This window comes from Ranitomeya variabilis, chromosome 5, assembly GCF_051348905.1.
Source record: "Ranitomeya variabilis isolate aRanVar5 chromosome 5, aRanVar5.hap1, whole genome shotgun sequence".
NCBI lineage: Eukaryota > Metazoa > Chordata > Amphibia > Anura > Dendrobatidae > Ranitomeya > Ranitomeya variabilis.
Window position 1 is genome coordinate 115,364,816 of NC_135236.1, and position 72,089 is coordinate 115,436,904.

A 72,089-nucleotide genomic window follows, 5' to 3' on the forward strand; every position below is an offset into this window, starting at 1 on the left:
TAAAAACAACTCCCAGTGTCTCTTTACCATTGTTAAAGATATACAGGGAATTAATTATAAAAATTTTAATAATTATAGTTTTTAATAATAATAATTTTTATTATTAACATATATTCTGCAGCACTTTACATTTTAGAAGGGACCTGTACAGACAATAAAGTCATTACAGTATAGCACAAAACTCAACAGATACAAAAAGGAGTGAGGGCCCTGCTCGCAAACTTACAATCTATGAGAAAATAGAGGGAGGCAAAAAAGACAAAAGGTTAAAGGTGATTGTATTGTATGGTTAATCCTTCAATATAATAAATAGGGTATTCACTAGTGTTGAGCATTCCGATACCGCAAGTATCGGGTATCGGCCGATATTTGCTGTATCGGAACTCCGATACCGAGTTCCGATATTTTTGTGATATCGGAAATCGGAATCGGAAGTTCCCAGTGTATTGTTCCCAGGGTGTGGAGGAGAGGAGACTCTCCTTCAGGCCCTGGGATCCATATTCATGTAAAAAATAAAGAATTAAAATAAAAAATATGGAATATACTCACCCCTCCGGCGGCCCCTGGACCTTACCGATTTAACCGTCAGCCTCCGTTCCTAAGAATGAGGAGTTTAGGACCTGCGATGACGTCGCAGCTTGTGATTGGTCGCGTGAGCGGTCACATGAGCGGTCACGCGACCAATCACAAGCCGCGACGTCATCAAAGGTCCTAAACTCTTTAAAATAAAAAATATTGATCTACTCACCTCTCCGGAGGCCCCTGGACATCACCGCTGGTAACCGGCAGCCTTCTTTGCTTAAAATGAGCGCGTTTAGGGCCTTCCATGACGTCACAGCTTTTGATTGGTCGTGTGCCGCTCATGTGACCGCCACACGACCAATCACAAGCCGTGACGTCATTCTCAGGCCCTAAACTCCTCATTCTCCTCATGTGATTGGTCGCATGGTGGTCACATGAGCGGCACGCGACGAATCAGAAGCCGTGACGTCATGGAAGGCCCTAAATGCGCTCATTTTAAGCAAAGAAGGCTGCCGGTTACCAGCGGTGATGTCCAGGGGCCTCCGGAGAGGTGAGTATATCAATATTTTTTATTTTAATTCTTTATTTTACACAGTAATATGGATCCCAGGGCCTGAAGGAGAGTTTCCTCTCCTTCAGACCCTGGGAACCATCAGGATACCTTCCGATACTTGGTGTCCCATTGACTTGTGTTGGTATCGGGTATCGGTATCGGCGATATCCGATACTTTTCGGGTATCGGCCGATACTATCCGATACCGATACTTTCAAGTATCAGACGGTATCGCTCAACACTAGTCCTGAGATCATTGTAGGGAGATTGAAATTGTACTACAGTCCTTGTATTTTTTCATATATCTTCCAGCCACTTGCTGCCACTTACATTGCGTTGTTTTATACACTGTGCCTGAGTTTGGGTTCAGTTTGGGTTCAGTCTCCCCCCAAAAAAAGTGAGATTCGAATTCTCACAAAGTGGATATACCTTAGTTTGTTGCATATCAGCCAGCCACTTGCTGCCACTTCCATTGTGTTGTTTTATACACTGTGCCTGAGTTTTGGTTCAGTGTCCCCAAAAAAAAAGTGAGATTCAAATTCTCACAAAGTGGATATATTTCAGTCCTCCTAGTTTGACGTATAACAGCCAGCCACTTGCTGCCACTCACATTGTGTTGTTTTATACACTGTGCCTGAGTTTGGGTTCAGTGTACAAACAAAAAGTGAGATTCAAATTCTCACAAAGTGGATATATTTCAGTCCTCTTAGTTTGTCGTATATCAGCCAGCCACTTTCTGCCACTTCCATTGTGTTGTTTGATACACTGTGCCTGAGTTTAGGTTCAGTGTCCAAAAAAAAAGTGAGATTCAAATTCTCACAAAGTGGATATATTTCAGTCTTCTTAGTTTGTCGTATATCAGCCAGCCACTTTCTGCCACTTCCATTGTGTTGTTTTAAACACTGTGCCTGAGTTTTGGTTCAGTGTCCAAAAATAAAGTGAGATTCAAATTCTCACAAAGTGGATATATTTCAGTCCTCTTAGTTTGTGTTACACCACGCGATACTTACCTGTCCGGCTGGCGCGCTCCCGACAGCTCCTCCTCGCTCCTCTCCGTCTGGATTTCCTGGCGTTCGTCCCTTCGGCGGTCCGCGCATGCGCAGATGTGCTCCTCTCACCGCCGGGACTTCTGGGAAGTCGTGACCCGCTGGCTCCGCCCCCAATATGGCGGCGCCCATCGGGTATTTCTCCCCTGCATCGCACCGGGTAAGACGCCTTTGCGTCTATTGCGTTTGCTGGTTTTCTGCCAGCATTCCCTTAGGTTCCCTGGCTCTGATCCCTGCTATCGTCGCTGTCTCTCTTACCTTCTCTTTTTGCCGTGTCCTGCCAGTCCTGTGTTCCTGCCGTGTCCTGCCAGTCCTGCATTCCAGCCGTGTCCTGCCAGTCCTGTGTTCCTGCTGTGTCCTGCCAGTCCTGTGTTCCTGCCGTGTCCTGCCAGTCCTGTGTTCCTGCCGTGTCCTGCCTGTCCTGCATTCCAGCCGTGTCCTGTCAGTCCTGCGTTCCTGCCTCCACCGTTCCTGCCGTATCCAGTCGGCTCTGCGTTTCTCTCATACCTAGCTGGCTCTGTGGTCCTGCCATATCCTGCCAGTCCTGAGTCTCCGTTGTCTCCTTCTGTCAAGTGCAAGCATCCTACCGGTTAGTGCCTAGTCCTTGATTCCTCCTTCTGTCCGGTACCTCTGCCATTCCAGCTTCTTCTGTTCCCTCTCTGCGCTATCCTCAGTCGTCCCTTTGGCTCCGGCTGTCGCGGCTTCATCCTCCTTGGGCCTGTCCCTAACACTCCCTGTACAGGGGGTGGTACCATCTGGTTCACTCGTCCTCGGGGGCTCTGAAGTCGTGACCCAGAGGGTCCACTTCCTAGTCCTAATAGCACGCAAAGGCCATGGATCCCGCTGGAGCTGCGGCTGCCCAGAAAGAGTTTGTTTTCCTGCGGGAAAACCAGACTCGGATTATGTCTTTTATGAAGTCTATGGACTCTCGTCTCCGCTCTTCAGTCCTCTGATCCGGGGAATGCCTCCCAGCTGGCCAGTCTGCAACAAGAACTGGCACAGCAGCGTGACGCTCAGTCCCATATCTTGGGGTATATGGCTTCTGTCGATAATCGTCTACTTTCTCTCCAGGCAGCTGCGTCCGGTTCTTCACCAGCTCAAGTTCCCCATCCCACTCCTCATTTGGCCAAACCTCCTCACTTTAATGGAGATCCCAAACTATGTCGGGGATTTCTCAATCAGTGCCGTCTTCACTTTGAGCTCCTTCCCCTGCAGTATCCTACGGAACGGGCCAAGGTAGCCTTTATTGTTTCTCATTTGGAGGGAGATGCTTTGGCGTGGGTTAATTCTCTTTGGGAGCGGGATGATCCAGTGGTCCTTCAGCTCACTCTTTTTCTTGAGACTTTTAGTCGGGTTTTTGATGAACTGGGTCGCTTGGCCTCTACCACATAGGCTTTGTTTAATTTACTACAGGGGTCTCTAACTGTTGGGCAATATGCAATCCAGTTTCGGACCTTATCCTCAGACTTGGGCTGGAATAATGAGGCGTTAGTGGGGGCTTTCTGGCGGGGGCTTTCTAGTCGTGTGAAGGATGAATTAGGCTACGTTCACATTTGCGTTGTGCGCCGCAGCGTCGGCGCCGCAACGCACAACGCAAACAAAAATGCAGCAAAACGCATGCACAACGCTGCGTTTTGCGCCGCATGCATCCTTTTTTTGATTGATTTTGGACGCAGCAAAAATGCAACTTGCTGCGTCCTCTGCGCCCGGACGCGTGCGCCGCAAGGACGCATGCGGCGCAAAACGCAAGTGCGACGCATGTCCATGCGCCCCCATGTTAAATATAGGGGTGCATGACGCATGCGGCGACGCTGCGGCGCCCGACGCTGCGGCGCAGACCGCAAATGTGAACGTAGACTTAGCTGGTCGTGACACCCCAACTAATTTGGAGGACTTAATTGCTTTGGCAACACGAATAGACCTTCGCTTTCAGGAACGAGCTCGGGAGAGAAAATTTCCTCGTTCTTCTATGACTTCCTGTAAGCCTCCCAGTCCACGTCCCAGGGGCTCTACTTCTGGTTCCGCTCCTGAGCCTATGCAAGTTGATCGCATAAAACTCTCCGAACAACGTCGCAAGGAGAGGCGCTCACAGGGCCTCTGTTTTTACTGTTGAAGTTCTTCACATCTCCTCTGAGCCTGCCCAGACCGTCTGGAAAACTCCTCCGCCTAGGTCAGGTAAGAGAGGCCTCCCTAGGTGCATGCGAAACCTCTCAACCCCTCACTCTGCCCATTTTGTTGCATGTTTTTGGTAAACGTTTTTCTCTTGAGGCTTATTTGGACTCGGGTGCTGCCGGGAATTTTATTAGGTTGGAGGAGGTAATTAAATTCTCAGTTCCCGTAAGGCCCTTAGAGAATCCTCTTCTTCTCGCTTCCGTAGATGGAAGACCCTTGAAAGAAACCATAACGCAGGTTACGCACTCAGTTGAGCTCCAAGAAGGGGCTCTTCATAGGGAGCAGATCTCATTCTTTGTTTTAGCTAACATTTCTCATCCTATTCTCCTCGGCCTTCCGTGGCTGTGACTCCACGAACCTCTTCTAGATTGGCATAAGGGCAACATTCTTCGTTGGTGAGATTCCTGTCGGTCTCATTGTCTGCTGCCGGTGCGTCCTGTGGGTGTTCCCAGTCCCTCTCCCATTCCCTCCGGGTTGCCTTCTGCTTATTCTTCTTTTTTGGATGTTTTTGATAAAAAGGAGGCGGAGTCCCTTCCTCCACATTGTCCTTATGACTGCCCTATAGATCTCATTCCTGGTGCCACACCTCCCAGGGGTAGAATCTACCCTCTCTCGCCTGCGGAGACTCAAGCTATGTCAGACTATGTTCAAGAGAATCTCGCTAGAGGTTTCATTTGGAAATCTTCTTCTCCAGCTGGAGCAGGTTTCTTTTTTGTGAAGAAGAAGGATGGTACTCTTCGCCCCAGTATTGATTACAGGGGTTTAAACAGCATCATGGTGAAGAACAAGTATCCCTTACCTCTAATCTCTGAACTTTTCGACCGTCTGAAAGGCGCATGAATCTTCACCAAGCTTGATCTCCGGGGAGCCTGCAACTTGGTTCGCATCCGTGCGGGAGACGAGTGGAAGACCGCATTCAACACTCGGGATGGACACTATGAGTATTTGGTAATGCCTTTTGGGCTTTGTAATGCGCCTGCAGTGTTCCAAGAGTTCGTTAATGACATTTTTCGAGACTGTCTCTATACCAGTGTTGTGGTCTATATGGATGACATCCTTGTCTTATCCCCTGATCTATCCACCCATCGACAAGATGTCTGCCGAGTCTTACTTCGACTAAGAGAAAATCATCTTTTCACTTAGATTGAAAAATGCATCTTCGAACAGTCTTCCATGCCTTTCCTAGGTTATATCGTGTCCGAGGATGGTCTGACTATGGATCCTGAGAAGGTGTCTGCTGTACTGAATTGGCCCCGTCCATCGGGAGTAAAGGCTATTCAGCGATTTCTGGGCTTTGCCAAATATTACAGGCAATTTATTCCTCACTTCTCTTCTCTGTCCAAGCCAATCTCTGCTCTGGTCCGTAAGGGGGTCGATCCCAATCTTTGGCCTTCGGAGGCTGAAACAGCCTTTGAAACTCTGAAGCAAGAGTTTGCCTCTGCATCAGTGCTTCATCGACCTGATTCGAATAGGCCATTCTTTCTAGAAGTGGATGCATCCTCTATCAGAGCCAGAGCTGTACTTCTCCAGAAGTCTAACTCGGGTCGATTAGTTTCTTGTGGATTTTTTCCCAAGGCATTTTCTCCTCCTAAACGTAATTACTCCATCGGTGACAGAGAATTGCTTGCCATCAAATTGGCCTTGGAGGAGTGGCGGTATCTTCTTGAGGGGGCTGTTCATCCTTTTGTTATTTTTACTGACCACAAGAATCTAGCCTATGTTCAATCAGCCCAAAGGCTGAATCCTTGACAAGCCAGATGGTCCTTGTTCTTCGGACGTTTTGATTTCGAGCTACATTTCCGACCTGGAGATAAGAACATCAGAGCTGACGCCCTGTCACGGTCTTTTCAACCGTCAGATGTAGAGGAGAGACCTGCGCACATTCTTGACCCAGCTAAGATTGTTTCTTTGGATCCTCTCGATGTAATCACGTCACCTCCAGGAAAGACCCTCGTTTCTAATTGTGACAAGTTGAAGGTCTTACGTTGGGGTCATTCCTCCCAGTTCGCCGGACATGTCGGAGGTAAGAAGACCCTCTCCCTAATTTCTCGCCATTATTGGTGGCCTTCTCTTCGCCAGGATGTGTTAGATTTCGTTGCTTCCCGTTCCAGGTGTGCTCGGAATAAGGTTCCTCGACAGCTGCCTTCTGGGTCTCTGCTTCCACTTCCTGTGCCATCTGTTCCCTGGACTCATATCGCTATGGACTTTGTCACAGATTTACCGAGGTCCTCTAATTGCACTGCAATTCTGGTGGTGGTAGACAGATTTTCCAAGATGGCCCACTTCATCTCTCTACCTGGACTTCCATCTGCTCCTGACCTTGCGAAGATTTTTTTACTTCAAGTTTTTCGGCTCCACGGATTCCCTCAGCATATCGTCTCTGACCGAGGAGTCCAGTTTACCTCCCGTTTTTGGAGAGCGCTTTGTGGTCTTATGAAGGTATCGCTAGATTTTTCTTCTGCTTATCATCCCCAGTCCAACGGTCAGGTGGAGCGTGTTAATCAAGTCCTCATCTCTTATCTTCGTCACTTTACCAATGCTCACCATGATGACTGGGTGTCTCTTCTTCCTTGGGCAGAATTCGCCTACAATAACCACACTAGCGAATCTTCATCTAAGTCTCCCTTTTTTATTGTTTTTGGGCAACATCCCGCCATTCCTCTCCCTGTTCTCCCCACCTCAGGCATACCGGCGGCGGATTCCTTGTCCCAGGAGTTTTCCCAAATTTGGCAGGAGACTAAGGCCACGTTCACACTTTGCGGCGTCCCTCTGCGGGTTCTCCCGCAGCGGAATTGATAAATCTGCAGGGCAAAACCACAGCGGTTATCCCTGCAGATTTATCGCGGTTTGTTCCGCGGTTTCCGCTGCGGGATTACTCCTATACTATTGATGCTGCATATGCAGCAATATGCAGCATCAATAGTAATGTTAAAAATAATAAAAATTGGTTATACTCACCCTCCGATGTCCGGATCTCCTCGGCGCTGCACGCGGCGCTCCGGTTCCAAAGATGCTGTGCCGAGAAGGACCTTCGTGACGTCACGGTCATGTGACCCGGGCGTCATCACGGTCATGTGACCGCGACTTCACCGCAGGTCCTGTTCGCACAGCAACTCTGACCGGCCAGCCGCGTGCAGCGCTGAGAGGTGAGTATAACATGATTTTTTATTTTTTATTTTTTTTTTTACCCCAAATATGGTTCCCAGGGCCTAGAGGAGAGTCTCCTCTCCTCCACCCCGGGTACCACCGGCACATTAACTGCTTACTTCCCGCAACGTGGGCACAGCCCCATGCGGGAAGTAAGCGGTTCAATGCATTCCTATGGGTGCAGAATCGCAGCGATTCTGCACAAAGAAGTGACATGCTGCGGGTTTTAAACCGCTGCATTTCTGCGCGGTTTTTCCCACAGCATGTGCACAGCGGTTTGCGGTTTCCATAGGGTTTACATGTAAATGGAAACGCTATGGAAACTGCTGTGGACCCGCAGCATCAAAATCGCCGCGGTTCCGCGGTAAAAACCGCAAAGTGTGAACATGGCCTAAAGAGGCCCTTGAAAAGGCCAGTAGCAGAATGAAAAGGTATGCTGATAAAAAGTGTTTGGATGTCCCTCCTTATCAACCAGGCGATAAGGTCTGGCTTTCCTCTCGCTACATCTGACTCAAAGTCCCCTCTCAGAAGTTAAGTCCACGTTACATCGGTCCCTTTGAGATTTCTAGTCGAATTAATAACGTAGCATACAAATTGAAATTGCCCGCTTCCCTTCGCATTCCTAATGCTTTTCATGTATCACTCCTCAAACCTGCAATTTTCAATCATTTTCATTCTGTCTCATCACGTTCTCACCAACCTATTTCTTCCGATGCCTCTTTTGAAGTTAAAAATATTCTTGCTAAGAAATCTGTTAAAGGCAAGACCTTTTATTTGATTGACTGGAAGGGGTTTGGACCCGAGGAGAGGTCTTGGGAGCCTCTTGAAAATATCAATGCTCCACTAGTCTTAAAGAGGTTCCTTTCTAGTTCTAAAGGGAGGGGGGGTAAGAGAGGGGGTACTGTTACACCACGCGATACTTACCTGTCCGGCCGGCACGCTCCCGACGCTCCTCCTCGCTCCTCTCCATCTGGATTCCCTGGCGTTCGCCCCTTCGGTGGTCTGTGCATGCGCAGACGTGCTCCTCTCACCGCCGGGAGTTCTGGGAGGTTGTGACCCGCTGGCTCCAGACCCAATATGGTGGCACCCATCGGGTATTTCTCCCCTGCATCGCACCGGGTAAGACGCCTTTGCGTCTATTGCGTTTGCTGGTTTTCCGCCAGCATTCCCTTAGGTTCCCTGGCTCTGATCCCTGCTATCGTCGCTGTCTCTCTTACCTTCTCTGTTTGCCATGTCATGCCAGTCCTGTGTTCCTGCCGTGTCCTGCCAGTCCTGCATTCCAGCCGTGTCCTGCCAGTCCTGTGTTCCTGCTGTGTCCTGGCAGTCCTGTGTTCCTGCCGTGTCCTGCCAGTCCTGTGTTCCTGCTGTGTCCTGCCAGTCCTGCATTCCAGCCGTGTCCTGTCAGTCCTGCAATCCTGCCTCCACCGTTCCTGCCGTATCCAGTCGGCTCTGCGTTCCTGTCATACCTAGCCGGCTCTGTGGTCCTGCCGTATCCTGCCAGTCCTGAGTCTCCGTTGTCTCCTTCTGTCAAGTGCAAGCATCCTACCGGTTAGTGCCCAGTCCTTGCTTCCTCCTTCTGTCCGGTACCTCAGCCATTCCAGCTTCTTCTGTTCCCTCTCTGCGCTACCCTCAGTTGTCTCTTTGGCTCCGGCTGTCACGGCTTCATCCTCCTTGGGCCTGTCCCTAACACTCCCTGTACAGGGGGTGGTACCATATGGTTCACTCATCCTCGGGGGCTCTGAAGTCGTGACCCAGAGGGTCCACTTCCTAGTCTTAATAGTTTGTCGTACATCAGCCAGACACTTTCTGCCACTTCCATTGGGTTGTTTTATACACTGTGCCTGAGTTTTGGTTCAGTGTCCAAAAAAAAGTGAGATTCAAATTCTCACAAAGTGGATATATTTCAGTCCTCTTAGTTTGTCGTATTTCAGCCAGCCACTTTCTGCCACTTCCCTTGTGTTGTTTTATACACTGTGCCTGAATTTTGGTTCAGTGTCCAAAAAAAAAGTGAGATTCAAATTCTCACAAAGTGGATATACCTCAGTCCTCTTAGTTTGTCGTATATCAGCCAGCCACTTGCTGCCACTCACATTGCGTTGTTTTATACACTGGGCCTGATTTTGGGTTCAGTCTCCCCCCAAAAAAAGGGGATTCAAATTGTCACAAAGTGGATGTATGTCAGTTCTGTTAGTTTGTCGTATATCAGCCAGCCACGTTCTGCCACTTACTGTCACGGGAGTACTGGGTAGACTAAGGCTGGTTACCCGGGCCCCTGCGATATCCCTCAGGCTAGGGAAACCCTGTCTGACCCTTTCCCAGAAGTTACACTAAAGGTGTGCATGTCTGGGCCGCCAGGTCTGACCCTGTCTCCTGTTTCAGCCCTAAGCTGAAACCACCACCCGCCACCCAGTAAAGAGACCACACACCAATCCCCACAGAAAGCGCAGACAGGGAAGACTGAAAAAGGCACCATGCTGCAGACACACAGGAATACACTATAATGTGCACAGGGCAAAACAAAGTCCAGCACGACTATTTAAAGGCCGTGGGCGTGACCCAGCCTCCAACCAAATTACCAGCTAGATTAACCCCGAGCAAGCTGGATAAAGTCTAGCCGACGCCACTGAGCGTGTAGTGGACGTATGTGGAATTACCGCTGTTTGTCGGATGCCCTAGTGTGAACAGCGTCCGACATGACACTTACATTGTGCTGTGTTATACACTGGGCCTGAGTTTTGGTTCAGTCTCCCCCCAAAAAAGGGAGATTTAAATTCTCAACAATTTTGTATACACCTTCTACCTTGTTTTACAGTACCATATATCGGTTGTTATTTTGGTTACATTTTCCCAAAAACGATGAAGTCTGGTGGAAGAGACCGTGGGTGGTCATTGCCAGCTGGTACTGATGGTGGTGGTGGTGGTGGTGGAGCATCTGGTGGTAGTGGGAAAAGCAAAGTAGCACCTAAGGCTGGAGGTGTTGAGCCAGCATCATCGTCTGGCTACACAAGGCCTCGAAGGCTCCCTTATCTGGGAGTAGGAAAACAGCTTTTAAAGCCGGAGCAGCAGGAAAAAGTTTTGGCTTTCCTTGATGACTCAGCCTCTAGCTCTTTCACCTCCTCTTCAGAAAGTTCAAAATAAAAAAGCAGCAAGTCGTCAGTGGATGCTCCCAGTCAGGAACAAGACGTTTCCTTGTGTCCTTCACCCAAACCAAAAGTGAAGGATGCGTCAGGCGACACCACAGGTTACTCCATGAAGCTCTTTACACATACCATGCCTGGGTTAGAAAGGGAAATTGTTAACTGCCCATTACAAGATGAATCGGACATGGAGTGCACTGATGCAGAGCCACAGCTAGATTATTATGCTGTTCCATTGACTCAGATCACTACATTGCCCTCGCAGTGTACTGAGCCAGAATCTGACCCTGATGAGACTATGTTGCCCCGTCGCAAACGCTATAGCACCTTACACGGTGACACAGAGGAAGGTGCACATGACATTGAAGAGGAGGTGATAGATGACCCAGTTGTTGACCCAGATTGGCAGCCATTGGGGGAAGAGGGTGCCGCTGCCTGTAGCTCAGAAGCGGAGGAGGATGATCCGCAGCAGCCATCTACATCGCAACAGCTGTCATCTGGCAGGCCCATATCAGGCCAAAAACATGTGTCAAAAACAAAAAACAGTTTTAGGACAGCGTGGCCATCCAGTGAAAGTAGCACAGCTTGCAATGCCTGAAAAGGTATTCGATAGTAGGAAGAGTGCAGTGTGGCAATTTTTTTTACCAAGATCCGAATGATCAGTCAAAAGTTATCTGTAAGAAATGCTCAAAGACCTTTAGCAGAGGGAAGAATCTTCAAAATTTAAATACAACGTGCATGCGTGCATGCGTAGACATTTGACCAGCATGCACTTGCAAGCCTGGACTAACTACCAAACGTCATGTACCGTTGGTGCACCTGCTCAGAATGAAGGTAGTCAGCAACGCTACATTGCTTCCCTCACTGTAAGCCCACCGGTTAGGACACCACCAGTAGCAAATTTGGAGGTATCGCCGCAAGACCAAAGCAGTCAGGGAATCACAAGGTTATTGGTAGGAAACACTGTATTTAGGCCAACATCAAGAATACCATCACGAACCCTGTCTCAATCCGCCATGTCCACCATCACCGCTGGTTCCACCATATGCAGCTCTCCAGTCCAGCTCACCCTACAAGAAACTCTCGTTAGGAAAAGAAAGTACTCATCCTCTCATCCGCGTACACAGGGTTTGAACGCCCACATTAATAGACTAATCTCGTTAGAGATGATGCCCTACCGGTTGGTTGAAAGCAAAGCTTTCAAAGACCTCATGGCCTATGCAGTACCACGCTATGACCTACCCAGTCGGCACTTCTTTGCGAGAAAAGCCATCCCAGCCCTCCATCAGCATGTCAATGACCGCATTGTCCATGCACCGAGGCAATCAGTCAGTGGAAAGGTGCACCTCACAACAGATGCATGGACCAGTAGGCATGGCCAGGGACGTTACATGTCCATCACGGCACACTGGGTTAATGTGGTGGATGCAGGGTCTACATGGGACAGCCATAGTGGGACAGTTCTGCCTTGCCCACGGTCTAGGAAACAGTTGGCTGTAGGTGTTCGCCACCCCTCCTCCTCTTTAAGTGAAAGCTCGTCCACACAGCGCAGTCGCATGACAACTCCATCCGCAGCTGCCAGTGTTGCACACGAGGTGTCCCATTATCGAACAGCTAGTGGTAAGCGTCAGCAGGCTCTGTTACAAATGAAGTGTTTGGGCGACAGCAGACACACCGCGGAAGTACTGGCCGCGTACTTGCAGCAAGAAACTCAGTCATGGCTGGGCAGTGTACATCTTGAGGCAGGCAAGGTAGTCAGTGATAACGGAAGGAATTTTATGGCTGCCATAGCCCTTTCAGAACTGAAACACATACCTTGCCTGGCTCACACCTTGAACCTGGTGGTGCAGTGCTTCCTGAAAAATTATCTGGGGTTACCAGCCCTGCTCCTGAAGGTGCAAAGACTTTGCTTGCACATCCGCCGGTCGCCCGTACACTCCAGCCATATGCTGAACCATCAGCGATCACTGAATCTTCCCCAGCACCGCCTAATAATCGACATTGCAACAAGGTGGAACTCCACACTGCACATGCTTCAGAGGCTGTGTGAACAGAGGCGTGCTGTCATTTATTTGTGGGAGGATACACATACACGGGCAGGCACTTGGATGGCAGACATGGAGTTGTCTGGTGTGCAGTGGTCGAAGCTACAAGACCTCTGTCAAGTCCTTCAGTGTTTTGAGGAATGCACAAGGCTGGTAAGTGCAGACGACGCCATCATAAGCATGAGCATCCCACTAATGCGTCTGCTGATGCAAAGTTTGATGCACATTAAGGAGCAGGCGTCTGCAGCCGAAGAGGAGGGAAGCCTTGATGACAGTCAGCCATTTTCAGCTCAGGGAACTCTCCTGGACGAGGTGGCGGATGAAGAGGAGGAGGAGGAGGATGATGGGGATGAATATTTATGGGAGGATGCTTCTCAGGGGGCAATAGAAACTGGTGCCATTGCAAGGTCAGGTACAGGGTTTTTGCGGGACACAAGTGATGTTGATTTGCAAGAAAGTTCTCCTCAACCCAGCACAAGCAGTGAATTGACACCTAGAACATTGGCCCACATGGCTGAGTATGCCTTGCATATCCTAAAAAGGGACCCCCGCATTATCAAAATTATGACCGATGGCGATTACTGGTTGGCCTGCCTCCTGGATCCACAACATAAAGGAATATTACAAAATATCATGCCACATGAGAACCTTGAGCAAATATTGGCTACCAAACAAGCAACTCTTGTAGACCGTTTGGTTCAGGCATTCCCAGCACACAGCGGCGATGATGGTTCTCACACGAGCCGTAGTGGGCAACATGGCAGAGGTGTTAGAGGTGCACAAATCTGAAGTGGCGTTGGACAGAGGGGTTTTATGACCAGGTTGTGGAGTGATTTCGCAACGACCGCTGACACGACAGGTACTGCTGCATCTATTCAAAGTGACAGGAGACAGCATTTTTCCAGTATGGTTACGAACTACTTTTCCACCCTTATCGATGTTCTCCCTCACAGGTCATTCCCCTTTGATTACTGGGCATCTAAAATAGACACCTGGCCTGAATTGGCAGAATATGCATTACAGGAGCTCGCATGCCCTGCTGCTAGTGTGCTATCAGAAAGAGTATTCAGTGCTGCTGGTTCAATACTGACCGAAAAAAGGACACATCTGGCTACCCGAAATGTTGATGATCTAACCTTCATTAAAATGAACCAATCATGGATTTCAAATTATTTGGCCCCACCTTCCCCTGCTGACACGTAGCTTGCATGAAAAATGTCTTGCTTTTGGCCTCCCCTTACTGACTTCTCCAATTCCTCCATTTGCAGCTGCTGAATGTCCACCATAGGCCATTTTTATACCTCCCTAAATGGGCTGACTCCCCCCACAGGGCTGTGGTCACCACCTGACGCAAGCACCCGTGTGAGTGCCGTTTGCCTGGACAGGTGGGTGGGCCCACTCTTGGGCGACGGCACTGGCACAGGGTCCCTCATAGTACAATGAAGTGTCTCTGACAGGGGTGGTGCACAACCAATGTCAGACACACCGTCGTAATATGAGGGGCCCTGTGCCAGTACCGCAGCCCACGAGAGAGTGTTCCCCCCAGCTCGAACAGTGCCCTACTACTTGCAATACTTACCTCTCCCTGCTCCACCACTATGTAGTCTGTGCTGTTAAATCCTTCAATGGCACTGCCAATACAAATTTGTTGAAATGATAGATGATAGTTAAAATATACAGGGGCCCTGGCCTCCATTTAGACCAGTTAATACTTTTCGCCTACTACCACTGCCTGCTACTCAGCAGAGGAGCCCACCCCTGTACCTAGCTATGCCACATGGTTATTTATGAAAACATTTTTGGCAAACATTTAGCCAACTTTATTATTAGGGCCTACTCACTGTGTCAGCCACTCCTTTCAATTGTCCTCCGCTGAACAAAGCAATGCCGGTAGTTTAGTCCTGTTACCAATTTTGAACTGCATTTAGCCAACTTGCTTATTTGGGCCTACTCACTGTGTCAGCCACACCTTACAATTGTCCTCTGCTGAACAAAGCAACGCCACCAGTTTAGTCCAGTTACCAATTTTGAACTGCATTTAGCCTACTTGCTTATTTGGGCCTACTCACTGTGTCAGCCAATCCTTACAGTTGTCCTCCACTGAACAAAGCAATTCCGTCTGTTTAGTCCTGTTACCAATTTTGAACTGCATTTAGCCCACTTTATTACTTGGGCCTATATCTTTGTTTCCTCCTCATCCTGCCCATTGCCCAGCCACTGCTAGATGAGTGTGCTGGTACATTGACCCAGACCACTACATTCCCCTTGCACTCTACACAGCCATAATCTGACCCTGCTGAAAATCAGGTTCCCCTTCCCGCATACTATACCACCTTACACAGGGACAAAGAGGAAGGTGCAGATGAAAGTGCAGGTTCCTTCATCAGGTGGGGGGGCATACTCATTGGCGACATCACTGGCACAGGGCCCCTCATAGTACACAAAAGTGTCTCTGCCGTTGGGAGGCACCACCCGCCGTCAAACACACCGCCGTACTATGAGGGGCCCTGTTATGATCCGGTGACCTTGGAGCCGCATGGACTTTCTCAGGAGTAGGTGGAACCTGTACTGACTGCAAACCCTAAACTGACACCGCAACTAGAAGTAGCCGTGGGGTGTACCTAACACATCCTAGACACCTCAACACAGCCGGAGGACTAAATACCCCTATAGATGGAAATGGGAATTCTATCTTGCCTCAGAGCAGAACCCCAAAGGGTAGGCAGCCCCCCACAAATATTGACTGTGAGTATTAGAGGAAAGACACACGCAGGCAGAAATCAGGATTTAGCAAAAGAGGCCACACTAGCTAAATAGGAAAGGATAGGACAGAATACTAAGCGGTCAGTATTAAAACCCTAAAAATATCCACAGCAGATAATACAAAAATTCCACCATCTAACTAAAGACATGGAATGTATATCTGCATCTCCTGAGAATCCAACTAGATTGAAATATCCAAACACAGTCTAAGCTGGACAAGAAAAAACATTGAATAGTACTGAATTGTAAAGCACACAGCATGTGTGCTGTAGAAACAAAACCAGACACTTATCTTTGCTGATTTGGAAGCAGGGCAGGAGGAACCAGACAGAGATGCAAAACCTCCAAGAACAATGGACAACTGGCAAGGGCTAATGAATCCTGCACACCTAAATATCCCAGTCAGAGCTGCAATCAGCAGGGACACTGTTATGGTTTCCAATGGCAAGGAAACATCAGAAGCATAGAATAAACGGACAAGCTCTCGGGTGATGGAAACTAGAGCTGACCGCGATGCTAAACCTACACACCACACTAGAAGTAGCCAGGGGGCATTCCTGCGTTGTCTCTAGATGCCGCGCGCCAGCCGGAGAACTAACTACCCCTGGTAGAAGAAAACACAGTCCTGGCTTGCCTCCAGAGAATGTCCCCACAGGAGATAGCAGCCCCCCACATATAATAACGGTGAGAGCAGATGAAAAGACACACGTAGTATGAAAGCAGATTTAGCACAGAGAGGCCCGCTAACTAAATAGCAGAAAGATACAACAGAGGACTTCGCGGTCAGCTGCAAAACCCTTCAAAACACCATCCTGAAATTACCTTAACTCATGTGACAACTCATGCCACTGCAGTGGTAATTTCAGCCCAACAAGAGCTTCCAGCTGCAGAGATTCACATAAGTGCAAACTGGACAAAACATACAAAAATAGACTTAAGGACTAAAGTGTCCAACTTAGCTGAGCAGAAAACTGGGAGCAGGAACATGCAACAGAATCACTCTGGATACATTGATGGCCAGCATTAGAATGACTGAGGAGCAAGGTTAAATAGGATACTCCCACATCCTGATAGGAACAGGTGAACTGAGAAGACAAAGCTTGCAGGACACCAGTACCACAAGAGACCACCAGGGGAGCCCACGAACCGAATCACAACAGGACACCTGCCCAGGACTGCAACCCAGGGACAACTGCATTACTACCAACAACCACCGGAGGGAACCCAAGAGCAGAATTCACAACAGGGCCCTGTGCCAGTGCCAATGCCAATGAGTGCCCCCCCCCCTGCTTGCTCAGGATCACAGCAGTTCCAAAGTTGAAATACTTACCTCTCCCTGCTCCACCGCCGTGACGTATTACGCGTTTCCTGGGCCCAAGAAAAACTTGAGCCAGCCCTACCCCCCCACAACTTTAGCCAAATGACCCCCAGTTTTCAATACCTAACTATTATTATAAAGTAAGTTAAGATTGACAAGCTTCAGTAATAAGAATTGATGTTTTTGGCTTTAAAATGGGCACTGTAGGTGTTTTCCTGTCCTCCACTCTCTGCCGACTTTGATTCCCCATTGACTTGCATTGGGTTTCGTGTTTCAGTCAGCCCCCGACTTTACGTAATAATCGGCCTATTTCACCCGACTCCATCCGAAAAAAGTAAAAGTCGCTCAACCCTAGTGACCACAGTCTCAAACATTACCATTAGTAACACACTACATCGTCACGGATTAATATCATGTAGGGCATGCACGGTCCCCTTGCCCACGCCAGCACATATCCAAACCCATTAGAAGTTTGACAATGACTACCTGGATGATTCATAGGAGGCATGGCAGAAAGTCATGTGGTCAGATGAGACCAAAATAGAACTTTTTGGCATCAACTGCACCCACCATGTTTGGAGGAATCATGGTGTGGGAAACATCATACTTTGAGAGTGTTTTCTGCAAAGGGGACAGGACTACTGCACCATATTGAAGGAACAATGGATGTAATTATGTATCACGAGATTTTGGCCACCAACCTCCTTCCCTCAGTAAGAACACTGAAGTTGAGTCATGGCTGGGTTTTCCAGAATGAAAATGACCCGAAATACACAGCCAGGACAACTAAGGAGTGGCTCTGCAACAAGTATTTTGAGGTCCTGGGGTGGCCTAGCCAGTCTCCAGACGTGAACCCAATAGAAAATCTTTGGAGGGGGCTGAAACTCAATGTTCCAAACACCTGAAAGATATGGAGAAGATCTGCATAGAGGAGTGGGCAAAAATCCCTGCTGCAGTGTGTGCAAACTTCCCACAAGGTGGGAAAACTTGCAGTGTATCAAATACTTATTTTCCCCATTGTAAGTAGGTTATTTGAGGAAGGAAACATGAGGATTTTAATTATTGACAGATTTAGTTTTAGATAGTGGGAGGAAAGAATATTCTAAACTAGAGATGAGGAAATATTTCATTGTTGGGTTCAGATTATGATTGCCGAATTTGCAATATTTGCTGATTGCTTTGCAGAATATTCACCAAAGATAACCGAATGCCATTCATGTCAATGGGAGGCAAAAACAAATGCATGCACAACACCTTATAACAGCCCCAAATGCTGCCAAAACACATAAAATGAGGGACAGACGCCAGGAAAGTGTCCTCAATTAATAATAATAATCTCAATTCACCCATAGTACAAATTGTAGCATGACACTGCAGCAATCAGGCAGGCATGAGATATCAAGGTCTGGGACAGCATTTACAGCTTTAAATTGAACGTCACAGTAATATGAGGTGGGTGTGGGATTGGTGTATGCCTTTTTTTACTGGGAGCCCTGATACCACATGCAACACCTCTAAACTAACAAGTAAAATAAATTATAATGCAGACATGGTAGCAAAGCAGCAAAACAGTATGAAAGCAGACTGTGGATTAAGGTATAAAACACCGCTCATTATGAAGACCAAAGTCATTATACAAGAAAACCTTGGGAAATAATGTTTAAAAATGCACAGCCAAAGTTCCACAAAAGGTATCCACTCCAAAGTCCTCCGAGCTAATTACTGCGATAAAACATTCCTGCTTCTAAAATACTTACATATTCAGTAAAAATCATTAGAAACATATTGCAATCTCTGAATGTGAAATCCGCTATTGACATGGTATACATTTGTGCTGCTTGACAAAGGTAACCAAAGGCGTCAAGGTGCTAAATGAAAAGGGGTTCTGTGTGAATATTTAAATAAGGATTAAAGAACAACTAAAAACTAGATGTGCATGAATTCTGCAATGTATTTAATGTTAAAAAATCACCTCTGGGCTCTGATCTTAAAGAAATAGGCTATGGGGGAGTCCATGTTTACTGAATGTATTATACTACTTTCCATAGATGTAGGATCTGTGTCTGCAGACTTCGAGCCGGATTAAACTTTCAAAAAACATCAAGTATCTGTCAAATTCTTCTGGTGACAAGAATCTGACAGTCCTACTGATATCCCAAAACAAGTAGTAAAAAAGAATAAAAATTATTCAGCTCACATTCCTATCGGCCAGCAATCACAGAAAACACGGTGCACAGGAGCAACTGGGAGAGTAAATCCCACACACAACATTCCAAGGTATTGGGGGATCCCACACATGTGAGTAGGTAAAATCAAAGTTTATTAAAAAACTGTTAAAAACATATTCTGTGTATATTCCATAAAAAGATTAGGCAAAAGGTCTATAAGAAATGGGAGATATGACTCGTTTTGAACCCCAAATCGTTTCGGTAAATTTTTGATTCTATACCGACCAGGGTTCCCAAAAGTGTGTGGGTTTCTCAGAAGACAGCAGCAGTCAGGTCTTCCACTTTAGGAGTTGCCAAGCTGTTTTGGCCTACCCAAAGCTGCCTGGCTTGTGGTCAGCCAAAACAGCCAATAAATCACAAACTATAGTATTGGGCAAAAGTTATAGAATGCTTTATTCAACCCTATATCAAGCTTTCAAATAGAGGATGGGTTCCCCAAAATTAAGGAAGGGTTCCCATAGATATTTTTAAGGGTTTTCACATGATAATAAGACTGAAAATCATGGCCTTTTTAAAGGGAATCTGTCAACACGTTTTTGTTAAATAGCGTTTGAACACAAAACAACAAAGCAAAAAGTATGCGGAGACGAAGTTCAACAAAATAGTATAAATCATTATTAGTGAAATTAAATAATATTGGGAAATGGGGGAGAGTAAAAATATAGCAAACATAGATATATAAATATAGGGGTGATGACCAAAGAAAAAAAATTACGGTAATATGAAAAATCAGATGCTTAAAAATAATGGAAAGGTAAAAAAGGGTAAAATACATCTTGGCATCTGACTGCAGTTGGTATGTGTCAGAAGTCATAGTAAATACTGAAAATCAATATGGCAGATTGAAAGCAAGGCGCAATTCACAAAGGTGTGTTAATAGTGTCAACACTTCTTGAGTCCCAATAAATACAAATGTGGTGCCCCTAGGGGTATTTGCCACAAAAATAGTTATTGACACCAAATACAAATATTAAAATAGCAAGACTGCACTACCATCTCCGACCAGAAGGGGGAGCTCCAGAGACTCCCCTTGATCTATTCTGGTCTGAGAAAAGGACTGGCAGTTGGGTTGAGGAGCTGAAAGTGAGAGGTCGTATAACTGAACTCCTAACAACCCTATAACGGATTATAGGCCCGTAATACCCATAGTAGGAAAAGAGGAATAGAGAAAAAGGACATTGTGAGAACCGGGTAGCAATAACCTCTACCCAGAATAGGTGCAGAGACGGATACCGGATCCGTGACTATATTCATTATATATAATACAGCAACCGGAAGGAAGTGAGGTGATATCAGCTTCACCAGGGTAAGACGCAGCAACAGACACAAAGTTCAGCGGTACTCCCAGAGGGGGTAAGCCGACAAAAAGGACTCGGGTTGTCCGTCGAACCAGAGCATAGAAGAGACAGATTGGGCCGGCAGTCAGTTCACATACAGCAGCAGGGCCATACAGAAACTGCGCGTAATAAGAGGTGGAAATCCTGACAGGGTCAAAGTAATTTCAGAGTTCTTATACAGACTCCGGTGACAGTGTTGGTCACAAATCCCTTTTTGTTGAAGTAAATTGGTTAAACGTTTCAGCGCCTCAGTCTTTCATTTGGACAATAGCCATCAATCCAAGATCGGGGTCATCACAGCTGAGAAGACCTGCTGCTGACCAAGTAAGTGTCTGTTCCTTCATGATATCCCTTACACTGTGCATCGCCTGAGGCCACAGCACCTGGTCAAGCCACTAGTGACATCCCCCTCAAGAGACGCACCTCATTGAGCTGGTGCTGGGTACCTCGGTCTCCCGGGCGTCACAACTGGCGTCACGAACAGGATCGGGCCAGCCCATACACCGGGTATTGTGTGCCGTAATTGGAGTCTGAAACTGTGAAAATTTGGATAAAAAATCTTGGAAATTGACTTTGTTAAAGAAAATCCCATTCCCCATTGAAAACTATTGAAAGTGACTTTTCTCCATTGGTTATAAAGGGGTAAAAATGGCCGCCATCCCCTGATGTAATCATCTCATAACCGTTAGGCACAAAACTGTTAATCGAGCTACGTCATTACCCAAGCCCCAGTCTAACTGAAAAACTTCAAAATCCACCATCACAGAGCGTGCGGCAGTTAGAGGCAGCAGGGGGCGTGTCATTGTCATCCTGCTGCACAGAGGAATGAATCTACATTATCTAGACGGAAGCTGGGACCGGAGGGGTCTGGATTAACTAAGGGGGTACAGTATGTCGCAGCACGGAGACGCCGCAGCACCCGGCGACGCTAATGCAGCTGAAAGACAGAGTGTCGATAGAGAGCCTGGCAGAGCAGCAGTGCAAGGAGTGGTGCCCATCATGCCGGTGTTGATGCCATATACCCCGGGTGGCCCGTGGCTTCCAATGTATGAAGGTGAACCTAATACCCTTGACGGTTTCAGGGAAAAGATGCTGGCTCATTTTGATATGTTCCCCGTGGGTGAAGCTCAGCGTGTTAGTCTCCTGATGATGCAGTTAAGTGGCCATGCTAAGCGAGAAGTCACGGCATGGGCAAGTGATCTAAAAGGTACTGTTGAACGCATATTTGCTGGATTAAAAGCTACATTTGAAACCACTACCAGCAGCAAAGGTAAAGTACGATTCTTTAATTGCAAACAAAAAGCTAATGAGGGCGTGAGAGATTTTGCCTTAAACCTGCAGGAAGCCCTTAAATCACTTATACTGGCTGAACTCATTTTTAACACAGGAGCCGATAAACTGCTAAGAGATCAATTTATTGAGGGACTCTACACCCCTTCTCACCGGGGGCATGTGAGCATGCTTGTTTTTAAGAACCCTGAATTGACATTTGCCCAATTAAAGGAGAGCGCTATACGTCTCCAGCTGGCAGAGGCACCCCGGGATCAGGATCTCACACAACCCATGGCAGATGCACTTCAGCAACGGGGAATGCCAGTGACATCAGCTACGTCCGGTGCCAGTGCTAAGTCCCTGGGGCCCATTACTAATGAGGCTCTTCAGCAAAAGCTTGACTCTTTAACTGATGTTGTTGCTTCAATGGCTAAAACCATGCAGGAGATGAGAGAACCCAAGATGGAGTTGGCAGACCGTAGAGAGGATGTTCCATGGATGAGGTCCCAGAGATATCCGACATGGAGAGGACGACCCCGTGACCGCTACCAACCGGATGGACAGCCCATTTGCCGCCGTTGCCAGCAGCCAGGCCACTTTGCACGAAATTGTGATTTAAATGGGAATCCCCTGGGAATGCGGGCCGCTTCGCAGGAATGAATTTTCAAGGCCCAACACCCTGGCACGACAGGTACATCGGAGGACGACCCATCATCCCTATCGTGCTGGACGGAATTCCCCTCAACACCTTGCTGGATACAGGTTCCCAGATTTCATCTATACCATATATCCTTTATAAGAGGTACTGGGTTGAGGTAGATATTGATAAAGGACCCTCTGATGTTGAACTAGATATATGGGCCAGTAATAGTAAGTTGGTATCGAAACTAGGATTCAGGGAGATGACCATAAAGATTGGTAAAGCAGAATTGAAGAAACAGGGTATAATTGTCGTTGATGTTGACCGACAGAACTGTGAACCAACTGTATTGATAGGAATGAATGTGTTAGAGAACTGCTTTTCCGAAGTTATTTCTGTCTTACAACAAATTGCTGAAATTGCCCGATCCTGCCAGCAGAGAGTTCTCCGGAGGGAAATAAAAGTATTAATGTTAAGGCAACAGATATAAGTTGCAGGTGGAGAAATCGGCAGTGTGAGGGTGAGTGATCCAACGTCTATTGTAATCCCACCAAAAACAGAAATGCTGGTATGGTGTAGAGCGGCCATTGGTACTAAAGGACGAGACTATCAAGCCTTAATAGAACCAGCGTACACCGACAGCAGGCCCACTATACTTACGGCACGAGGGGTGGTCAAGGTACACCGGGGACGGGTGCCGGTACGACTTTTGAACTGTGGAGAGGAAGAGGTCACTTTGCCAAGGTACGCTACAGTGGCAAAGTTATATACTGTTGACAACAATGCCATCACAACCGTTTAGCCCTTAGAATCGACCTGTCAGGTGGAAAATAACGGCTCAGATGGAGAATCGGAGGATTGGTGCCAACAGCTAGACGTGGGTGTAGATTCAACACCTACCCATCAAAGACAAGGGGTGTATAGATTAGTGACGGAATATGAACAGGTCTTCAGTAAACACCCATTGGACTTCGGACGGATAGAAGGGGTGGAACATACAATCCCCACCGGTGACCATCCCCCGATAAAAGAAAGATATAGACCCATACCGCCCGCTCACTATCAATGCGCGAAGGACATGCTGAGAGAGATGAAACAGGCCAGGGTAATAAGGGATAGTTGTAGCTCTTGGGCGGCCCCTTTGGTGATTGTCAAAAAAAAGGACGGAACCATGAGAATGTGCATAGACTACCGGCGGATTAATAACATCACCCATAAAGACGCCTATCCCTTGCCTAGGATAGAAGAGTCCTTGACTGCTTTGAAATCTGCTAATTATTTTTCCACCTTAGACTTAACAAGCGGGTATTGGCAAGTCCCTGTGGCTGAGAGAGATAAAGAAAAAACGGCATTCACCACACCAATGGGTCTAAGCGAATTTAATCGCATGCCGTTCGGACTCTGCAACGCATCTGGTACTTTCCAGCGACTGATGTAATGTTGCCTCGGACACAAGAACTTCGAGACCGTCCTCCTGTACCTAGATGATGTGATCGTCTACTCAAAGACTTACGAACAGCACTTAACAGACCTGGCAGAGGTATTCGAAGCCTTATCCAAGTATGGTATGAAAATCAAACCATCCAAATGTCATCTTCTCAAGCCAAAGGTACAATACTTAGGGCACATCGTGAGTTCGGAGGGAGTAGCACCGGATCCCGAGAAAATAACTGCCATAAGGGATTGGCCAAGACCTACCAACGTAAAAGAAGTGAGGCAATTCTTGGGATTAGTGGGTTACTATCGTAGATTTATAAAAGGATTTACCAAATTGGCAGCGCCCTTGCAAGATACTTTGATAGGGCAGACGAAGAAACCTTCAAACCGAAACCCTCCTTTTCAGTGGAACGACGAAAGAGAAGACTCCTTTGAACAACTAAAGAAGGCAATAACCGGAGAAGAAGTTCTGGCGTACCTGGATTACCATCAGCCTTTCATCCTCTACACCGATGCCAGTAATGTGGGATTGGGAGCGGTGCTGTCACAAAAGCAAGAAGGTCAGGAGAAAGTCATCGCCTTTGCAAGTAGAAAACTCCGGCCTACTGAAAGAAATTCTGAAAATTATAGCTCCTTGGAGCTACTGGCAGTAGTTTGGGCTGTGACTGAACGTTTCAAACACTATTTGACCGGTGCAGAATTTATTGTCTATACTAACAACAATCCATTGACCCACCTAGACACGGCTAAATTAGGTGCGCTAGAACAGCGATGGATAGCCCGGTTATCTATTTACAACTTCGTGATCAAGTATCGAGCAGGTCGCAAAAATGGAAATGCCGATGCCCTATCCCGGATGCCACGTTTGAGAGATGTAGAAGAAGAAACGGGGGAGCTTGAAGAAATTGAACTACCAGCCTTTCATCAGCCCAAAGTAAAACATCGTCAGTCAAATACCTATCAGAAACAACAAGAAGTGAATTTTAATCCATTAGCACACCATAGATGGGCTGACACCCAAGATAGTAATCCGGCTGTGAAGCTAGTGAAGGAACTATTGACTGAACAAAGTGCATATCCTGATGAGGATGCCCCAGAAGAGACGCATCAACTCTGGAAAGAGAGAGGCAAAATGTTCCTGTATAAAGGGAAACTCTGTAGAAGATACACCAATCCGAAAACACACGAATTGGTTTGGCAGATTATCGTGCCTAAACAAGATGTGAGGATGGTCCTCGAGGCTTACCACAATGGTGCTGGTCACTTTGGTTGGAAAAAGCTAGAAGTACTTCTGAGAGAAAGATTTTATTGGGTCGGGATGAGAAAATAAATCGAACAGTGGTGTAGAAACTGTGGCCCGTACAACCTCAGAAGGAACGATCAAAAGAGCAAAAGAGCACCACTGCAGCCCATAATCCCCAATTTCCACTTGAACTGGTAGCCATGGACCACGTGAAGTTGACACCGAGCCGGTCTGGTTACGTCTATGCCTTGACCATCGTGGATCATTATTCGCGCTTCTTGGTAGTAGTATCTGTAAAAGATCTGACTGCAAAAACAGCGGCCAAAGCGTTCCAAACGTACTTTTGTAGACCCCATGGATATCCGGAACAGGTTCTCACTGACCAGGGTACAGCCTTTGAATCAGAGATCTTCAGAGAATTCTGTAATATGTATGGTTGCAAAAAGATCCGGACGACGGCCTATCATCCGCAAACAAACGGCTTATGTGAGAAGATGAACCATATTGTGATAGACCTACTAAAGACTTTACCTGAAATGGAAAGGAATCAATGGCCAGAGAAATTGCCTGACTTGGTGGATCTGTATAATCATGTCCCGGTGAGCTCTACCAACTGCACCCCAGCTTATCTTATGCGTGCAAGACCCGGCCAATTGCCAATTGATCTAGAAATGGGAATTCTGAAACCAGACGCAGAAGTTCAAGACTCCAATTGGGATGTCGTACGGCAAAAGCAGTATCGCCAAGTACAAGAGAGTGTGGAAAGAAGCCTCCAGCAAACCAGAGAAAGACAAGAGCGAACTTTCAACCAGAATGCTCTAGCAACTCCATTAAGACCGGGTGACCAAGTACTCAAGAGGAATCGTCGAACCAATAAACTGGATAATCAGTGGGAAGCCGTACCCTACACAGTTTTACCAACAAGAATGGATAATCCTAAAATGTGTCTCATTAGCAAAAATGGAGGTTTAACATCTGTACTAGTGTCAAGAGACAATCTTAAATTATGTCCGGAGACGTTGAAAGAGACAGAAGTTGTCCAGCCAGAATCAGAAGTTATTCAACCAGTAAAGGAAAAAGAGGAGGAAATGTATCACACCTGTATAGGAGACTTTCCCAAAACCCTACTAACATACCATGGTGCAGTAGTGGTTCCCATGGTGGCCTTTTATCCAACACCGAATCCAATATTAGATGTCCCAAGACAGGAAGAGGCTGACCCCGTACTACAAGAGGTTCCAGGTCAGGAAGAACAGATTCCTGATCAGAGTGATCCCATTCACGGTGGACTTGCCAACCCCATAGTGGTGGAATTATCTTTAGCAGAGAGGGCAGATACTATATCCGCAGTAGACAGTAGTACACCACATAAAGAGACACCGCTATTACATAGATCCCAGCGTAGTACCCAGGGTCAATTACCGGCCAGGTATGCGGATTACCAACTATAAGACTATAGTCCTTGTTATCGTTCTGTAACGTTTAAGCCCAGTACCTACAGAGACTTACCTGTATGAACTTCTTGCATATTCTTGAACTTTTTATCAGCCCGGAAACACTAAATCAAAGCTCCGGAAAGACTGCTTTGTGAACTTTGCTTCCTAGTACCTTCAAGGATAAAACTGTATTAATGGACGCTATTTGAAGTGACTTTTTACAGAATTCCATTTTTTTTTGTTTCTTTGAGTGGTTTTTGTAACTTTTCATTTTTAAGACTCTGTACATATCAATTGTTATTTCAAAATGTTATCGTCCCACAGTCCCGGAGTACTGTTCTTAACTAAGGGGGAATGTGGCGCCCCTAGGGGTATTTGCCACAAAAATAGTTATTGACACCAAATACAAATATTAAAATAGCAAGACTGCACTACCATCTCCGACCAGAAGGGGGAGCTCCAGAGACTCCCCTTGATCTATTCTGGTCTGAGAAAAGGACTGGCAGTTGGGTTGAGGAGCTGAAAGTGAGAGGTCGTATAACTGAACTCCTAACAGCCCTATAACGGATTATAGGCCCGTAATACCCATAGTAGGAAAAGAGGAATAGAGAAAAAGGACATTGTGAGAACCAGGTAGCAATAACCTCTACCCAGAATAGGTGCAGAGACGGATACCGGATCCGTGGCTATATTCATTATATATAATACAGCAACCGGAAGGAAGTGAGGTGATATCAGCTTCACCAAGGTAAGACGCAGCAACAGACACAGAGTTCAGCGGTTCTCCCAGAGGGGGTAAGCCGACAAAAAGGACTCGGGTTGTCCGTCGAACCAGAGCATAGAAGAGACAGATTGGGCCGGCAGTCAGTTCACATACAGCAGCAGGGCCATACAGAAACTGCGCGTAATAAGAGGTGGAAATCCTGACAGGGTCAAAGTAATTTCAGAGTTCTTATACAGACTCCGGTGACAGTGTTGGTCACAAATCCCTTTTTGTTGAAGTAAATTGGTTAAACGTTTCAGCGCCTCAGTCTTTCATTTGGACAATAGCCATCAATCCAAGATTGGGGTCATCACAGCTGAGAAGACCTGCTGCTGACCAAGTAAGTGTCTGTTCCTTCATGATATCCCTTACACTGTGCATCGCCTGAGGCCACAGCACCTGGTCAAGCCACTAGTGACATCCCCCTCAAGAGACGGACCTCATTGATCTGGTGCTGGGTACCTCGGTCTCCCGGGAGTCACACAAACATATCATAATCAGGATAACAAAAACAACAGGAGACACTGATGCTCACCCACCAACAACCCGATGTGCGTTTCACTGGTGCTTCACCAGCGGTGGCTGATATAAACAGTAACGAAGATGTTAAATAAAGAGAGCAAATATATTGCCTGTAATGGAGGTCACATCAAAGTGGAGGCTGCCACAGGTGCAGTGAAAACCAAGGCGTAAAGATCGATCAAATGTCAGGACTAGTGTTGAGCGATACCGTCCGATACTTGAAAGTATCGGTATCGGAAAGTATCGGCCGATACCGGCAAAGTATCGGATCTAATCCGATACCAATACCCGATACCAATTCAAGTCAATGGGACTCAAGTATCGGACGGTATCCCTGATGGTTCCCAGGGTCTGAAGGAGAGGAAACTCTCCTTCAGGCCCTGGGAACCATATTAATGTGTAAAATAAAGAATTAAAATAAAAAATATTGCTATACTCACCTCTCCGACGCAGCCTGGACCTCACCGAGGGAACCGGCAGCGTTCTTTGCTTAAAATGCGCGCTTTTCCTTCCTTCCGTGACGTCACGGCTTGTGATTGGTCGCGTGCCGCCCATGTGGCCGCGACGCGACCAATCACAGCAAGCCGTGACGTAATTTTCAGATCCTTCTAGGCATTCAGTATTTTAAAATTACGTTCCGGCTTTGTGATTGGTCGCGTCGCTGTCACATGGGCGACGCGACCAATCACAAGCCGTGACGTCACGGGAGGCAGGAAACGCGCGCATTTTTAAAATTACGTCACGGCTTGTGATTGGTTGCGTGCCGCCCATGTGAGCGCGACGCGACCAATCACAGCAAGCCGTGACGTAATTTCAGTAAATTACGTCACGGCTTGCTGTGATTGGTCGCGTCGCGGTCACATGGGCGGCACGCAACCAATCACAAGCCGCGACGTAATTTTAAAAATGTGCGCGTTTCCTGCCTCCCGTGATGTCACGGCTTGTGATTGGTCGCGTCGCCCATGTGACCGCGACGTGACCAATCACAAAGCCGGAACGTAATTTTAAAATACTGAATGCCTAGAAGGACCTGAAAATTACGTCACGGCTTGCTGTGATTGGTCGCGTCGCGGCCACATGGGCGGCACGCGGCCAATCAGAAGCCGTGACGTCACAGAAGGAAGGAAAAGCGCGCATTTTAAGCAAAGAACGCTGCCGGTTCCCTCGGTGAGGTCCAGGCTGCGTCGGAGAGGTGAGTATAGCAATATTTTTTATTTTAATTCTTTACTTTACACATTAATGTTGTTTCGATACCGATACCCGATACCACAAAAGTATCGGATCTCGGTATCGGAATTCCGATACCCGCAAGTATCGGCCGATACCCGATACTTGCGGTATCGGAATGCTCAACACTAGTCAGGACCGATTGCCCAATGTCACAATGCCAAAAAAGCACAATGAGCAGGCTTGAATAGAGATCAATCAGATCAGCCCAGTGTGACAGTCATGTGACCAAGACGTCCCCAGTGTGGAGGTCACATGACCAGCACATCACAAGGGTAGTATGGACTTGAGGTTGGGAAGAAAAAAGAAAGGGACAAAGAAATATTAACCTCAGGAGGTTCATGGAAGAAAGCAAAGTGGGGAAAAAGAAAGAGAGGATGCGAATTGGATGAAAAAGGAGAAAATGATGGAGGGAGGAAGAAGAAAGAAGGTATTGTATGAAAGGAAAGGAAAGGATAAATAGAATGAAGTAATGGGGAAGGAGGAAGAAGAAATCGAAGGGGAAAAAGGGAAGAAAAGTGCCATATGTCAGGATGGTACAGTAGGGAGTAGTACAGGAATGCACAAATACGGCCTGCAGGCTGCATATAGCCCACCAAAGGTTTTGCTGCAGCCCCCGAGCCGTCCGCGAGATGCTGGCATCCTTTCAGATGCAAAAACATTTGAGCACTGGCCCTTGGACTGGGGAAGATGAGCGCCTGTCCATCCTGGCCCCAAGTGCAGCAACGTGATGAAGTCAGCACACTATACAGTACACAGGACACATGAACTACAAGAAATTATTTATTCAGGGTCACAGTAAAGAAGATATTTTTATCTATGGAGTAGTATAATGATACTTTTATGTTTAAGAGTACAGTGTCAGGAAGATCTGCTGAAGGAGAGATGGGAAGTCTGGAGAGACAAGTTCTGCATGCAAAATCTCATCATAAAGTCTGTACTACATGGAGACAAAAAAGAATAGGAATGACTTAAATAAAAGAAAATGTCAAATACAGGGTACCTTGAAATAATTGTTTATTTGAGATCCTTCATGCGTCTTATCAGTACTGTGGTTCCTGTATGTTCCATAGTCTGATTATGACTGTTAAAAACAACTCCCAGTGTCTCCTTACCATTGTTAAAGATATACAGGGAGTTAATTTTAATAATTTTAATAATGATAATTTTTAACCCCTTTACCTTCAAGGGTGGTTTGCACGTTAATGACCGAGCCAATTTTTACAATTCTGACCACTGACCCTTTATGAGGTTATAACTCTGGAACACTTCAACAGATCCCAGTGATTCTGACACTGTTTTCTCATGACATATTGTACTTCATGATAGTGGTAAAATTTATTTGATATTACCTGCGTTTATTTGTGAAACAAATGGAAATTTGGCAAAAATTTTGAAAATTTCACAATTTTCCAAATTTGAATTTTTATGCAATTAAATCACAGAGATATGTGACACAAAATACTTAATTAATAACATTTCCCACATGTCTACTTTACATCAGCACAATTTTGGAACCAAAATATTTTTTTGTTAGGGAGTTTAAAATTGATCAGCAATTTCTCATTTTTACAACACCATATTTTTAGGGACCACATCTCATTTGAAGTCATTTTTAGGGGTCTATATGATAGAAAATAACCAAGTGTGACACCATTCTAAAAACTGCACGCCTCAAGGTGCTCAAACCCACATTCAAGAAGTTTATTAATCCTTCAGGTGTTTCACAGGAATATTTGGAATGTTTAAATAAAAATGAACATTTAACTTTTTCTCATTTCCAATTTGTTTTATTTTACCAAGGGTAACAGGAGAAAGTGGACCCCAAAAGTTGTTGGACAATTTGTCCTGAGTATGCTGATACCCCATATGTGGGGGTAAACCACTGTTTGGGTGCATGGCAGAGGTCGGAAGCGAAGGAGCGCCATTTGACTTTTCAATGCAATATTGACTGAAATTGAGATGGGACGCCATGTTGCGTTTGGAGAGCCACTGATGTGCCTAAACATTGGAAACCCCACAAGTGACACCATTTTGGAAAGTAGACCCCCTATGGAACTTATCTAGATGTGTGGTGAACACTTTGACCCATTAAGTGCTTCACAGTAGTTTATAATGTAGAGCAGTAAAAATAAAAATAAAAATTTCCCACAAAAATTTTCTTAGCCCCCAGTTTTGTATTTTCCCAAGGGTAACAGGAGAAATTGGACCCCAAAAGTTGTTGTCCTATTTGTCCTGAGTACGCTGATACCCCATATGTGGGGGGAACCACCGTTTGGGTGCATTGGAGAGCTCGGAAGGGAAGGAGCGCCATTTGGAATGCAGACTTAGATGGAATGGTCTGCAGGCAACACATTGCGTTTGCAGAGATCCTAATGTACCTAAACAGTAGAAACCCTCCACAAGTGAACCCATATTGGAAACTAGACCCCCCAAGGAACTTATCTAGATGTGTTGTGAGAACTTTGAACCTCCAAGTGTTTCACTACAGTTTATAACGCAGAGCCGAGAAAATAAAAATCTTTTTTTTTCCACAAAAATTATATTTAGTCCCCAGTTTTGTATTTTTCCAAGGGTAACAGTTGAAACTGAACCCCAAAAGTTGTTGTCCAATGTGTTCTGAGTACGCTGATACCACATATGTGGGGGTAAACCCCTGTTTGGGCACACGGGAGAGCTCGGAAGGGAAGGAGCACTGTTTTACTTTTTCAACGCAGAATTGGCTGGAATTGAGATCGGATGCCATGTCGCATTTGGAGAGCCCCTGATGTGCCTAAACAGTGGAAACCCCCCAATTATAACTGAAACCCTAATCCAAACATACCCCTAACCCTAATCTCAGCGGTAACCCTAACCACACCCCTAACGCTGACACACCCATAACCCTAATCCCAACCCTATTCCAACCATAAATGTAATCCAAACCCTAACCTTAACTTTAGCCCCAACCCTAACCCTAACTTTAGCCCCAACCCTAACCCTAACCCTAACTTTAGCCCCAACCCTAACTGTAGCCCTAACCCTAGCCTTAACCCTAACCCTAGCCCTAACCCTAGCCCTAACCCTAGTCCTAACCCTAACCCTAGCTGTAACCCTAACCCTAGCCCTAACCCTAACCCTAGCCCTAAGCCTAGCCCTAACCCTAACCCTAGCCCTAACCCTAGCCCTAACCCTAACCCTAGCCCTAACCCTAATGGGAAAATGGAAATAAATACATTTTTTTCCCTAACTAAGGGGGTGATGAAGGGGGGGTTGATTTACTTTTATAGCGTGGCATCCGTCACACACTAAAAGACGCTTTTTATTGCAAAAAACATTTTTTGCGTTACCACATTTTGAGAGCTATAATTTTTCCATATTTTGGTCCACAGAGTCATGTGAGATTTTGTTTTTTGCAAGACGAGTTGACATTTTTATTGGTAACATTTTCGGGCACGTGACATTTTTTGATCAACAGATTGACCAAAAAACAGCTATTCATGAATTTCTTTTGGGGGGGCGTTTATACCATTCTGCGTTTGGTAAAATGGATAAAGCAGTTTTATTCTTCAGGTCAGTACGATTACAGCGATACCTCATTTATATCATGTTTTTATGTTTTGGCGCTTTTATATGATAAAAACTATTTTATGAAAAAAATAATTATTTTTGCATCGCTTTATTCTGAGGACTATAACTTTTTTATTTTTTTGCTGATGATGCTGTATGGCAGCTTGTTTTTTGCGGGACAAGATGACGTTTTCAGCGGTACCATGGATATTTATATCCATCTTTTTGATCGCGTGTTATTCTACTTTATATTTGGCGGTATGATAATAAAGCGTTGTTTTTTGCCTTTTTTTAATGGTGTTCACTGAAGCGGTTAACTAGTGGGACAGTTTTATACCAAATATGTGTACTTTTATTGTTTTTTTATTTAGATAAAGGAATGTATTTATTGGAACAATATTTTTTTATTTATTATTATTTATTTAGGATTTTTTTTTTTTTTTCACACATGTAATTTTTTTTTTTTTTTACTTTTTTTACTTTGCCCCAGGGGGGGACATCACAGTAAAGTGACAGATCGCTGATCTGACACTTTGCTGTGCACTGTGTCAGATCAGCGATCTGACATGCACAGCAGGGAGGCTTCCTGGCGCCTGCTCTGAGCAGGCGCTGTGAAGCCACCTCCCTGCAGGACCCGGATGCAGCCCCGTGGCCATTTTGGATCCGGGCCTGCATGGAGAAGGAGGTAAGAGACCCTTGCAGCAGCGCGATCACTTCGCGTTGCTCCGAGGGTCTCAGGGAAGCACGGAGGGATACTTCCCTATACCGCCGGAACACTGCGATCATTTTTGATCGCAGAGTGCCAGGGGTTAATGTGCCGGGGGCGGTCCATGACCGCTCCTGATACATAGTGCCGGATGTCAGCTGCGATACTCCAGATAGCTCTGGATGTACTATTTCGTCCTTGGGAAGTGGGGCCCACCCCACATGGACGGAATAGTACGTCTAATGGCAGAAAGGGGTTAATAATAATAATTTTTATTATTAACATATTCTACAGCACTTTACATTTTAGAAGGGACTTGTACAGACAATAAAGTCATTACAGTATAGCACAAGATCATTATTATATCTATTTTTGGTGATCCCCAGTCTATGGTCTACAGCTTTCCCTCTTGTTATATATTGTCCATGTTTTTGTATTGAACCTGGGCGTATCCCTATTTATTTATTATTTTTCGGTTGTGCCCTCCCAAAGCACGTTTGTTCAATTACAGTATAGCACAAAACTCAACAGATACAAAAAGGAGTGAGGGCCCTGCTCGCAAACTTACAATCTATGAGAAAATAGAGGGAGACAAAAAAGACAAAAGGTTAAAGGTGATTGTATTGTATGGTTAATCCTTCAATATAATAAATAGGGTATTCACATAATGCTGCATGAACCGGTCATCAGCCACAGGGCCGGCTCCAGGTTCTCATGGGCCCTGGGCGAAAGAGTCCCGGTGTGCCCCTTTAATACATACCACAATTCATAATGCACCGAAACGGCAGAGAAATATAGGTATAGTACAATGCTAAAGATTTCACTTACTTCCTATATTACATGAGTGATATCTATTGTACATTCTATATTAGCTCAGAAACCGGACAGTATAGTCCTCTATACAGAATAATGAGCCCCATATATTGCTCCAAACAGAATAATGAGCCCCATATATTGTTACATACAGTATAATTGGCACCACATAGTCCTCTATACAGAATAATGAGCCCCATATATTGCTCCATACAGTATAATTGGCACTACATAGACCTCTATACAGAATAATGAGCCCCCATATTATGCTCCAAACAGAATAATGAGCCCCATATATTGCTCCACACAGTATAATTGGCACCACATAGTCCTCTATACAGAATAATGAGCCCCATACATTGCTCCAAACAGAATAATGAACCCCATATTATGCTTCAAACAGAATAATGAGCCCCATATATTGCTCCATACAGTATAATGGAAACCACAGAGTGCTCCATACAGAATGAGCCACATGTATTGCTTCATACAGAATTAACCCCATATAATGCTCCATACAGTATAGTGAGCCACATATAATTCTCCATACAGTATATGATGGGCCCCATCTATTGATCCATATATAATGAGCCTCATATAATGATCCATACAGTATATGATCGGCCCCATACAGGATACTGAGTCCCATATATTGCTCCATACAGAATGGGCCCCATATGATGCTCCATCGATAAGTAAAGAGTTGCAATAGTCCATACGAGAATGAATAAGAGCAACAGTAATAGTTATTGCAGAGTCAATGGTAAAAAAGTTGAATTGTAGAGATGTTTTTAAGGTGTAGGTCACATGAAAGTGCGAGTGATATGATGTAGCGTTTGGATGAAAAATCGGAATTAAATATGACACCAACATAGCCAGCATGTTGCTGGGGAGTAATGGTTGAACAACACATGGAAGAAACCCGTCCACACACTCAACCAATCACAATCCAAACTCTCCACCATTGCCAACACCAAAGAGCAGTCTAAAGACAACAGGGACAAAATTGTAGACCTGCACAAGGCTTGGATGGGTTACAGTACAATAGGCTTGCAGATTAGTGAGAAGGCAACACAATCTGTCAATCTTCCTCGGTCTGCAGCTAGATAGGATTATTCTGTGAAAGGTCAAGAATTAGCCCGGAAATAAACAGGAGGACCAGGTAAATGAACTGAACAGAACTGTGACCACAGTCTCCAACAATACCATTAGTAACACACTACGTCGTCACGGATTAATATCATGTAGGGCATGCAAGGTCCCCCTGCCCACGCCAGCAAATATCCAAACCCATTAGAAGTTTGACACTGACTAACTGGTTGATTCATAGGAGGCATGGGAGAAAGTCGTGTGGTCAGATGAGACCAAAATAGAACTTTTTGGCATCAACTGCACCCGCCATATTTGGAGGAAGTATGGTTTGGGAAACATCATACTTTGAGAGTGCTTTTCTGCAAAGGGGACAGGACAACTGCACCATATTGAAGGAACAATGGATGTAATTATGTATCACGAGATTTTGGCCAAACAAAACAAAACAACCTTCTTCCCTCAGTAAGAACACTGAAGTTGGGTCATGGCTGGGTTTTCCAGAATGAAAATGACCCAAAACACACAGCCAGGGCAACTAAGCAGTGGCTCTGCAACAAGTATTTTGAGGTCCTGGGGTGGCCTAGCCAGTCTCCAGACCTGAACCCAATAGAAAATCTTTGGAGGGGGTTGAAACTCAATGTTCCAAACACCTGAAAGATATGGAGAAGATCTGCATAGAGGAGTGGGACAAAATCCCTGCTGCGGTGTGTGCAAACTTCCCACAAGGTGGGAAAACTTGCAGTGTATCAAATACTTATTTTCCCTATTGTAGGTAGGTTAGTTGAGGAAGGAAACACAAGGATTTTAGTTTTTGACAGATTTAGTTTTAGATAGTGGGAGGAAAGAATATTCTAAACTAGAGATGAGCAAATATTTCATTGTTGGGTTCAGATTATGATTGCCGAATTTGCAATATTTGCTGATTGCTTTGCCGAATATTCACAAAACATAACCGAATGCCATTCATGTCAATGGGAGGCAAAAACAAATGCATGCACAACACCTTATAATGGCTCCAAATGCTGCCAAAACACATAAAATGAGGGACAGACGCCAGGAAAGTGTCCTCAATTCACCATAGTACAAATTGTAGCATGGCACTGCAGCAATCAGCCAGGCATGAGGTATCAAGGTCTGGGACAGCATTTACAGCTTTAAATTGAATGTCACAGTAATATGAGGTGGGTGAGGGATCGGTGTATGCCTTCTTTTACTGGGAGCCCTGATACAACATGCAACACCTCTACCCGCTTTCATGTTAAGCCACACTCAGGTGGCACAAATATTAGTTTCATAGACTATCATTGTCAGAAAAATTTAAGGATAGTAACACGGGTAGTTGAGTCTAAGGAATTGGAGGCCTGACGGTCTCAGAGGCCTACTGCTACAGGCAACACGCATGAAGGAAACCCAACCAGGAGTCTACACATTTTTAAACATCAGTGGCAGACACTACCAAAGTGGCATCATTTTCACCACAGTAGAAATAGAATTATAGGGACCAACAGGTCTTCCACTAGACCCAATCCAGCAGATGGACACCCAACCAGGCGTTTTCACAATTAAAAATATGAGGGCCATACATTCCAGAAGTGGCATCAATCTCACCATAGTAGAAATAGTATAATAGGGGCCGAAAGGTCTTCTACTACAACCAATCCAGCAGATGGACACCCAACCAGGAGTGTTCAAATTTCCAAATATTATTGGCAGACAATACCAAAGTGGCTTCAATTTCACCACAGTAGAAACAGTATAATAGCGACTGACAAGTCTACCACTACACCCAATCCGGCAGATGGCACTCAACCAGGAGTGTTCACATTTAAACAAATGAGGGCCTGACACCACAGAAGTAAAATAACTGTCACAAGAATAGAAATAGTATAATAGCAGGCACGGAAGCCATGCTAAAGATATAACAGTGTGCATTACGTGCCATTAATGCATCACACTAAAAATACAATTTCACCTAGTCTGTACAGTCTGTGATTGGGGTCCAAAAGTCCTTGGAGATCCACGACTTGTTCAACTTGATGAAAGTTAGGTGGACTACGCTTTCAGGGGACAGCCGGTTGCACTTATCCATCAGGACACCACCAGCAGCACTGAAGACACATTCTGAGAGAATGCTAGCTGCTGGGCACGATAAAACCTCCAAGGCATGTGATGCGAGCTCAGGCCACTTATCCATTTTGGAAGACCAAACTGTGAAAGGGTTCAAACCCTCCCTAAAGGTATTGATATTCAGATCTAGATACTCTTGCACCCTCCTCTCCATACTTTAACTACATGTACGACTTGGACTTTGTTGTGCTGATGCATGAGCTGGTCAAAAAAATGTGTCAAAGGACTCACAAGTTGCTTCTTCCACTTACACCATTGCTGCTGCTAATGTTTTGGCATTGACTAATTGACATGCCGAAGGTTGGAAGTCTAAAGCTGCGATGCAAACTGTGTGCTTCACTGCTGTCTTGGGGAAAAGCTCTCTTAAAGTTTTGAAAAAACATGTTTTGATACTTCAGCATTCACAGGTTCCTTTCCAGGGCGGAAATAATCTGGCAAAATTTGGTTTTATAAGGTAGATATAACAGAGTGGCAACCCAGTACACAGCAGTATTCCTAATCATAAGTATATTGGGATCATGTTGCAGCAAGAAGTCACTCATATGTCGGGCTCTACCATGAGGTTCAAGCCCATGCTGTGTTGGTGGCTGGGTAACAATGAGGCTTGTTTCCTCAATCCCCTGCTGCCATTCACGAACAGCAGAGAGGGGAGGATTACCCTCTTCATCTTACAGTTGCTCGCCCATCACCTCTTCCTCCTCCATTTGTTCCTCAGATCTTGTACCTTCGATAACAGTTTGTCTGTTATCACCAGCCCCCCTCAATCGCAATAATCTACCCTTCCTTGGCACCCGCCTCTGTGATGACAGTCTGGAACTTAGATGCAATGTTATTCCTTCCGCAACCTCCACTGCTTCCTCCTCTTCTCCACTGCTTCCTCCTCTTCTTTTAGGACCATCATCTCCTCCCGCAGGCTATTCAAAGTCAGCTCCAGCATATAGATGACTGGAATAGTGATGCTGGTGATGCCGATGTCAGTGCTAACCATCTTTGTAGCCATTTCGATACTGTGCAGAAGGGTGCAGAGGTCCTTAATCTGTGCCCACTCTGTAAACGTGATATTCGCCACGTTTGTACTGCGCTGGCCCAGGCTATACGACATGACATAGTGCATCAGGTCTGCCACAGCTACTGCAAAAGGTGCAGAGTGGAATTCCACCATGTCGGCACATCGCATATCAACCTGTTAAGTGTCACGGACAAAGACTTCTGTATCAATTCTAGTCGATGACCTGAGGGGTGTGAATGATGGAAATGAGCACACAACTTACATGATTTCTGGAGCAGCTCACCCAGGCCAGGATAGTGGTGGAGAAAATGCTGTACCTACTGGTTGAGGATGTGAGCCATGCAAGGCACATGTGTGAGCTTGCCTCATCGTAGGGCCACCACCAGAATCTCACTGTTGTCAGAAACAAAAAGGGGCAGAAGCAGCGGAGGATTTATTAAATGTAGAGGTTTGTTCTGCAAACCTTGGAGATTCCCAGACTTGTGGAGAAGCACCTGCCCCACAACCACCAGAGTCACCCAGGTCCCAGTTAGCAAAATGTAACACCCTTGGCCATGCTTACTCTTCCAAGTGTCTGTGGTGAAATGCATCTTGGCAAACAGAGATTTAGTCAAGGAATGGGTGATGTCTGCGACATTCTGGTGTAGCGTAGGCACAGCTTTTGTAGAAAAGTAATGGCGACTGGGTAATTGGTACTGGGGGACTGTGATGGCCATCAGCTTTCGGAAACCGACTGTATCTACCAGGTGGAAAGGCAGCATTTTCATGGCCAACTGATTGGAGATGGTGGAGTTCAACCTCTTAGCTTTGACATGCATAAGAGGAAACAATCTTTTACGTGACCACAACTGCAGAACCGTGTGCTGGCTGCAGTGCTGAGAGAGGGTGGAGTACGGTGAACTGGACAAACTGCTGGACCGTAAGAGAGGTGCAGGCAGAGATGATACAGTGGATTGAGAAAGTTATGGTGTGCTCGTTCTCTGAGATTGGTCAAAAATAGCAGGCATGGCCGCTTCCATTACAGCTGAAGGCAGAATCTCAGTCAACGTGACTGGAGTGGGTAAAGACCCCAAGGTTCTGCGGTCAAAGTCCTGCGTCTCAATAGTTGGCATGGTAACATAGGTGGAGGAAGACGCAGCAGATGGAATTGATGGGGCAGCTAATTGTTATTGAGATATGCTAGTCTTCATTTTTGCTAAATGGGATTCGAACAATAATGCATGTTGATTACTCATGTGAAGGTTCATACAAAAGTAGTAGTCAAATGATTGCACTTTTTACCTCGACTCTGTTCTTTTTTTTTGCAAAGTTGGCAGATTACGTGAGTTGGCTCATCCTTTGCAGTATCAAAAAAGGCCCAGGCCAGGCAATCCTTGCCACCCCTGCGAGCTGCAGACCCGTGGATCCTGCTGGTCACAGCCACAGTTGTGGATAAGGATACATTGCTCGTTGTGGCTGCATCACTACGTGTCTGCGACGTATGGCACAACGTAACCTCCTTGTCTTCCTCCTCAGATTAACTACTCTACTGTGTGCCTCCATGTTTGTGCCAACTGGAATCTTATCCCCTCATCATCATCATCCTCTGTGTTATCACATTCCTCACCCGTGAAGTTACCCTCCTCCTATTCCTGCCCCGACAGCACAGTACAGTCGTGTGAGCCTCATATATCTGTGTCTCATCAGAATCACCTCCCCCACAGGAGTTAATGTCTGATGACGAGGGTCAGGATGCTGTTTGGACTTTACTTCATCCTGCCCCGGATCCAAGATAAAACAAATTTGGTCATCAGTGCAATTTTCCTCCCCTTGACTCTGTGAAGCTTTGAAGAACACATCTGACGACCAAGGCATAGAATGTGTGAGCAGCTCTTCAGATGCAGCTATCTGTGCTTCTGTACAGTCAGTTGTACGGTTGGAGAGTTGGAACTTGGGGGGAAAGCAAGGGGAATTTGTGTGCCATCTCTGTGAACTGTACTGGGTGTGATGTTGAGATGGAGGAAGAGAAGAAACCACTTGAATCTGCATTTGCAATCCACTTGAGCACATGCTTTTTCTGGGCCTCATCAACAAGGGGTACCGCTGTACAACAAAGGTAGTGGAGAAGCCCGTCCAGTAACAGAAGTTGTCAGGTGTCTTTGCATAGGACATAACTTTGTTGGTTCACTAGTGCTTTCGCAAACATTACAACCTACCCCAAGTATACCTTGAACACCAAGCTTAATTCCCCTTCCACCACATCTCGCTTTTTCCCAGTCATGTTTGTTAGGAGTCGAGTTTCCTCTGCTGCACAGGGGGAATCTCCATCCGTGTCTGCTGCGGTCTCCCATTCTGCATCGGCCACAGTGGAGCCTGCTCAGCGTTGACGTCGCTCCCAGCGTCTCACTGAGACTGATACTGTGCAAAGGGTTACTGCTGTCTCTCCAGGCTCTGCTATTGTACCCTGCACTGATCTGCGGTGAGCAGGCTTTTCTGGGACTAAGTCCTGCTTTGCTCACACTGAGCATGCCCAGGGTAATATCTCTCAGTGGAGATCAAGGGTCACATGCTCAGGTACTGCAGCCAAATCTATTGGTCCTTCGAGGAAGGTCCTGTAGGTGCGCAAGGCTCTGTAGCAGCCTCTCATTGGTTCTTCTAGGAAGGTCCTGTACGTGCTGCAGCTATATAAGGCTCACATGGCCGCACGGCCATGCACTAGTATCTTCCTAAGTTATGTGTTTTGCGCCAGTGTGGTCATGTGTTTGTATGTGTTCAGAGACCCGGCTGAAATAAGCCCCTAGAATGCTGGCACCTCCGGCGAGGAGTTTTGTGTGCATGCATGACCACTGACTGCTCTCATTTGGGTAGTTAGCCTGTGCCTCTGTGAAAGTCTAACAGGGCACAGAGCTTTGCTTTCTCGGCTGCTCTGTGAAGCTAACAGAGCTGGTTCATACCGCCATATAGTGCCGCCAATTACTTAGCAGCAGGTTCTTTCCTGCACAGTGGATCCCGGGTTGCAAACGCACCAATCCCATCTAATAAAAATGTTCGGTGCGTTCCGCCAACCCTAACAGTATACTAGAGACAGGATCTGGCTAAGTAATGGCGGATGAACAGCGATTGCAGGGGTACATCCAGCTGCTGGAGGGCCGGTTGGCTTCTCTTGAGCATGCAACCTCGGCGGTGGATGTTACCGCAATAGCTGTTCAGACTGCTAGCGTGGCTGCAGCAGCTTTACCCACTGCCACCTCTGTTCCGACCTTATCTCACCTCCCATTGCCTGAGAAATACTCTGGGGACAATAAGTCCTGTAGGGGTTTCGTGAGCCAGTGTGGTATACACCTCGAGCTCCTGACTGCACGTTTTCCCACAGAGCGGGCAAAGGTGGGATTCATAATCTCTCTCTTGTTGGACAGGGCGTTGGAGTGGGCTACGCGGCTGTAAGAGCGCAACGATCATGTGGTGCGGAGTGTTCCTCAGTTTCTGGACACTCTGAAACAGGTTTTTGTAGGGCCTCAAGTCACCCATGATACAGCGCTCCAACTGCTGGCTTTGACTCAGGGTTCAACCGTGGTCAGCCATTTTGCGGTTCTCTTCCGGACATTAGCGTCTGAGTTGGAATGGCCAGATAAAACCCTCATTCCCGTATTTTGGAGGGGGCTGGCTGACCATGTGAAGGACGCTTTGGCTACTAGGGAGATTCCCGCCACACTGGAGGAGCTCATAGCTGTATCAACTCGCATAGACCTTCGTTTTCACGAGCGAAGGTTAGAGCGAGCCCAGTGTAGGCAGAGGTTTAGGCTGGCTCCCACCTTCGCCAGACCTCTGGAATCTCCAGTCCAGGCGTCCGAGTCACATGAGGCCATAGAGGTGACACGAGCAGGATCCAAGTCCCAGTCCGCTCGTGCACATAAGGTCTGTCATGTTTGCCGGCAGTCAGGACATCTTGCCTCCAAGTGTCCTCAGCGGTTGGGGAAACGTCAGCGTCTAGTGGCAGTTGGAGGAGGTACACTAAACACGGCGATGTTTGCCTCAAAGTTGTCCTTCAAGGGGACAATTACCTTAGGCCCATCCACTCTTATGGTAGAGCTATGCGTGGACTCTGGGGCGGAGGGTAATTTTATGTCATCCACTTTCGCCCAGCATCACGCAATACCCCTGGTTATGCTCGCCAGGCCAGTAACCGTTCGAGTGGTAAATGGGTCGACACTACCCTCACAGATTACCCACCAAACCATTCCTATCATGCTTTTTGTCTCCATCACATCAGGAGATTATCTCCCTATTAGTCATTCCTGAGGGAACTGATGAGGTCCTGTTGGGGATACCATGGCTATGCTATCATTCTCCTCATATAGAGTGGTCCTCAGGGAGAATTTTGGAATGGAGTAAATCCTGCGAGGGTAGATGTCAGAGGGAGAGCGTTCAGGTTGCTACAACACAGGTACCTACAGATCTTTCCTCTCTCCCCAAGCACTATTGGCCCTATGCAGACGTGTTCTCCAAAAGGGCTGCGGAGACCCTTCCGCCTCACCGCCCCTATGACTGTCCTATTGACCTCTTGCCTGGTGCTGAGCCTCCCCGGGGTCGAGTCTATCCGTTATCTCTCCCGGAGATGGAGGCAATGTCTCAGTAACCATCCAAGAGAATCTGGCAAGAGGATTAATTAGGAAGTCAGTGTCACCTGCAGGGGCTGGGTTCTTCTTCGTACAGAAGAAGACTGGAGACTTACGTCCATGCATAGACTACAGGAGTCTTAACGCCATCACCGTTAAGAACAAGTAACCATTACCCCTGATATCTGAGCTTTTTGATAGGCTACGGGAAGCAAGGGTATTTCCAAAATTAGATCTGCGGGGTGCCTATAACCTGATTCGCATCCGTGAGAGGGACGAATGGAAGACAGCTTTTAACACCAGGGATGGGCACTATGAATACCTGGTGATGCCTTTCGGGCTCTGTAGACTTTGTGAATGACATTTTCTGGGATATGCTCACCACCTCGGTCGTAGTCTATCTGGATGATATTCTCATCTACTCTCCAGATATTGACTCCCATCGGAGAGATGTTTGCAAAGTCTTCAACCTCTTATGGGCAAACTCCCTCTACGCCAAGTTGGAGAAGTGTGTGTTTGAGCAGGAGTCCTTGCCTTTCCTTGGTTATATCATCTCTGCCCAGGGTTCGGCTATGGATCCTGCCAAACTACAGGCTGTGATGGACTGGCAGGAACCCCATTCTCTTAAAGCGGTGCAGCGCTTTATGGGGTTCATTAATTACTATCGCCAGTTCATTCCACACTTCTCAACTTTGGTAGCTCCCTTGGTTGCCCTCACCAAGAAGGAAGCAAATCCCAAGTTGTGGTCAGAGGAGGTCTCCAAGGCCTTTCTCTCAATTAAGTCACACTTCGCTAGCGCTCCCATCCTACATCGCCCCGATGTAGATAAGCCATTTATCATGGAGGTGGATGCCTCATCCGTTGGTGCTGGAGCAGTCCTTTTCCAAAAGGATGCTCAAGGTCGGAAGCATCCTTGCTTCTTCTTCTCCAAGACCTTCACACCAGCGGAGAGGAATTATTCCATCGGGGAAAGGGAGTTGCTAGCCATGAAGTTGGCTTTTTCAGAGTGGAGACACCTCTTGGAGGGAGCTCGCTTTCCCTTACAAGTGTTCACTGACCACAAGAACTTGCTATATATACAGACGGCCCAGCGGCTGAATTCTCGCCAGGCTAGATGGTCCCTGTTCTTCTCCCGGTTCCATTTTACTCTTCATTTTCTCTCCGGGGAGAAGAACATTCGTGCCGACGCTCTCTCCCGCTCCATAGTGTCATCTGAGGAGGAGGAGCCTCGGCTTATTGTCCCTTCTGAGAGCCTGAGAACTGTGGCTCCGATTTCGCTAGAGTCCGTGCCCCCGGGCAAGACTTTCGTACCAGCGAATTTGTGACCGGAGGTTCACTCTTGGGCTCACTCGTCCAGAGTGGGTAGACATTTTGGGACCAAGAGGACATCTGAGCTTTTGGCGAGGACATACTGGTGGCCGCATATGGCCCGTGACGTCGGGGACTATACTCGGGCGTGTGTCTCCTGCGCCCAGAATCGGTCTCCTCGGCAACGGCCTGCTGGGTTACTTTACCCCATGCCAGTGGCAGACAGGCCCTGGGAGATGGTCGGGATGGACTTCGTGGTGGGCTTACCCAAGTCTCGTAGCTGCACCGTTATCTGGGTAGTCACCGATCATTTTTCTAAGATGGTGCATTTGGTGCCGCTTGCACGGTTACCTTCTGCACGGGCCTTGGCGGCGTTGTTCATAAAACATATTTTCCGCTTACATGGAATGCCTGATAAAATTGTCAGCGACCGGGGTCCCCAGTTTGCATCTCGGTTTTGGAGAGAGCTCTGCCGTTTACTCAGCATAGAGCAGAATCTCTCCTCTGCATACTGTATCATCGCGAGACGAATGGGTTGGTAGAGAGAACCAACCAGACTCTGGTGACATACTTGTGACATTTTGTCTCTGCTAGGCAGGATGACTGGGCATCTTTGCTACCTTGGGCGGAATTTGCCTTGAACAACGCCGTAGCCGATTCCACTGGTCAGACTCCTTTTCTCCTTAATTACGGCCAGCATCTGCGTGTCCCTGTGCCCATGCCTGTGTCATCCACCGATTCTAGGGTGGCAGACTGGGCGGTGGAGGCACATGACATCTGGGACCGCACACAGGATGCCATCCGGGCCTCCAAGGAGAGAATGAGGGTTTCGGCTGATACACACCGACGCCCCGCTCCGACCTTTGCTCCTGGCGACTTAGTGTGGCTCTCCGCCCGTAACATCAGGCTGCGAGTTGAGTCCACTAAGTTTGCGCCTCGCTACATTGGCCCGTTCAAGGTTCTGGAACAGGTCAACCCTGTGGTCTACCATTTGGCTATTCCTCCATGCCTTGGTATCACCGATACCTTTCACGTTTCCCTCTTAAAGCCCGTTCATTTGTCCCGGTTTTCTGAGTCATCTGCCGGGACATCGGGTTCATCCATGGATGAGATTGAGGTGAATGCTATCGTGGGGTGCAAGGTGGTACGTGGCAAGAAATTTTATCTGGTGGATTGGAAGGGTCACGGTCCAGAGGATAGAACCTGGGAGCCTGTGGAGCACATTCGGGCTCCGCTGCTCATTGCAGCTTTTGAGCATAGCGAGGCCCTAGGATGGGGGGTAATGTTAGGAGTCGAGTTTCCTCTGCTGCACAGGGGGAATCTCGATCCGTGTCTGCAGCGGTCTCCCTTTCTGCATCAGCCGAAGTGGAGCCTGCTCAGCGGAGACGTCGGTCCCAGCGTCTCACTGAGACTGATACTGTGCAAAGGGATACTGCTGCCTCTCCAGGCTCTGCTATTGTACCCTGCACTGATCTGCGGCGAGAAGGCTTTTCTGGGACTAAGTCCTGCTTTGCACACACTGAGCATGCCCAGGGTAAGATCTCTCAGTGGAGATCAAGGGTCACATGCTCAGGTACTGCAGCCAAATCTATTGGTCCTTCTAGGAAAGTCCTGTAGGTGTGCAGGCTCTGTAGCAGCCTCTCATTGGTCCTTCTAGGAAGGTCCTGTATGTGCTGCAGCTATTTAAGGCTCGCATGGCCACACGGCCATGCGCTAGTATCTTCCTAAGTTATGTGCTTTGCGCCAGTGTGGTCATGTGTTTGTATGTGTTCAGGGACCCGGCTGAAATAAGCCCTTAGAATCCTGGAACCTCCGCGAGGAGATTGTGTTTGGGTGTATTCAGGGACCTGGCTGAAATAAGCCCCTAGAATGCTGGCACCTCCGGCGAGGAGTTTTGTGTGCATGCATGACCACTGACTGCTCTCATTTGGGTAGTTAGCCTGTGCCTCTGTGAAAGTCTAACAGGGCAAAGAGCTTTGCTTTCTCAGCCGCTCTGTGATGCTAACAGAGCTGGTTCATACCGCCATATAGTGCCGCCAATTACTTAGCAGCAGGTTCTTTCCTGCACGGTGGATCCCGGGTTGCGAACGCACCAATCCCATCTAATAAATATATTCGGTGCGTTCCGCCAACCCTAACAATGTTGCTCAGATATTGTGGTAGGAGCACAGAATTAGCAATAAAAATTAGATTTAAAACTCTACAAACAGCTGAATTTCCACTACAGTAAATTTCAAGGTGAAATATGTCGTGCTGTATCATGCTAGTTACAGAAGAAATAATTCTTTGAATGTAGATGAGTCATGTATGACAAAGAAGATATGCTACAAACAATTTGAAAGTTAGCTGTCCCATACTGTATGACGTTAGGAATACAAGAATCTTTTGGTGGCCTCTGGATTAGGCCTCTATAACACACTGGATGCTACATACTATTTTAAAGTCAGGTCCCCAACTGTTTGACACTAGTTGCAGAATCATTTTTTGTGGCCTCTGGATCAGGACTCTACAGCTTAATATCAACCCAACAAAATGACAAAGTGTGATACAGTGAGCTGTGCAACTTTTTGCAACTGAAAAATTATAATTTTTTTCTAATATGCCTTAGGTCTGCAGACAGTTTCATATCACCACAGCACTAAATGACAAGGTGGAATACAGCAGGCTGTTTCACATTTAAATAGTGAAAAAATATTTATTTAGAATGCTATACTTATGCATGGAGCACAATAGAAGCAGTGCACAACACACTTGTAGGACATGTGCTCTTTTGGCTTTGTCTGTGGACCTTGGTATTGGCCAAAAAAAAGTGCTGGAAGGTAAATATAACAGCCACACTGGACAATAGCTAGCTACACTATCTGACTGATATACAACCGCGTAGCTCTCTAGCTAAAATCTGGGATGCAGCAGGCGGTTTCACATTTAGCTAGTGAAAAAATATTATTTAAAATGCTATTCTTGTGTATGAAGCACAATAGAAGCAGTGCACAACACACTTGTAGGCAGGACCGGACTGGCCATCTGGCAATTCTGGCAAATGCCAGAAGGGCCTGTCTGGTTGTGGGCAGCCTTGTCTGTTACATTGTTAACAGAATCGGTGTTCTCAAGACAGCCATACTGTTAAAAGTTGTGACAGAGCACAAAGTCACTGACTCCATCATTTATCCCAGCAGGCCATGGGAATCATTAGAAATATTGGTCTTGTAGTAAATCTTGCTTTCCTCCATCCAGGGTAATATTAGTAATATATCCCATCTGGTGCTTTGGGATGGGGATAGCACGGGCCTGTGTGATTTCAAATGCCAGGACTGCCCAGATCGTACCTGCTTGTAGGACATGTGCCCTGCTGGCTTTGACTATGGACCTTAGTAATGGCGCAAAAAAAAATGCTGGAAGGTAAATTTAACAGCCACACTGGACACTAGCTACCTACACTATCTGACTGATTTATAACAGCCTACCTAACTAGCTAAAATCTTGCTGCTAACAGAGCCAGCATCAGGAGCAGCCTCTCTGCGCTGTTACAGTCTCAAAACAATGCTAAAACAAGATGTTTGCTCTTTGTGTGGAGAGGGACATGTGATTTCAGCAGCCAATGGCACAAGCAGTTGTTTCAGGACATTGTGGGTGTTTCCTTCGCCCTGATTGAATAGCTGCAATTTGCACACATAAAGTTAGGAAAAAAATGACTGTTTACAAGAATGCCACACCTCTGAGCTCTGCAAACCCTCTGCTCTTAAAAAACACGTGCCGAATGCTCATGATACGCCACTATTATCATTGCTAAAGTGCTCAAAATACTTTGGTGGTAACGAATGTTACCAATTTTTTTCGATTTTATAAAATTATGCTCGTGTATCCAATCACAAATGTGCCATATTTGTGCCGAATTTATGTTTGGAGATCATTTTCCGAACAATATTCGCTCATCACTATTCATGAGGTATTAGGGTCTGAGACAGCATTTACAGCTTTGAATTGAAGTTTCAATGAAGGACTGGTAGGTGAGGGAGTGGTGTAAAGCATTCTTTGCTGGTTGCCTTGATACCTCATTCAACAGCTCAAGCTGTTTATTTTTCCAAACCACACCAGTATCAGCTTGGTAGAGCACTAATGTTAGAAAAAATGTAAGGATAGTAGCACAGGTAGTTTGATTATTTAACCCACGGTAGAACTTTTTATAATGGCATAGAAGCAGTCCGCCATGGGCCATGCATGAGGTATCTGGGTCTGGGCCAGCATTTAGAGCTTTGAATTGAAGTTTCAATTAAGACTAGGTGAATGAGAAAGCAATGTAAGCCTTCTTTGCTGGAAGGCTTGATAACCCATGCAATAGATCAAACTGGTTTTTTTCCCACCACACTCAGGTGCCACAAACATCAGTTTCATAGACTACTATTGATGGAAAAATTTAAGGATAGTAACACAGGTAGTTGACTTATGATTAATTACCCACAGTAGAAATGTGATAATGGCACAGCAGCAGTCAGCCATGGGTCATGCATGAGGTATTAGGGTCTGGGCCAGAATTTAGAGCTTTGAATTTAAGTTTTAATTAAGATGAAGTAAGTGAGGGACCATTGGAAGCCTACTCTGCTGGGAGCCCTGATATCTCATGCAACAGCTCAAACTGCTTTTTTGTTCAGCCACACTCAGGTGGCACAAATATTAGCTTGTTTTATACCCAAAATGTTGTACAAATTTAAGGATAGTAACACAGGTAGTGAACTGAAGGTAAGTGCAGGCTTGCCAGTCTAGGAGCCCTACAGCTACAGGCAACACACATGAAGGAGCTCCAACTTGGAGTGCAAACATTTAAAATAATTATTGCCACACTGGATGAAAGATGCAAGAGCCTGTCTGGATCCCAGAAACTCACTCAGCTTTTATGCACACACAATGATTACAAGCAAACAGGTCACAGGTGAGGATGTTACCTTTAGTAGCTATTCAAACCCATTTGGGTCAACTTCTGTGCATGTTATCAGGCCAAAATCACCAGGGTATGTGAACTTTTGATCAGGGTCAATTGGATGTTTTGGGTTGTCATTATGATTTAAAAAGAGAAAGCACAGTAGTTTGTCAATAAATGACTTCACCCAACCACTAACCATGAGTGGAGAAAAAGTTTTGGTGTTATCATTTATATTCTCTGAGAAAAGGCCAAGAAAGCAAATATTCTGCCGGGGTATGTAAAGTTTTGAGCACAACTGTATCTGAGTCTCATCAGTATCACCTCCTCCCCCGAGGGTTAACGTCTGGAATTTGATCGGACCCTACTTCATCTGGCCTCAGATCCAACAGGAACAGATTTTGGGCATCGGTGCAGATGCTTTCCTCCTCTGGATTCTGTGACTCTTTGGAGCAGACCTCTCATGTCCATGGAATGGAATGTGTGATCAGCTCTGCAGACTAACCCATCTGTGGTTCCCCACAGTCAGTTGGGCATTTGGAAAGTTGTGACGCGAGGGGAAACAAGGGTAATTGGGTTGCCAACTCTGAGGACTGTACTGTGTATGATGTTAAAGTGGAGGAAGAGGAGAAAAGGCCACTTGATGCAGCACTTGCCATCCACTGGAGTACATGCCCTTTTTGACCCTCATCTACAAGATGTTCTGCTGTGCATCTGCCAAAGAAAGGGAGTAGAGTAGCTCGTCTAGTATCTGATGTTGTCAGTTGTCTATGGATAGGACAAGATGATGTTTGTTGAGTTGAACATACAGTAACACCACCACCTAGACATAATAATTGATAATAACTAGTGACGAGTGAACATACTCGCAAATACTCAGTACTCGCCCGAGTATCACTATGCTCTGTGTACTCGGCGAGCACTGAGTATTTCCTGGATTATTCGGTTGGAGCTCGGGTCTCTGCCCTGCAATTCTGGCGCTCTTTAGAGTGCCAATGACAATGCAGGGATTGTCTGCCATGCACTGTAATGACACAACCATCTTTGTTTTGGTATTACAGTGATTGGCTGGCCGCACAGCATCATCAGGTCTATAAGAGACCTGGCGCTGCCCTGCTCGCCGCATTCTGCTCCGGACTTAGCGAGTGTATGGAAAGCTGCTGCTGAGATAGGGTCAGAATCACCCTTTTAATAGTTATTGTAGGTCTGCAACTGTTCAGTCCACAACTCCTGAGAAACCAACAGTCCTTTTAAGGGCTAATTCAGGGGTCCCGAGATTTCAGCGCTAGGTAGGCAGGGGAGACTATGTGCACATATCCATATCAGTGCAAGGCCTGCAGGCACTGTATGTGCATACATAGCTCTCACTGCATACCTCCCAAAGCTCCATAACTGTCTGCTGATGCTGCTTTTTTGCAAATACCTAGCTGCAGCTTTCAGTGGGGTTTTTTGTTTTCAACAATTCACCAAAACCCCCCTAAAAAATGTATACAGTCTATTATGTTAGACTGAGTCCTGGTGTATCTGTGTTTTAAAAATCATACTTTTGCAGACATACGTAGCATAGTTCTGTGTGCTAGCCTTGTTCTACTCTTTTTTTTTTTAATTCACCAAATAGCAAAAAAAAAAAATTAATACAGTCTGTTATGTCAGGCTGAGGCCTGGTGTATCTGTGTTTGAAAAATCGTATTTTCGCAGGCATACCTAGCATAATTCTGTGTGCTAGCCTTGTTCTACTCTTTTTTTTATTTTTTAAAATTCACCAAAAAGCCAAAAAAAATTAATACAGTCTGTTATGTCAGGCTGAGGCCTGGTGTATCTGTGTTTGAAAAATCGTATTTCCGCAGGCATGCGTAGCATAGTTCTGTGTGCTAGCCTTGCTCAATTTTCTTTTCTTAAACACCCACATCTTCTCACTCTAACTAGCTGTCTCAGTTTCTAGGGGACCACAGCACACCACTATTGAAGCCAGATCAGTGTGAAAAGGTTGTTGGTTGGATAGCGGATAATGCTTCCAGTCACTTAGCCACCACAACCACCATGTCTTCCATACGGTCAAGTCTGAGCAGCCATGAGTGTGGACCGGATATTCCTCACTCTGATCCTCCTTCCTCCCAACATGCCGAGTGCCCTGAGACAACTGATCCCACACTTGGACACTCCGAAGAGCTGATCAGTTTTCCCTTTCAAGATTCCGGACTCTCGGCCGGTCAACTTGATGTGGGGCCAGATGTAGCGATGCCCAACACTTTGAACAGCCACGGTCACACGAAGGCAAGGTGGGAAAGTGTCACAAGTAGTGTTGAGCGATACTTTTGAATATCGGAAGGTATCGGTATCGGAATGGATCGGCTGATATCCAAAAAATATCGGATATCGCCTATACCGATACCCGATACCAATGCAAGTCAATGGGACACAAATATCGGAATGTAAATAAGCCCTTTCTGTCCTTCTATATGCTGTTCCGGAGGGGGGAAGAGTGTAGGCGGTGCGTGGGTGGACTCTATGAGTGTCTGTGTGTGCGGGCGGGGTCTGTGCGGGCCTGCCAGGGATCTAATTCTATGCAGAGCTGTATCTGTGCTGCCCAGGCTCAATGCAGTGTGCCGGGGCTTGATGCGGTGTGCCAGGGCTGTATGTGGGCTGCCCGGGCTCTATGTGGCATGGGGGGTCTCTGTGCGGCGTGGGGGGTCTCTGTGCGGCGTGGGGGGTCTCTGTGCGGCCTGGGGGGTCTCTGTGCGGCATGGTGGGGGTCTCTGTGCAGCGTGGGGGGTCTCTGTGCAGCGTGGGGGGGTCTCTGTGTGGCATGGGGGGTCTCTGTGTAGCATGCAAGGGCTCTGTGCGTGTGTGCAGGCATTGTCCGATGGGACTACAAGTCCCATCGGACGATGCCTGCTACACTGACAGTGATTGACACATTAGCCAATGATGGGACAGTAGTAGTCCCATCATCTGGCTAATGTGTTGAATGAAAAAAAAAATACTCCATACATACTACATACATGCTACATACATGCTACATACATGCTACATACATACTACATACATACTACATGCTACATACATGCTACATACATACTACATGCTACATACATGCTACATACATGCTACATACATGCTACATACATACATACAACATACATACTGCATACATACTACATACATGCTACATACATACTACATGCTACATTTATGCTACATACATGCTACATACATACACACTCCATACATACATACTGCATACATACATACATACTACATACATACTACTTACATACATACATATACATACTACATACAAACATACATACTACATACATACTGCATACATACATACTACATACATACATACATACATATACATACTACATACATACATACATACTCCATACATACTACATACATGCATTCATACATTACATACAATACATACATACAAACATACAGTACATTAAACATAGATTACATACTCACCATTACTTGTCATTTTGATCCCCGAAGCCAGTGTCATCTGTAAAAAATATGAAAAAAACAAACAACCAATATACTCCCTGTCCGCAGAAATCCAAGAGTGTCCCACGACGATCTCCCATGGAGAACGGCAGCAACAGCTGTTGCAACCGCTCTCCAGGGGCCCTAGGAACACAATGACGGGAGGAAGGTATTCCTCTGCCGCTGTAAAAAAAAGTCCCTAGTCTCACTTTATGGCATTGCTGTATGAGAAATTTTCCCAGGCAGCAATTGCCATAAAGTGAGACTTTGAACTCAGGTAACCTCAGTGATGCACTGCAGGAGCCATTGTCTCCTGTCAGTGTGTCACTGAGGGTCCTATAGAGCAGTGACATCACCCGATGTCACTGTTCTATAGGGGAGATCGTCGTGGGACACTCACTATTAATTGGACTATGGCGGACAAGTAGTATACAGTTTATTATTTAACATTTTTTGCAGGCGCTGAAGTATGGTAAGTATGGTGAAATGAAGAATATTAAAATACTTTTTCCTAATGTGTGCGTGTTTTATTAACCCTTTCTTACTATTGGATTATTAAATGGATAGGCATCTTATTGACGCCTCTCCGTTATTAACCCGGCTTAATGTCACCTTACAAGAGCAAGGTGACATTAACCCCTTATTACCCCATATCCCACCGCTACACGGGAGTGGGAAGAGAGGGGCTAAGTGCCGGAATTGGCACATCTTACAGATGTGCCATTTCCGGGGCGGCTGCGGACTGGTGTTTGTAGCCGGTGGGGGGCCAATATCCATGGCCCCTCTCTAGGCTATGAATATCAGCCCGCAGCTGTCTGCGTAGCTTTTCTGGCTATAAAATATAGGGGGACCCCAAGTCAGTTTTTGGGGGGTCCCCCTATTTTAATAGCCAGTAAAGGCTACGCAGACAGCTGTGGGCTGATATTCATAGCAGGCTACAAATTTTGGCCCCCGGCCGTCGGCTTTCCCCATCTGGTGCAGAAAATTGTGCGGGAGCCCATGCCGTTTTTTTCCATTTTTTAAAATTCAATGCTCATAAAGGCCTGTTTCACACTTGCGTCGGTACGGGTCCGTCGCTATGAGTTGGGCCGATGTACCGACGAACGTTGTGAAATTTGTGCATGACGTGGGCAGCCGATGCAGTCTCTCAACGCATCCGCTGCCCATTCTGAAGTCCAGGGAGGAAGGGGTGGAGTTTCTGCCGCGCATGCGTGGTAGAAAATGGTGGACGCTATGGACAAAAAAACGTTCACTTGAACGTTTTTTCGTGTCGGCGGTCCGCCAAAACACGTCGGATCCATTGCATGAGGGACGCGACGTGTGGCCATCCGTCGTCATACGTCGCTAATACAAGTCTATGGGAAAAAATGCATCCTGCGAGCACATTTGCAGGATCCGTTTTTTTCCGCCAGATCCGTTTTTTTCCGCCAGATCCGTTTTTTTCTGCCATATCCGTTTTTTCCACCGGATCCGTTTTTTTCCGCCAGATTTGTTTTTTTCCCCAGATCCGTTTTTTCCACCGGATCCGTTTTTTCCGCCAGATCCGTTTTTTTCCGCCAGATCCGTTTTTTTCTGCCAAATCCGTTTTTTTCCCCAGATTCGTTTTTTCCACCGGATCCGTTTTTTCCGCCAGATCCGTTTTTTTCTGCCGGATCCGTTTTTTTCCACCAGATCTGTTTTTTTCTCATAGAGTTGTATTTGCACCGGATTGCGCCTGATGGCCACATGTTTCATCTGTTTTTTGCAGGATCCATCAAAAAAGCTGTTTCTGCCGGACGGAAAACACAAACAGAGGAACGTTTTTTCTGTCCGGCGAAAAAACGCACAGCGACGGATCCAGCAAAAAACGGATGAAACAGATGTGAAATGATGAATCTGGCCTCCGAATCCGTTTTTTCATGCATGTTTCCATTCAAATCATGAACATTTTCCGTTTATTTCCAAAAACTGCATCAAAACTGGTCAAAAAATAAAACGAAAACTGCATCAAAAACAGCATCAAAAACCGCACCAAAAACTGCACCAAAAACCAGCATCAAAACCTGCACCAAAAACTGCACCAAAAACTACGTCATGTTTTGGCGGACCTTCGGCATGAAAAAACGTTCAAGTGAACGTTTTTTTGTCCGTCGCATCCGACATTTTCTACCGCGCATGCGCTTCAGAAACTCCGCCCCCTCCTCCCCGGACTTCAGAATGGACAGCGGATGCGTTGAAAAACTGCATCCGCTGCCCACGTCGGGCACAAATTTCACAATTTGCGTCAGTACGCCGGCCCGACGCATAGCGACGGACCTGTACCGACACAAGTGTAAAAGAGGCCTTTATAATCGTTGAATTAAAAAAAAAAAAAAATGAAAAAAACGGCGTGGGCTCCCGCGCAATTTTCTGCGCCAGAGGGGGAAAGTCGACGACCGGGGGCCAATATTTGTAGCCTGCTATGAATATCAGCCCGCAGCTGTCTGCTTAGCCTTTACTGGCTATTAAAATAGGGGGACCCCCCAAAAAATGACATGGGGTCCCCCTATATTTTATAGCCAGAAAAGCTACGCAGACAGCTGCGGGCTGATATTCATAGCCTAGAGAGGGGCCATGGATATTGGCCCCCTGGCTACAAATACCAGTCCACAGCCTCCCTAGAAATGGCGCATCTGTAAGATGTGCCAATTACGGCACTTAGCCCCTCTCTTCCCACTCCCATGTAGCGGTGGGATATGGTGTAATGTCTGAGACAAGTGGTGGATACCGCGTCGCCAGGACACACGCATACCACGGCTCCTTTCAGGCCACGCATGCTACTCCAGACCCAGACATAGTCGGATCCTGCGAGCCTGCATCCATTTCACTTCTGATCAAAAGCACTAGCAGAGTAATACTGCATCACCATTCACCGCTCCAGTAGGCAGCACGTTACTGAAGAAGGCCAAGCAAGGCCGAAACGTTTAGCTTCTCTTTTGTCAATAAATTCAAAAGAGATTCTCCACAAGTTGAGTGCCGGGTTTATTTTATATTGATATAAGGTGTGGGATCCTACCCAGGCACCTTCACGGGGTAGTGCATACGGTTCTTCTCCTATACACGATCTCCCCTATAGAACAGTGACATCGGGTGATGTCACTGCTCTATAGGATCCTCAGTGACACACTGACAGGAGACAATGGCTCCTGCAGTGCATCACTGAGGTTACCAGAGTTCTAAGTCTCACTTTATGGCAATTGCTGCCTGGGAAAATTTCTCATACAGTAATGCCATGACGTGAGACTAGGGACTTTTTTTTTTTACACCGGCGGATAAATACCTTTCTCCCGTCATTGTGTTCCTGGGGCCCCTGGAGAGCGGTTGCAACAGCTGTTGCTGCCATTCTCCACGGGAGATCGTCATGGGACACTCGTGGATTTTTGCAGACAGGGAGTATATTGGTAGTTTGTTTTTTTCATATTTTTTACAGATGACACTGACTTTGGGGATCAAAATGACAAGTAATGGTGAGTATGTAATCTATGTTTAATGCACTGTATGTCTGTATGTATGTATTGTATGTAATGTATAAATGTATGTATGCAGTATGTATGTACTGTATGTATGTAGTATGTATGTAGTATGTATGTAGTATGTATGTATTTATGCAGTATGTATGTATGGAGTATGTATGTATGTAGTATGTATGGATATATGCATGTAGTATGTATGCAGTATGTATGTTGTTTGTATGTATGTATGTAGTATGTATGTATGTAGCATGTATGTAGCATGTAGCATGTATGTAGGATGTATGTAGCATGTATGTAGCATGTATGTATGTAGTATGTAGCATGTATGTAGCATGTATGTAGCATGCATGTAGCATGTATGTAGCATGTATGTAGCATGTTTGTAGCATGTATGTATGTATGTAGTATGTAGCATGTATGTAGCATGTATGTATGTAGTATGTAGCATGTATGTAGTATGTATGCATGTGGCATGTATGTAGCATGTATGTAGCATGTAGCATGAATGTAGCATGTATGTATGTAGTATGTATGTATGTAGCATGTATGTATGTAGCATGTATGTATGTAGCATGTATGGAGTATGTAAGAAGTATTTTTATATTTTTTTTTACATTCAACACATTAGCCAGATGATGGGACTACTACTGTCCCATCATTGGCCAATGTGTCAATCACTGTCATTGTAGCAGGCATCGTCCGATGGGACTTGTAGTCCCATCGGACGATGCCTGCACAGACACAAAGACCCCTGGCAAGCCGCACAGACCCCCCGGCAAGCCACACAGACCCCGGAGAGGCCACACAGACCCCCTGGCAGGCCGTACAGACCCCAAAGAGACCGCACAGACCCCCGGCAGGCCGTACATACCCTGGAGAGGCCGCACGGACCCCCCAGCAGGCCGTACAGACCCCCTGGCAGGCCATGCAGACCCTGGAGAGGCCGCACAGACCCCCCGGCAAGCCGCACAGACCCCGGAGAGGCCGCACAGACCCTGGGGAGGCCGTACAGACCCCCCGGCAGGCCGTACAGACCCCCCGGCAGGCACGCACAGACCACCCACAGTCCCGCACAGACCCCGCCCGCACAGAGACATGCAGTCTCCGCTTACGCACCGCCCACACTCCATTATACTGCATTTTTGCACTGTGGGAACTTCCGATTCCGGTTTCCAATATCGCAGAAATATCGGAACTCAGTATCAGAATTCCGATACAGCGAATATCGGCCGATACCCGATATTTGCAGTATCGGAATGCTCAACACTAGTCACAAGAGGTGGACAATGATGAGACACAATTGCCAGAGTCAGGAGGAGGAGCAGGGTGCGGATGTGGAAGATGAGGTGGTGGATGACATAGTGACTGAGCCAACCTGGCAAGAGGACATGCAGAGCAAGGACAGCAGCACACATGGGGAAGGAGGCATATCACCCCAACAGGCAGGAAGAAGCAGTGTGGTGGCCACAGACAGAAAGTGTGCATCTGTTCCCCGTCACACCAACATGAGGGAGGTTGCCATTCCAACTGTTAGATCTTCCCGAGTCTGGTTATTTTTTAAAGACTCTGCCGATAACCCCAAACAGGCCATTTGCTGCACCTGCCATGTCTGCATCAGCAGGGTAGCAAAACTACCATCCTGACGACCACTCCATCGTCAGGCACATGGCAGCAAAGCACCCAACTTTGTGGGCTGAACCTCAGGCTCGAGGAACACTGTTTGCAGTTGACAACACTGCTTCTTCCACTGTTTTGCATAGAAGCCAATCCCCAGTCCACAGTGAATGTGAAGATGCCTCTAGCCCTGCACCTGTTGTTGCCCACAGTCAAGCAGCACCATCATCAAGCCTATTCATGTCCCTGTCCCAGCACAGCCTTCAGTTGTCTATACCCCAGTCATTGGAACGAAAGCGGAAATACCCAGCCACAGTCCTAAATTCTAACCATTTTTCTTCTGCTTGCACTCAAAATGTTGCCTTTTAGGCTTGTTGAGACAGAAGCTTTCCGCAACCTGATGGTGGTGGCCGTCCCAAGGTACTCGGTCCCCAGTCGCCACTATTTCTCCTGGTGTGCCATACTGGCATTACACCAGCATGTGTCCCACAACATTACTCGTGCCCTCAACAATGCTGTTACTGGGAAAGTCCACCTAACCATGGACATGGGGACAAGTGCTTGTGGCAAGGGATGGTACATCTCATGGACGGCACACTGGTTTAACATAGTGGAAGCTGGGACCCAATCAAACCTTGGGATGGAAATCATCCTCCTCATGCCGAGGCTTGCAGGCCCTACCCCATTTAGGGTTGCCTCCACAGTCTACAGCTCCTGCACCTCCTCCTCTTCATCCTCCATCTCTGAAATCAACACATCAGTCAGAAGCTGAAAGCACTGCAGCAGTGCCTCAGCCAAGCGGCAACAGGCTGTGCTGAAGCTAATCTGCATAGGTGACAAACCACACAATGCAGAAGAGTTGTGGACAGTGCTGAAAGAGCAGTCAGATATTTGGATGACATCGCTGAAACTACAGCCTGGCATGGTCGTGTGTGACAATGGCCGGAACTTGGAGGCAGCTCTGAGGCAAGGTGAGCTAACACACGTACCTTGCCTGGCCCATGTGCTTAACCTCGTGGTTCAATGTTTTCTGAAAAGCTACCCGGATCTGCTAGTGAAAGTTCGCCATTTTTCTGCCCATTTTACAAAGTCAACTACAGCTTTAGCTGCTCTTGCCATGCTTCGGCAGCGTTTGCAGCTTTCAGCTCACCGACTGGTGTGTAATGTCCCCACTCGCAGGAACTCTACGCTGCATATGCTCGAAAGGATTTGTGAGCAAAAGAGGGCAGTTGTTGATGACCAACATCAACAAGGCCGTCGATATTCAGTTCTGACTCCACACATAAGACCTCAGGAGTGGATATGGTTGTCAGACATATGTACCATCCTCCAAAACTTTGAGGTCTGCACCAAGATGGTGAGCGGCGATGATGACATAAATAGCATCACCATCCCACTTCTCAGCATCCTAAAAACCTTTCTGCTCACAATTAAAGAGATGCATTTCAGGAAGATCACAAGGACATTGAGCAGGGAACCATACAGGGGGATTACACTCAGCCCAGCCTCATGTCTTCCCAATGTGGATTGAGGAGGAGGAGGAGGAGGAAGAACAGGAGCTACTTTTATGCACTATAGACGGTACAACAAGCACAGCAGTCATACCGTCTGTTCAGCAGGGATGGTCTGAGGACAGGGAGGAGGAGGATGAGGATGAAGAGGAGGAGGATAGCATAGTCAGTCATCCTGTTGGTGAGGACACGGAAGTCTTGCCTGTTAGCAGTCTGGCACGCATGGCTGACTTTATATTGCGCTGTGTTTCACGTCACCCTCGCATTATAAAAATTTTTTGGTGGCACTTATTACTGGTTGGTGACACTTCTAGACCCACGCTACAAGGAGAACTTTCAATCTCTTCTACCAGAGGCAGAGAGGTGTACTAAAATGTTGCAGAACCAGAGGGCCCTTGTAGCTGAATTACTTAGAAAATTCTCATGTGAGAACGCTGGCAGCAGACGTCAGAGTTTGTTGTACAACCAAGGAGTCCAAGCGAGAGAGACAGAAGTACAATCCAGCTCAGGCAGGGGAACAATGGCAAATTCTGGTACAGTTTTCTCAGACCCTCCCATCATGCCAGCACAGAGGCAAGGGGTGATGTCACAAGAAATGCAATGTTTGGGAAGATGCTGAGGTAGTACCTTGCAGATCATACAAACGTCCTCTGGGATTCCTCAGTACCTTTTAATTATTGAGTATCCAAGCTGGACACGTGGCATGAACTGGCTCTCTATACCTTGGAGGTCCTGGCCTGCCCTGCTGCTAGCGTTCTGTCAGAGCGGGTTTTTAGTTCCGCTGGTGGAATTATAACAGATAAGCGCATCCACCTGTCAACTGAAAATGCTGACAGGCTGACTCTTATAAAAATGAACAAGGGCTGGATTGGGAAAGACTTCTGTACCTCACCAAGTGAAAACAGCGAAACATAACCTAATACATTCTCTTTTTTGGGAGGTGTATTCTCATGCGCCTCTTCACAACCACACATGAGTATACTCTTCCAGATTTTGTCTGTTTGCTGTTATCCTCATCCTCATCATCCACAACCAGTAGAGCACCAGGGTGAACGGATTCCGTGATGCTAAAGTCACAATTTTTTTGTGCAAGGGTGTTTTTATGATGCCGTTACTAATTGGAAACCAAAACAAATGTTACTCCCACAGTGGGAAATGTCATAAAAAAGAGATGTATGTCTATTATTCCCATTTATTCTTATATTTTACATTTTTCCTATCTCTGGACAGTCCTCTAGTGAGGTAGTGTATACCTCTACAATAGAAAATTATTCAAAGACTTTTATATTATATTTTTATTTATAGCCCTGTCTCTGAGCTGTTGCTAGGGACAAACATATCTCATTGGACACATTCTGGCTTCAAATCTATGAACCTGTGTTCACCACTCCCTTTTTTTATTTACTTTCATTGTTGGATTAACATTTTTTTATTTATTTTTTTGATTTCATTATGATTTATCTTAATGTCTCCTCATTCTCCACCACTAGATCACCAGGCTTAACGTCTTCTGTGCCGCTACAGGCAGTCCAAGTTTTGGCAAAGGTGTCTATGATGCCCATAGTATATTTTTAAAAAATGTATCCGCCTTGGGGAAATATTTGTTAGCCCATGCACTGCGTGTATGGGCATTACAAGTCTAGGAGACACATTCCTTTACATTAGGCCTAGTTTTTAATGAGGCTTTCAGCAATGTCTCCTCATTCTCCACGACTAGATCACCACGTTGAACGTGTTCTGTGCTGCTATAGGCAGTCCATTTTTTGGCAAGGGTGTCTATGACGCCCATAGTATAGTTTTAAAAAATGTATCCCCCTTGGGGAAATGTTTGTCAGCCCATGCACTGTGTGTATCGGCATTACAAGTCTAGGAGACACCCTTCTTTACATTGGGCCTAGTTTTTAATGAGGCCTTCTGCAATGTCTCCTCATTCTCCACACTCCTTTACATTGGGCCTAGTTTTTAATGAGGCCTTCAGCAATGTTTCCTCATTCACCACCATTAGATCACCAGGTTTAACATCTTCTGTGACGCTACAGGCAGTCCATTTAATGGCAAGGGTGTCTATGATGCCCATAGTATATTTTTATAAACTGTCTCCCCCTTGGGGAAATGTTTGTCAGTCCATGCACTTTGTGTATGGGCATTACAAGGCTAGGAGACACCTTTACATTGGGCCTAGTTTTTAATGAGGCCTTCAGCAATGTTTCCTCATTCTCCACCACTGGATCACCACGCTGAATGTGCTCTGTGCTGCTATAAGCAGACCATTTTTTGGCAAGGGTGTCTATGATGCCCATAGTATATTTTAAAAAAATGTACCCCCCATGGGGAATGTTTGTCAGCCCATACACTTATTGTATGGGCATTACAAGTCTTGGAGACCTGCTTCTTTAAATTGGGCCTAGTTTTTAATGAGGCCTTCCTCCACCTCTCATCATTTTCCACCACTAAATCACCAGGGTTCACGTGTTCAGTGCTGATGCAAGCAGTCAGTTTTTTGGCAAGGGTGTCTATGATGTCCATAGTATATTTTTAAAAAATGTACCCCCATTGGGAAATGTTTGTCAGCCCATACACTTATTGTAAGGGCATTACAAGTCTAGGTGACCCGCTCCATTAAATTGGGCCTAGTTTTTAATGAGGCCTTCCTCCACTTCTCATCATTTTCCACCACTAGATCACCAGGGTTCAGTGCTGCTACAAATAGTCAGTTTTTTGGCAAGGGTGTCAATGATGCCCATAGCATATTTTTTAAAAATATAACCCCCATGGGGAAATGTTAGTCAGCCCATGCACTTAGTGTATGGGCATTACGAGTCTAGGAGACCCGCTCCTTTGTATTGGGACAGTTTTTTTATGAGGCCTTCCTCCATGTTTCTTCCAAGGGGGATTGGGGTGAGTGCAAATTTGGGTCAAGGCGGCCCTTGCATTCAATGCATAACAAAACAGTATGGCACGACCAACTGAAGAATGTGAAGTGGGTTTTCAAGTGGCCATCCAGTACCTGAGTTCAAAGACTTATTGGGGTGCATATGACTTAGGAGCAGGGAAGGCCTTGCATTCACTGAAACATTTTTTCAGGAGACCCTCCTGTACCTCTCATGAAAGGGGTATTGGGGTGCGTTGTAACTCTCGGCAGCCCAGCCACTCACTGCATAGGCAATAGCAGCATGAGAGACCTACTGTTTAATAATGGTCCTTTAAAAATATTAATAATGCCTGATGCCCCTCTAAAAATAGTCTTTGTGACTTTAAGAGTCCCTCCTTCAGAAATGAAACAAGATGTGTCTGCTTATGTGTCACACACCACATGTCCAGCGAGGGTTGTTAAATGTTACAATGACATTTCCTAGTGAATGCATTTGTATTGGTTGATAGCAATGTTAAAGTTGAAAAAAGCATCAAAAACGCTGCGTGTGAACATAGCCCAATTGGTGGAGGAACATTTTGATCTGGGGTTAATTATATTGCTTTATATACAAGTCATTAGCCTGGAAAGGATGTACCTTAACTCCTTCACCCCGAAGCCTGTTTTCACCTAACTGACACGGCCAATTTTTACAATTCTGACCACTGTCATTTTATGAGGTCATAACTCTGAAACGCTTCAACGGATCCTGGTGATTCTGAGACTGTTTTCTCGTGACATATTGTACTTTATGATAGTGGTAAAACTTCTTCGATATGACTTGCATTTATTTGTGAAAAAAACAGAAATTTGTCGAAAATTATGAAAATTTCGCAATTTTCAAATTTTTCGTTTTTATGCCCTTAAATTAGAGAGTTATATCACATAATATAGTTATTAAACCACATTTCCCACATGTCTGCTTTACATCAGCACAATTTTGGAAACAAAATTTTTTTTTGTTAGGGAGTTATAAGGGTTAAAAGTTGAAAAGCGATTTCTCATTTTTGCAACAAAATTTGCAAAACCATTATTTTTACGGACCACCTCACACTTGAAGTGACTTTGAGGGGTCTATATGACAGAAAATGCCCAAAAGTGACACCATTCTAAAAACTGCACCCCTCAAGGTACTCAAAACCACATTCAAAAAGTTTATTAACTCTTCAGGTGCTTCACAGGAATTTTTGGAATGTTTAAAAAAAATTGAACATTTAACTTTTTTTTCACAAAATTTTTATTTCAGATCCAATTTGTTTTATTTTACCAAGGGTAACAGGAGAAATTGGACCAAAAAAGTCTTTGTACAATTTGTCCTGAGTATGCCGATACCCCACATGTTGGGGTAAACCATTGATTGGGCACATGGCAGAGCTCGGAAGGGAAGGAGCGCCATTTGACTTTTCAATGCAAAATTGGCTGGAATTGAGATCGGAACCCATGTCGAATTTGGAGAGCCCCTGACGTGCCTAAACAGTGGAAACCCCCACAAGTGACACCATTTTGGAAATTAGACCCTCTAAGGAACTAATCTAGATGTGTGGTGAGCACTTTGAACCTCCAAGTGCTTCACAGAAGTTTATAATGTAGAGCCGTAAAAAAAAATTAATATTAATTTTCACAAAAAATGATCTTTTTGCCCAAAAGTTTTTATTTTCCCAAGGGTAGCAGAATAAATTAGACCCCAAAAGTTGTTGTGCAATTTGTCCTGAGTACGCTGATACTTCATATATGGGGATAAACCACTGTTTGGGCGCATGGCAGAGCTCGGAAGGGAAGGAGCGCCATTTGACTTTTCAATGCAAAATTGGCTGGAATTGAGATCGGAACCCATGTCGTGTTTGGAGAGCCCCTGACGTGCCTAAACAGTGGAAACCCCCACAAGTGACACCATTTTGGAAAGAAGACCCCCTAAGGAACTTATCTAGATGTGTGGTGAGCACTTTTAACCCCCAATTGTTTCACTAAAGTTTAGAATGTAGCGCTATGAAAATTAAAAAATCATTTTTTCTTTCCACTAAATGATGTTTTAGCCTGCAATTTTTTCCCCCAAGGGTAACAGGAGAAATTGGACCACAAAAGTTATTGTCCAATTTGTCCTGAGTACGCTGATATCCCATACATTGGGGGGAACCACTGTTTGGGCGCACGGCAGAGCTCGGAAGGGAAGGAGCGCCGTTTGAAATGCAGACTTAGATGGATTGGTCTGCAGGTGTCATGTTGCATTTGCAGAGCCCCTGATGTACCTAAACAGTAGAAACCCCCCACAAGTGACCCCATATTGGAAACTAGACCCCCCACGGAACATATCTAGATGTGTTGTGAGAACTTTGAACCCCCAAGTGTTTCACTACAGTTTATAACGCAGAGCCGCGAAAATAAAAAATATATTTTTTTCCACGAAAATTATATTTTAGCCCCCACGTTTTTATTTTCCCAAGGGTAAGGCTGGTTTCACACTTGCGTTTTTATCTGCATGCGTTTTTAAAAAAAACGCATGTGTGAAAAAATGCATGTAAACGCGATAAAACGCATGCGTTTTTTAGACGCATGTGTTTTTATAGAAAAACACAAGAAAACGAGAAAAAACCAAAAAACCCTAACCCTACCCCTAACCCTAACCTGAAATACGTGGCACTGAAATACGTGGCACTGAAATACGTGGCACTGAAATACGTTTATATACGTATATACGTATATACGTATATAAGTGCCACGATATTTCAGTGGCCACGTATTTAAGTGCCACGTATATAAGTGCCACGTATATAAGTGCCACGTATATAAGTGCCACGTATTTAACGTAAATGCCACAATATTTCAGTGCCACGTATTTCACTGAAAGACGTGGCACTGAAATATGTGGCACTGAAATATCGTGGCACTGAAATACGTGGCACTGAAATATCGTGGCACTGAAAGACGTGGCACTGAAATATGTGGCACTGAAATATCGTGGCACTGAAATATTGTGGCACTGAAATACGTGGCACTGAAATACGTGGCATTATGACTGTCAGAAAATGTTCATTAAACGGTTAGGGGTGAGTTTAGGGGTAGGGTTAGGGTTAGGGTTTGGATCCCTTTATCACCTTGATGGTGGTGGGTGACTTTTCAGTGTGTGTTCTGGTTTTTTCTATAAAAACGCATGCGTTTTTAACGCAAACAAACGCGTTGAGATCGGACGCCATGTCGTGTTTGGAGAGCCCCTGATGTGCCTAAACAGTGAAAACTCCCCAATTCTAACTGAAACCCTAACCCCAACCCTAACCCCAGCCCTAACCCTAGCCCTAACCCCAACCCTAACCCTAGCCCTAACCCTAGTCCAAACCCTAGCGCTACTTTCACACTAGCGTTTTTTTGCATACGTCGCAATGCGTCGTTTTGGCGAAAAAACGCATCCTGCAAAGTCATCTGCAGGATGCCTTTTTTCCCCATAGACTAACATTAGCGACATATTGACACACGTCGCAAGCGTCGTGTGACGGTTGCGTCGTGTTGTGGCGGACCGCCGGCAGCAAAAAACGTTACATGTAACTTTTTTTGTGCCGACGGTCCACCATTTCTGACTGCGCATGCGTGGCTGGAACTCCGCCCCCACCTCCCCGCACCTCACAATGAGGCAGCGGATGCGTGGAAAAACAGCATCCGCTGCCCCCGTTGTGCTTGCACAGTATGCGTCGGTATGTCGGGCCGTACCGACGCTAGTGTGAAAGTAGCCTAACGGGAAAATGGAAATAAATATATTTTTTTAAATTGTATTATTTTTCCCTAACTAAGGGGGTGATGAAGGGGGATTTGATTTACTTTTAAAGCGTTTTTTAGCGGATTTTTATGGTTGGCAGCCATCACACACTAAAAGACGCTTTTTATTGCAAAAAATAGTTTTTGCATCACCACATTTTGAGAGCTATAATTTTTCCATATTTTGGCCCACAGAGTCATGTGAGATCCTGTTTTTTGCGGGACGAGTTGACGTTTATATTGGTACCATTTACGGGTACATGACGTTCTTTGATCGCTTTTTATTCCGATTTTTGTGAGGCGGAATGAACAAAAATCAGCAATTCCTGAAATTCTTTTAGGGGGGGCGTTTATACCGTTCCGCGTTTGGTAAAAAGGATAAAGCAGTTTTATTCTTCGGGTCAGTATGATTACAGCGATACCTCATTTATGTAATTTTTTTATGTTTTGGCGCTTTTACACAATAAAAACTATTTTATATAAAAAAAATAATTGTTTTTGCATCGCTTTATTCTGAGAGCTATAACTTTTTTATTTTTCTGCTGATGATGCTGTATGGTGGCTTTTTTTTTGCGGGACAAGATGATGTTTTCAGCGGTACCATGCTTATTTATATCCGTGTTTTTGATCGCGTGTTATTCCACTTTTTGTTTGGCGGTAAGAGAATAAAGCGTAGTTTTTTGCCTCGTTTTTTTTTTTTTTTTTTTTACGGTGTTCACTGAAGGGGTTAACTAGTGATATAGTTTTATAGGTGGGGTCGTTATGGACGCGGCGATACTAAATATGTGTACTGTTATTGTGTGATTTTTTTTTTTATTTAGATAAAGAAATGTATTTATGGGAATTTTTTATTTTTTTTTCTTTATTTAGGAATTTATTTATTTTATTTTTTTTACACATGTGGAAAAATTTTTTTTTTACTTTTATACTTTGTCTCAGGAGGGGACATCACAGATCGGTGATCTGACAGCATGCACAGCACTCTGTCAGATCATCGATCTGACAGGCACATTGCAGAGGCTTGCCGGCGCCTGCTATGAGGAATTCTCAGCAGACGCCGGCAAGCAGGGTCATCTCATGACCCGGAAGGAGTCCCGCGGCCATCTTGGATCCGGGGACTCCTTCCAGGTCACCGGAGCAGCGCGATCTCATCTCGTCGCTCTGGAGGGAGAGCGCAGGGAGCCCCCGTCCCTGCGCAATCCCCCTCTATGCCGCTGTCACTATTGACAGCGGCATCAGAGGGGTTAAATGCCCGCGATCGGCGATAGCGCCGATCGTGGGCATTGCTGCGGGGTGTCAGCTGTCATATACAGCTGACACATGCACCCGATCACCGCGGCGCTCAGCGCGAGACCACGGTGATCGGGGCGCCGTACTAGTACTGCGGCTGTCAGTAATGCAGTGCCGGCAGCGCAGTACTAGTACGGCGCATGTCGGGAAGGGGTTAAAATATTTCCCGCAAAATCCATTTTGGTTTCGTTTTTGTATGTTTTCTGGTGCACCTGCAAAAAATGGTGTGAAACTCTGACAACATTGCTTACAGCTGTGACCTTGGAGTTAGATATGCTTCTGGGGGCGATCCCCATGATGTTCCTGTGTCGCTTGACCAGTGTTTCAATCATTTTCTGACATTTTTAGACCTTAAAAGGACCCCAGGGGGATCGCGATAAAAATGCTCGGGTTTCCCGTAGACTTACATTAGGCTCGTTGTTTGAGTCGAGTAAACAAGTATTCCAATTTGCTCGACCCGAGCAACAAGCACCCGAGCATTTTAGTGCTCGCTCATCACTAATAATAGCGTCTTCCTCCTCCTCCCCTATTCCTAAATGCATTATAAATCCCCTTTCATCTCATCCCAATCCCCCACACCTCTCATTGTCCTCCTCCCCCTGCATCCCATTATTGCCCTCTCTCTCACCCCCATGATTGCCCTCTTCATCACCACCATTATTGCTTTCTCCCTACCACCCCATTATTGCCCATTCCACCACCTCCATCATTGCTCCTCCCCATCACCCCATCATTGTCTTTTCCACTGCCACCTTCATTGCCTTCTCCCCCACCACCCCATCATTACCCATTCCACCACCTTCATTTCCTCCTCCCCACCACCCCTATCATTACCCATTCCATGACCTCCATCATTTCCTCCCCACCACCCCATCATTACCCATTCCACCACCTCCATCATTGTAACTGCCTCCTCCATCCCCATCATTGCCCTTTTCACCACCACCATCATTGTCTTTTCCGCCGCCACCCACATCATTGCCCATTACACAGCTGCCATCATTTCCTCCTCCCCACCACCCCCATTATTGCCCATTCACGACCTCCATCATTTCCTCTCGGTCAACCCAATCATTGCCTTCTGCCCCATCATCCCATCATTGACCTTTCCGTCAACCCAATAATTGCCTTCTGCCCCATCACCCCCATCATTGCCCTCTCCATCACCCCAATCATTGCCCTCTCTGTCAACCCAATCATTGCCTTCTGACCCTTCACCCCATCATCGCCCTCTTATCCACCTACACACACAGACACACACAGCACCATTCACTTCTCTGCACACACACAGCATCACTCACCTCTCTGCACACACATGCACACACACACAGCACCATTCACCTCTTTGCACACACACACACTTCACCTTATCTCTGTGAACAGTATCCTGAAGCCACAGTAAGTATCAAGAAGAAGCAAGGCTCAGCAGGTCCCGGGAGGAGGCACAATGTCGGACACTGGTGATACCAGCACTGCAAGCAGAGCCGGCTGCTCCAAGCACACCGTCTTCTGGCTGCTCACAGCTCTGGGGTTCTTAGCTCTGCCTCCGTCTATTCCACTTCTCCGGTGCCACTAATGCTCCTTCTCCTCATCTTTCCACTCTTCAGACTGAAGCTTCTTCCCTCCTCCCCACCCCGCTCCAGTCCCATCCACTGTCTTGCCTCTTCCCTGCCAGTCTGCACCTCCAGCCGCTCTGCACCCACTGACGCTAAATGATTGTCCCTGGGGACACAGGTGGAAAAAAACCTTGCTCAGGTGCTGCCCCCTTGCATCCTGGTGCCCTGGGCACGTGCCCTCAAGTGCCTAGTGGCAAAGACAGCCCTGCAGGTCATTGAGTCCTTGAAAAAAGTAGCAATCAATCTGTTTTTCTCATAAGCAAAAAATGGATGTGTGAATACGGCTTTAGTTCAATGATTGGTATACTAATACTTTCATTTTTCTTCATTATACTCAATATTGTATTACAAATAGGAAATGAATGAGTGGAAATGTTCTTAACATGTGCCCACATTACTATGTATATAAGACAAAGGCTTCGAAAACACTTAACACTGCCAACACATCAAACTGATCCATCATATTCAGCATTTAAATTGGACACTTCTGTCTTATTTATATGGTTATTAGAAATTCACTAGATATAAATGACCTACTTTAACAACGACTTAGAATATTGTATATACAGTAATTAGATATCTTCTTACATGTCCGTGATTAATCACTTGTTTCCTGCATATTGTATTGTGTAAAGCCTACAGAACAGGAAAATATACTAAATAACATTTATAAGCCAGTGAGGATCATTTATGGACTGGCAGCACAGTGGAAAAGTCTCTCATCTGTTATATTAATGATTATAAAACCACACATTCAATATTTTGGGGGAAAATAAAATACATTTTCTAAAAATAATAAATAAGACTATAAATAGTACAAACTGTTACCATAACTAATATAGTTTTTTCAGGTCAAGTCCATACTACTCAAACGAAGGCACTCAATTCTGAACCAAGAACCAAGGCAGATACTTGCCCCAGTGAACAAACAGAAAATGGGTTTATTATGTCTGTATTTTTTTTGGACTATAATACGCAGCGCACCATAAGACACAGGAAAAAAATAGAAAAACAAATTGAAGCTAAATATGTGGTCAATTCTGCACTAATATCACGCATCCTGATTTTATATATATATATATATATATATATATATATATATATATATATATATATATATATACAGTACAGACCAAAAGTTTGGACACACCTTCTCATTTAAAGATTTATCTTTATTTTCATGACTATGAAAATTGTACATTCACACTGAAGGCATCCAAACTATGAATTAATACATGTGGAATTATATACTTAACAAAAGAGTGTGAAACAACTGAAATTATGTCTTACATTTTAGGTTCTTCAAAGTAGCCACCTTTTGCTTTGATAAAAATCATATTAAAATTCTAAATATTTTATTTGACACCAATAGAACAATACACAAAAATATTTAAAAACAAGAGGAGCAATTTATAACATCCAAAATGTCACCAAATATATATAAATCCAAAAGGGTATATTTCTTTTATGGTATCAAGTACTGTTAGCAAAAAAGTTTTTAGCTGCAATACCTCATTGGTGTATATCCCCAGTGGGACATGAATAAAGGGAAATGCATATTAAGATATATGCCAGAGAAAAATCAATGGCATTTCGTGTGCTACAAATATTTCTCAAAATAAGCAGCTTTAGAAATAATTAAAAAGTGCATAGTGCAAATGCAGATACTAACCAGTACTCATGGTAAGCGTGCCAATAGTGCCTCCTCACACTCCAACGCGCGTTTCACACGTTTTGCTTCCTCAGGGAGTGACGTAAGGGAGGTCATACTATCCCTTTATATACCCAATAAGCCAGAGATTTAGCCAATCCAATGGAGGTGCATTCATATCGGCGCATCACATGCCGCTCCGGCGAGGCATCCCCGCCCAATGTCCCCCAGCGGCGTCACAGAAAGGCACGTCGCGCCCTCCGCGACGTCACAGGCCAGACACGGGATGGAGCATGCGTACGTCAGGGAACCAGGGGATGCGCACAGCACTCCATTGGCCATACTAAAAATAGTGCATTTCTATCGGCGCATCACACGCTGCCACGGCAACGGCCCAACCACCCCGCACCTTGCGGCAACAACACAGAGACACGCTATCGCGTGATCCATGATGTCACAGGCGAGGTACGGGATGGCAGGCGCCGCCCCATGAAACAGGAGATGCGCTCAGCACAATTTCGGCCATGCTTAATTTGGGCAAATGTGTGGGCAATCTTAAATAACATAATTAAACAACATATGTAGACCAAGACACAATGTGAGAGATCAATAATGTATATAAATACTTGTGCCACATAAAAATGTGTTGTGCTATCGCAATAAATTCCTACATCCAAAAAGGCATACAATTTTTCTACAAAAAACTGCATGCATGAATAGTGCAAATATAAAGTGCATCATTTATACATATTTAAACATTATTGATAAATATTAATATACAAAAGTGACTTGTTTTTATATTTATATTGATATAAAGTGATGTGTGCTTCCTTAAGATCCATAGGCACGATTTTTCTTCACCAACAAACGACTCCAAAACGATTTTATATGTAATAGATACCTAAATACAAAGAAAAAAAGAAAAAACAAGAAAAAATAATCAATAAATACATAATAAACCATAATTGTCAAAGGAGCCCCACATTTGAATTAGATTGACACAGGGAACCTAAGTCCCCTTTGACCTACCCGAAAAAAAGAGACAAACAACCACAATTAAAACTAACATTATTTTGATACAAAATAATGATAAAAATAAGAGAAAAAGAAAAAGAAAAATGTAAAAACTGAAAATATAGTGGCAATACAGGCAACAGCTAAAAAATTCTACTATAGAAAACTGGCGAATCCCCATTGATCATTTAAGCCATATGGTTTCATTGTTCTCAAATCCGTTATCCATCGGCATTCCCTTTGGGCTAATCTGTTCATAATATTCCCTCCCCGAATACCGAGATGTACAACATCAATACCTCTTATCTGAAGATCTATTGCTCCCGTTGAGTGGAATTCCCTATAATGGGCTGGTATTGTCTTCAACTTGGCAATCTCCTCTTTCTGTAAGGGTACCGTCACACATTGAAATTTCCATCGCTACGACGTTACGATTCATGACGTTCTAGCGATATCGTTACGATATCGCTGTGTCTGACACGCTACTGCGATCAGACACCCTGCTGAGAATCGTACGTCGTAGCAGATCGTTTGGAACTTTCTTTCGTCGCTTGATCACCCGCTGACATCGCTGGATCGTTGTGTGTGACAGCGATCCAGCGATGTCTTCGCTTGTAACCAGGGTAAACATCGGGTAACTAAGCGCAGGGCCTAGCTTATTAACCCGATGTTTACCCTGGTTACAAGCGTAAACGTAAAAAAACAAACCGTACATACTCACCTGTCGGTGTCCTTCAGGTCCCTTGCCGTCTGCTTCCTGCTCTGAGTGCCGGCCGGAAAGTGAGAGCAGAGCGCAGCGGTGCGTGCAGCTGCATAGCAATACATGGAGCCGC